This window comes from Bacillus rossius, chromosome 1, assembly GCF_032445375.1.
Source record: "Bacillus rossius redtenbacheri isolate Brsri chromosome 1, Brsri_v3, whole genome shotgun sequence".
Lineage (NCBI taxonomy): Eukaryota > Metazoa > Arthropoda > Insecta > Phasmatodea > Bacillidae > Bacillus > Bacillus rossius.
Genome location: NC_086330.1, coordinates 339,872,411 through 339,944,499, shown reverse-complemented (window position 1 = coordinate 339,944,499; position 72,089 = coordinate 339,872,411). Strand labels below are relative to the sequence as shown.

The following is a 72,089-nucleotide window of genomic DNA, read 5'->3' as shown; positions in this document are numbered from 1 at the left end:
AAACAATCACAGTTGACATGTAGATTTTAAATTAAGTTTTATTAGTGTGTAAATTTTTAAAAGTCAAAGACTTCTTTATGAAACAGGTTAACTTTACAATAGTAAAATATTACACTTGCAACTCGTAGCTTGTAGACTTGTAGATTTATGAAATAGGGTTTTGGTAAGGGGGGGGGGGGGCTCTAAATTCTCTCAGGCGTCTGCAGATGGTGACCCTAGGTGTGGCACATATTAACGGAGAAACGTAAGGCTGGCTTAGACAGTCGTGATGTAAGGCGAAATAAAGTATTCTTCCATTTGATTAGCCTTCAAAGTTTTTGCTTGGATTCTACTTACCTGACTGTGGCGGCGGGCCTTAAGCATTCACTGAGACGGAGCCAGTCGGCTGAAGAGATCCGGACACATCCGAAGTTGGTCGCTTGCTCGTGCAACTTCTTGGTTGGAGCAAACACAACTGTTTTGCGAGAATCGTATTTTTGTTTGTTTGATTTAGAAGTGTTTTAAATGTTACTCACTAAACATAACAGACAATTTTACCTAGAATTGCCTAATCAACCTCCCAAAAACCAAACAAGAACGATTTTTTGCAAGAATTTTATTTATGTAACACACCTAAACTTTTACTTTAACGACATTTGGTGTGTTGTCGTTACATGTGTAAGAAGTGAAAATTCAAAGAAAGAGGTATTATAATGTATCACAATGTGTGTAAGTATGAGAGTGAGCAAGTACGCAAATGCGCAAGAATACAAATATGGCAGTTTTCAAGTATGAAAGTGTGCAGGTATTGCAAAAAAAAAAAAATGCAATTTAGCCCGCCGCTTCTGATTAACTACAATTTTGGTTATCTACACTGTTCGTTACGTACAATTTTCGTCACGCTTGATAACGTCATCAATTCGACTCACCTCATCGGCTTAAAAAAAAAAAAAAACTGATCCGAAGATGCAGGAACCCGGATTGTCTGAGGTGCTTCTCATCAAATCGTTGTCGTCGGGGTGTGCAGCGGCAGACAGAGCTGTAGCACGAAGAGGGATGTCGGGGGAGGAGGGGCAGGGGCGGCTGTAACAACCAAGTGCGCGGAAGAAGGGTGGGTGGGGGAAGGATATTGCCGCGCGGATAGAGCGAGGGGTTGTTTAGCGCGCAGGGAAGAAACAAAGAGGGCGCGGTACGAACCGCTCCGTGTACCGGGACAATTAAGGGTTCATCAGCCGGCTAGTTTATGACCCGTAACATTTTCCGCCCTTGCGCACGGGATGGGGGGAGGGGGGAGTTGGGCGGCTGGGAATTCGAGAACCAACCGCATCGTTCAACGTTGTGTGCCGTCCGAGGGGTTGGGTATAAAATAATACACGTGTTGTACGTATGTCTGACTTTTGGCTCAGTGGAGCCGACCTCCCGTAGTGCCGGCTTTCGGTTCGAGTCCTTAATATGTAATTGTTGAAATATGACGCAACTATATGTCACCGCCATATATAAAATATCGAATTTTTTCAATGAAATTGTGAAACATTTAGACGAATGAAAGCTGGTTGTTTCGTTTGTAATAAAATAATTTACCAAAACAGTAAAACATTAAAAATATTTACTTAAAAAAAAAACGTGTTCCTGAATGGTGTAGCACAGCTGGATTATCGGTCGTGTGAGGAACTTTCCACTTAAGGGCTGTGTTTTTTTCTCTCTCTTCATATCCACACTGGGGAAGGCAATTTGAAAACATCGCAGAAACATTTAGCCTAGTCTAGCCTTACCCCGCTATGGTCAAGGGGCAAATCACTTAAATATATATATATATACATAAACATATGCACGTGATTAGTTGGTTAAATGTACTTTACATATAGAGTGTCCCATAACTCAACGTCAAGCCGATAACAGTTGATAGGCCAATAAATCAAGTTACTGAACCAAGAATTTTTTTTTAAAATAAACTAGTCTCCGAGTTATAGGCCTAGTAATTTTTTAAAGTTTTTAAATCCTCACTCTGCACTAAATTATTAGATACTGTAACTAAAAATTATTTCCACGCAATCATAAAAATCCAATCTATAAAAATCAACGTTTGTTTGATCGTATTATATGCGATCACGCATCGTTTATCCGACTGAGTTAAAACTTTGCACCCTTGGCCTTAGAAACAAAGAGAATGTCACCGTTTAGGTGAGATTTAGATAAAACCGACCCTCAAAGCAGAATGTAATTATTTTTGGTGAAATTTCGTCATTTAATTGGTGACACTTTATTCCTCTGCTTGGCAACGGGCTTCTTCCTTGTTGGTGCCTTCTGCGTATCCATGGCAATTTAATATGACACGTGAGTAGTGTCGGATAATTAACAGTAAGTATTTTTTGACAGTTCCTATTTTCTATGGTCCAAATTCTAATGGTAGCACGCGAGTTGAGAGAGAGAGATAAAGATATATAGATAGAGTGACATATAGTGAGATAGAGAAATAGAGAGATATATAAATACATAGAGATATAGAGGATATATATATATAGAGGACAGATATAGATAATAGATATAGAGGGGAGATGGAGAGAAATAGAAGGGCAGATGGAGAGATATAGAGGATATATATAGGGGGATATGGAGAGATAGAGGATAAAGAGATAGTGCTATTAAGGGTCATATAGATATATAGATATTGTTAGAGATATGGAAAGATATATGCAGGGAGATTTATAGAGATATAGGAAGTGATATAGATAGATATATAGGGAGGAATAGAGAGATATATAGAGATGCTTTGTGTATGTGTACCTACTTAAAACGAATTACAAAAAAAAATCGAATGAGGCATTGCAACGCGTCAGCAATTAGCTATTCAAAATAAAATAAAACATGCTATAGTTAAAAAAAAAAGATTCTGTGCACGACTTATGCTGCAAAATGTTTTAATCGGGTAGCTACGACCATTCGCACTGTAGAAAAATTACTTTGCTAACTTAGCAAGTTATTTGCTTTAATTAGCCATATGTTTAGGGATGCGGCAGCGGCGGAATGTAGTGGTTTATGATAAGGAGAAAACCAACCGGATCACGACAACCAAGGTTTTAAATTTACATCGTATAGCAGGTAGCACATGTTACTGTTTCGTGAAAAAATTGTGATTTGTATTCTTTCGTATGTACAAATAAATTCCTCGATATCATTTTTCTTCGTTATGTATTCAAACTCAGTACAGTAAACTTTTAAATGCATGATCTGTGAAAGTTACACCATCAGTATAAAAATTAAAGTAAAAAAATTCTGAAATGCTTTGTATAAGTTAATTCTCAAACCTAACAGTTGCAACAAAGCAATATTCTAAAGGCTATTAACATTAACGATTGCACTTCTTTTTTTTTTTTTGGCGGATTCATGTGAACGTATTAAAATTTTATTTTGCCAAATTATTACATTGAATATAATTAATTACTAAGTACCTATATTTTTCTCCGAAATATTAAAGTGAATTAACCTGTTTAACTTAAAAGATTGATAAAGGGAATGTCGGAAAAGTGATCTCAATCGTGGGATGAACTGTACTAATATGTTGTGCATTTTTACTCACAACATATCCCGGACTATATCAATTAATGAGTGCAAAATAATTGCAATAAAACATATTTTGTTATTTATGAAATAACAGTTTACTATTTGCTCGACGATAGGGTCCCAGCATATTTCATACTACGCAGAGGATGATGTCAGCAGGAGACTGTTATAATCCAAGCGATTGATTTTTGTCACCGACCGGTTCCTCAGGAGGCTAGCAGAACACGACGAGCACAGAAATAATGACGGCGACGTTAATTAGACTCTGCGTCGACACCGACGGATAAACTTTGATCAAACGTCTTTGCTTTTAAACTAGCGGATTTTTTTTAATGAAGGGGAGGTTTTAAAAGAGATGATTAAGATGTCACCAAGTCCTAAACCACGAAGCAACGTATTTATTGTGTTCAATATGGTTTACGTTACTTTTAAGTATTTACCTCGTTCTTTAAGGAAAAACATCTAAAGGATAAAAGTTTGTTTGTTGTGCTATCAGTAAAACGCAGGTGAGAGCTCTAAGACTTTTGTCGAGTTGATATTTACTTTCTGAAGCATTGTCTAAATGCCAATTCAAGTAAGCCAAATCATTAAGAGAAGAAAATTGTCTGCATTTTCTCGACACTTACAGAATAGTTGTTTATAAAAGATATTTCCTAATGAAACTAGAGCAAAATTGACTTATATATATAAATAATTAATTAATTATTAATATGTTGGTAAATACAACAACATTTTATCTATCTCACGGTATCCAGTATTATTAAAAAATTAATTTAATTATGCTACGTAACATATACTACATTACTGTCACCGTATTCATAACTTCTTTTTACTGTAAACTAATCTTTAAATAAATACCTGCAAATGAATTTTCTCGTAAGTTAAAAGTTTCCTAATTATTATTTACAGAGCGCAAATATGAGTGCTGCGTGCAGCCAACCACGTGGTCAGAAAGTTGTTGCGTTGAAGTCACAAGGCAGGAACGTTGCCGGAACGATCAAGTTCGATAGCAATTGAAGAGCTTTGGCCAAAACCACAGTAGTTCAAAACTGAAATTTTTTAGGAGAAGCAAAAAAAAAAATATGTTGCTCCTTTGATCATTGGTAGGTAGGCCTACTTAAATGATGTGAAAAAAATACTGTAACATAAATTATACTTCCTTAATGCTCTTTGATGTTTTAATCAACAATGATATTAAAATTTAGCTATACAATTAGGCCTTAAATTTTCTTGGCTATGGAGTAAGGTTGTTTTCACCAACAAATTCCTTTGAGTGAACAAAAATGTAAATTTTTTATTTATTTATTATTGATGCAGGAAAGCAGTTTTAAACCAATAAGTAATCAACATAAGTTTCAAAGAAACGGGTTGCCTACAGGTACAGCCAGCATATAAAAAAATAACCAATAATAATGGCAACGGTTATTTTTGTTTAAAATACTGTGGAGTGTGGAAATGTATGAAAAATTGTTTTTGCTGAAGGCACCATATGTCAAAGCCTCGAGCGAACCTACTATGGTTGTTACTTCTTGAACAGCCCGTTCTATACATTCACACCGGGTATCACCACATGATGGAAAAAAAAAACGCGATATTGAATTTTTTGGACTATGTTCGTTTTCGCTAAAAGTTCTTCAATTATTCTCTAAAGCAAATCAAAACGATAGCTCATAGAGTTACGATATGTGAAACATAAAATAAATATGGTGAGTTATAACTTCGGTTCCGTTTATGTTTGTGGTAAATTTAATAAATCTTAAATTTACAATCAGACGTGCAGTCGGATGCACGCTGGCTTATGTATCGAAGGTTTCTGGATTCAAGTCCCGGTTGAGGTACGGAAATTCATTTGTGTCCTCTGAATATTCGTCTGAAAAAATTTGTAGAATTTATTTTTATAAAATTTTTCGAACTAAACAAATCGAGAGCGTTTTCAACTCAAAATGAAAAACGAGGGAAGGAGGCGTTTTTTTTTTCGTTTTGGATTTCAATCTTTCATTGGAAATTAGGGTCTATGGTGACATAACATTAATACACATTAACCAAAGGAAGAACACAATTTTCCCACTTCGGAAGACAATTGGGTTGGGGGGGGGGGGACACACAACCCCCATGCCTGCCCCTGGACACGCTTTTGAAACAAAAGACTATGAGTAAAAAGCCCTATAAGGGAATGGCTAGCTTAATGGCAATTATTTATCAAAATGGCGGTACCATGTTTAAGTATTCGTCTCGCACGAAAAAGGACCCGGACACGATTCCTGGGTCGGCAATCTTTCTTTTTTCCTGTTCCTCGCGTGGTTTTCAGACATAGGTCCGGGAGAATGCAGGGAATGGTTTATTTCACGGGGACATAGACCAATTACTTCCCCAATAAACATTAATCATGCTGATTGTATCCGCACGTGTCCGACGTAAAGCTGAAATTAGAAAGGAAAAAAAAATATATATTTGTACATTAGCCGTAATCTGGCTTCGATATCACCTCGTGAAATAGGAAAATGAGTTTTGTTTTGCATTTAAGTTAAATGTTATTTAAAGCCCTACTTAAAAGAACCAAGGATATTTTATAATAATTTGATTTTTCTCCAAGCTGTTTGGCGAAGTATAGTTACTTAAAACAAGGATGACAACCGACTAGCAATTTATACTTCAAAATAAGTTTTTTTTTTTACACCTTTTGCGTGGCACAGCGGCATGAAGAAGTCGTTGTTGTGATCGACGTGTCAGTCTCGACATAACGTGCACGACATCACCGTCCTCATGTCGAACCAGAAACTCTTGTAATATGTACATAAGTCTGCACGTCGACACACCCGGTGCGGTGGCGAGGCCTGCCGCTGTTCCCAGGCCATCCCTTCCGTGTTGTCTTATTTCCTAATGGAGCGGGTGGCACTACCCCCCCCCCCCTCCCTTTATCACTTTCCGAGAGACCACTCTATCCCGCCCCCTTCGTCATACTTCCGCCGACCAAGTCTCCCGTTTCGTTTCCCTTCCCCCCCCCCCCCCCCACACCCCCCTTCCTTGGCAAGCGAGGCATGGTCGGTGCCTCGATTCTAGTACAGGAACTGAGTCATTGCTTCCCCCCTTCCTTCTTCACTTCCCTAACATGCAGCCGACCCTCCGCTTCTAGAGCAAGACCACCGTTCGTTGTTTTAAAACTATAGAGCGGGTATCCGTCCTGAAGTTGAAGCAAATAGTCCAGAGACAATATGGGAAACTCAGGCCCGTTTACATGGGCCAGGTACGAGACACGCCACTACAGCGATCCTAGCGGCGTGGGCTGAAAAAATAACGCGCCGAAAAATTAAAAAAAAATTGTTGTACGTATGTTTCTGCCCATTTCCACCTCTGTGGGTTTGTCAGCTGGAATTCGGGAAGCCTACACTTCAACTAATATCGTATTAGAAGCCTAAGAGAATGCAAATTGTTGCAGCCGAAATTCCACACACTTCTAATGAATTTGTTTATAACCCATTTACTCATTAAATAAAAATTAAAGTGAAATTAAAACTCAAAAATCTCGCTACTTACTAACAACATTGTTTAGAACACTAGGTACAACTCATGACGCTAGGATCGCTGAGCATCGCTTGTCTCGCGGATTTTCGACGACTTTTATATACTAACCTACTACAATATTTGGTTAAAGTCAACTAGTTAGCTGTGTAAAGGCTAATACGCTATAAGTTTGTTTAATAGCTTGAAATGAACTCGCTAGAAAGAATCGTAAGAATGCCATCATGTAGTGAGTAGTGTTGAACAAACAGGATAGCAACATATCTGCAAGGAATTAGCGTTAAACTTTATTATAATCTAAAATTGTTTTGATCAACAGGTAGGAAAAGGAAGAGAGCCCTTAAGGAGGGGGGGGGCGCTCGTTTTGATTTCGACTTCAAGTATCTACATGCTACAGACTGCAAACACCAACTCCCTCACTTATTACCTCCAAGTTTAAATCGTTATTTTGGACATACACCATTTCTAGTTTGCACTGTATGACTGAATAGCAGATAGAAAACCAATATAACAGTACAGATGAACACAATGGGCTTTTTTATTTGCTGCAACTATTCATCGATGTCAGCCCACTGGTTGGTCTACGTTTTGATTTTGTCCTGACTAATTACTTCCACGGAATTCTCTGTGCTGTCTTTACATTTAACTTCGTCTGATTTTGGCTTGGTTTCTGTGTATGTGTATTCGTTTTTTTTATCGGTCTGTTTTTCGGTTTTTTTTTCCATGACGTACAGTGCAAACTAGCAATGGCGTATGTACGAAATAATGATTTAAATCAACCTTCTCAGCTGCAAGAATCATTCCAAGAACGTACAGGTCAGTGTTGCAAGACCAAGATGCGGGGTCGTCTGTGTTGTGTTGTTCAGGTAACTGGTTTAGTTTCATCATCCAAGACAGTGATGGTCAAAGTCACTCTTTTTAAGGGCCATATTACATATTTGAAACCAATCCGAGGGCCAGACACATACGTATGAATATTATTTAATTTCATACAACAATATTTTAGTGCAGTATTATTGTGCATAATAACCAGTGAATTCATTTTTGCGGAGTGTGATGAAGAAACAAATAAAAAAATTCCCCTTGAAAATAACATTTATCAAAAAAATTAAATCTATAATGAAATATTAAATTGCAAAATTACAGTTTTAAATACTTATTGCTTTATAACAGTGACTGCTAACAGCACCGTAACTGACTTACTAACTGACCGACAAAAGACAGCCAAAATCGGTGGAGCTAAAGATTTGAAATTTGGAGGAATTTTTTTATGAAATTTCATCCCTAACGGGCTGATAAAGTTTGTTTGAAGAAACATTTTTTTCTTTTAAATTTACGTTGATGGAATTCTGTTAAAGTACTTTTCAAAAGAAATAAAATAACACGTGTTTCATTATTTGTGAAAATTATTTTCCTTATAGGGAGGAGGGAAGGGATTCGGGGACATTAAAGATTAAAATTCCCGGTTTTTTGGTCGCAAATCCCATGGCAACGAATGATATATCTTTATCGTCAGGTTGTTCAGGCGGGTCGTGATAAAAAACAATGTTACCAACACTGGTACGAGAGGCAGCAGTGTGCACGGGGTATGCTTGGCTACCTTTAAAGAATCGGACTACTGGTTGCTGCTGCGTGCGGCGAACTCTGAACGTACGCGCGTCGTGGCGTGGCGCTGCGATCGAACGTCCTCTCAGCTCTCAGCCAGTGAAGCGATGCCTAATGCGCGCAAAATACGAATTTGCGAGCTGCTGTTCGCGCTTGTAACTTGCAGGCTTGCGTTTCCGGACATGTTACGTTACGTAACCAAAATAAAAAAAAAGCCTGTTTCTGCATTTAATTTATGCACCGAAATTTCCGAACGTGATATATGGATATAGTAAATGAAGAAACTATTCAGCAGAGATAACCTTTTGTAAAAAGCGATAAGTAAACATTCATAATTCCGCAAATGGAAGTCGTTCGGTAAAGCGAAATAGACTAACACAGAAAATACATGAACTTGTAACAATACATACAAAAACACGAGGAAAACTTTACTGATTACGTGCAGACATTGGAACATTTACAGATCTCCATTTGGTTACATGTCAAGCCAAGCTTTTATGTGACGTAATCTCAATGAAAACAAGAGGAATATTATTTTTTGTAAAGGTCTAATTTTTATCAGTTTTCGGACCTAATAACATAACATTTAAAGAATTAAAAATACTGAAGTTTTTAAGAGTAAAATACAATGCCACAGGCTGATTAACGATATTATTTTAATTACTCTAATATACAACATTTTAAATTTTATTCTGGTGTTGAAACTATAAAACCATTAAGCTTTTTGACGCGTAGTTAAATAAACTAAGGAAAACAAATGCGTTAGTAAGTATCTAGTAGCGTTGACATTCAACTTTTAAAGTTTTGAATTTGGATAGCTAATTTTTTATTCTACTAACAGACAGGTTCTTGAAAAGTAACACACGTGACTTCGACAGCTAGCTAGGTTTGCGAAAGAAGCTTAGCAGAAATATTATATTTTTGTGGTAATCTAAAGAAAATCACTTTTCTCATAAAGAATACAAAATTAGCACTGTTTCAGAAAAAGAAATTAAGTATTAAGTTGAACGTTACACAACAACCTTGTGGTTCACCTCTCTACAGACGGGGCTTGGTTGGATGTGAATGTGTGGGGGGAGGGGGAGGGAGAAGAGTGATTCAGCCCTTGATGGTAATTACCTCACGTGACCTGCCGTTCAATCACATCAAACTAGCGGTGTGGTTAGTGAGTAGGATTTGGTGGTAGAGGCGGGGGAAGGGGAGACTTTTGATCCCAGAGGATCTGCGACGCCCTCGAACTAGTTCCTCCTTCACCCCTCCCTCTCACTTTCCATACGATGTCGCACAGACGGGTAGCTTACACTTTCGAGGTGGAGAGATAACCTGTCCCACCGCTGCGACCCTTTTTGGTAGTGAAACTTCACACTTGAATGATAGAACTAAACAATAAAGTACACAATGGCATAATTACAAAAAAAAAAAAAAAAAAACACGTGAGCCAGACTTTTAACCTATTCACCAGAGAAGTGTACGGTAACCATCATATTAACGTGTTCTCATGTTCCAAATACACTTTAAATACGAAACTCGGACACAAAATTTGAAGTAGTAAATTTAAAATATTGCCGAGCTTGATAAATATATATGCAAATTGTGTTTTCAAATACATAAACACGTAGTTTCTGCAACCACCACTAGGATTCGTTGCCGGAGTAGTTGCACCGACTATTGAATCATTTGATTAGCAGACCAAAATTTTAAACTATAGGAGCCGTTTCATCATTATATTATAATGATGAAACGGCTCCTATTTAAGCGAAAAAAGGTTTAAAAAATCTTACCCCCGGCTTTGTATCTTTTTTTGACAATCTTGTTAAAATTATTTGAAAAGTTAATCATACAAAGTTTCTCTTTGGCTTTGTGAACTTTGGTTCGCGCCATCCGCACAGATGGCAGTCTCGTGGTTATACATTTCCGTTCCATTCACGAAATTATTCCTGCCAGATGCCGTATACCGTGAGCTAAGATGTTACACATAACAAAAACAATATTGAAAATATCTTAACAAATTTTGCACGGTTATAATTGAATATAATTTTTTGAAAGCGACATATTTTCGTCGTGTGGAGTGTCGCCGATAGAGGGGCGGGGCGCTCAAACATCCCCCTTCCCTTTTCCCCCTTTCCTGCATCGAACGCCACACTCCTTAGCGTTGCACTTGTAGTTACGCTCCAATAATTCATCGCTTTGACTTACCGTACAAGGTTGTAAAGAAGATTCGCTTTGAAAATTGTTTACGTTAACTTTACGTCTCGAAGGTGGTTGAATTCGAGGGGGGGGGGGGGCAGAACTACTTATTTTCAAGTGTCCCGAGACGTTGTTTGGTCGCCTGTACTTGGCTGGATTGGAAGTGAGACTTCGTCGATTGCAAGATTTGCTTCGTGTGGACACCCCCCTGCCATATGAGAAGCTTGTGGTAATGTTTTCGTGCGAGTTGTGCAGGAACTGCCTCCGAGTTCGTGCTGGGTTATCGGCTGTCTTGGAAGAGTGACTTGGGGAGGTGTTCCAACTGCAAGCTGGGAAAACTATTGGCTGTCCTGGTCGACTAGCACTGGTTGCTCCCGACATCAACGACTGTCTGTAGCAGCCTTTCTCCAAACAAATTATAAAGGCGAGTTATCAGTTCTGCCATGGACACGTTTAGTCGGGTGCACTTATTGTAGCAGAGTTAAATCTAGTCAGTTTAGGGCTTTTCGGGATTGAACATTATTACGGACTGGAAAAATTCGCGGTTTCAATGACCCCCAGGATGGACTCCAGAATCCACTACATACTCGGAAAAATGCCACTAGTTCATTGGCTACTGACTTGTGAGACCTGTCAACTGGGATGCTTGCCATGCGATACTTTTTTGGTTGAAGTTTTCTCACTGGCTCAGAGCCATTCATATAAAATGTGAGCCAATTACTGAAGAAATGTGAAGGTACATGTGTTGGGATTCTAGCATATCGCGAAATGAATACGCGAATTTTTCCGGTCTCTAAACATTATTGTTTCTTCATTAGAACCAATTTGGGATTTACAGACATCCATTGAAATCGCTGTTTAGAGGCACTTAATATTCTTGTTTATTGATAAAAGAGTGCCTTAGCTTTATATATTTTGCAGTCACTTAATATTATTGTTTATTGGTGGTACAGAGCTATAGTCTTATATTTTATTTGTTCTGCAAATTTAATGTTCGTTTTAACGTAAATTTTATCGCCCAATCTTCGATAAGTTGCGCTTCTTGTACTTTTAACAGCGTTTTTCTTCCGTTTTCTGCGAAGCAGCTGGATATACTTGAGGGGTTTTTATTTAGAGGAATTTTCATGGTCAAATTGCATGAGGTACTTATGCTTTATTTAATATGTTACAGTTGGTACCAGGACAATAAAAAGAGACGTAGTGGTATCAGAGACTCTGATCGTTGCACATTCAATTGCTAATGTGTCACATGTTTTTTGCAATTATTGTAAAATAAATAATGTTCTTTTTTCACTATCCGGCTAGCTCTATTCTGTAGCCCAGTTTCAAGCTTTGCTACATTTCAAGTAATAATTTAGGGTGTGGGTGTGTGGAATCTATGAAGTCAAATTGGAAACGACCCCTTCAAACTGCCCCTTTTGCACAGCAAAACATTATGGAATTAATTGCTGGTTTATTTTTTGTTAACTTGCTTGCTGCACAGTGCTTGCTACATAAGGGTAATTTTTACGATACCTCTTAGTGAGTTTTTTTTTCAAGCTATTAACAAACATTTATAGTTACGCCTTTATGCAGCTAACAAGTTATGTTTTGCTAACAAGTTGATAGCCAGAGTGATATCACCTTTTGTTACATCCACTCATTCCAAAGGTCTGGAGCGACTACGAAAAACTATGGATATGGGAATAACGGTCTGGTGTTCGAACCTAAGTACTGCAGCTAAAGGAATAAACTTGAAGATCTGTTAATACAATAACGGCCTCCGGCAATACCTTGGAGGTTATAATTAGAATCCGTCCTTACGTCGAAAGTAAAAGCTTAAGAACCTTTCGACGGACGGACGGATGTAATTTTTCTGCTTCTGATCGGCTTGAAGTCACGTGATGATGAACAATGGGAAACGTATAGGGAAATAGCCACAGGAATGACAATAAAACAAAAATAAAGTGGAACTAAAATAACTCAACGTGACGGTTGAAGGAACCGATCCATCAAGTTCTCTTTCTGGAGCGAGACCAGTCACCACGCTGCAAGTCACGAATTTTACTGTCAGTATATAAAAATAAAAGGTTTGTTGATTAAAATTGAAACAAATAAAAAGAGCTGTTTATTTATGGAAGAAAATTGAAAAAGAAAAGAATGAAAATACTAAGTGTCGTCGAAAGTTAAGTATAATAGAAACTTCCAGCTCAAGAGAAGAAAACTAATTTTCGAAGTCAATCTAGAATGCCACAGTGCAAAAGTAGTAAGTTTACGCCGGCAGTGGCATAGACGGCGGTGAAAAAAAATGGGGGGCGGGGGGGGGGGGGGGGGGGGGGGGTGAACACAGAAATACCAAAAAAAAAAATGATGATTGTGTCATATGATTTTGTAAATTAATGATTTCATATGAGGCTTATAAGTTATTCGTTGTATTCTACTTTCAGATATCTGGAGCGTGTAGATACCGTCCAATAAAACTGGGGGGCATCAGTAAATTTGGCAGAGCTTTTTATAATATAAAAAAGTCTTTGAACATTATTTCGAAGCAAAGTGAAAAATGCTATTGATTATTATAATATATTTATATTGTTTATAAAGGTTTTTTATATTGTATTATCATGGTCTGGGCTAGCTTCATGGCGTGAAAAGCGACGAGCTATTGTCTGGAAAGCTGCCTACAGCATGACGTCATGTTCAACGTTAATGTTTCATCGGGCACGGAGGTAATGCAGCACTTATGCAGTTGTTGCTCTGTGTGTATTGGCTATAGAGAAAAGGGTTGGGGGGGGGGGAGTAGGGGGTGTTATTTTATCAGATGCACCGGATCTCTCTGCGGTACACGCTATGTGGAAAAAGGGGTTGCGACGAGGAGGTTTGCCTACATAATGGTTAGCCAACCGGGTTGATGGGGGAAGGGGGATTACGGAAAGGGTTTGGCAAATTAGACTAATTACAGCCCCAGCATTGCGTCACATTACCATCTCAACCCTCGCAGCGAAAACATTACGTTTCCCTTCTGTCCCCTCCTCTTCATTACATTCTCCGAGCCCCCTGACCCGTTCTGCATCCTGCAGGCATCGAGACGCGGTTGAACGAGTTGTGCACGAGTTGTGCACGAGTGGCGAGTTCACTTCGGCGGCTGAACTACCGTCGATTTATCCTCGTCGCGAGGGCCATGACATGGGCTCGAGCTCGTTTGCTTGAACGAGGGAACGGAGCCACGGTTATTTAGCGCATTTATTTCACTCCAAACCTAGACTCAGGCATACACATGGGTACCCAACATGCGTATAGTTCCCGGGCTAATCACTCTATAATATAAGGAGCATCACCACCAAGTTTCAAGTCTGTAGGGCATACACTTGGAATACGGGCCCAATTGATTGCACAATCTCGGTGTATCGAGGCAGGTAACCCCTAGGCAAGATGTGACGGACAGATCAGACGACAGCGTGTTACAAATCCAAGGCGACTCCATCTATTGACGAAGTTCTAAAACGAACTGTTATTTCCGCCATAAGTTCTCTAGCAGTCGCGAGCTTCAGTAAGCGGATGGGTTTCGCCAAGAAGAAGGACATGAAGATGCCAGACCTTACTATATGACGGTTTGGTGAACACAGAGAAAACACTTTTATATTATTAAAATTAATTGTTTTGTTTATTGCTTGATGCTTATTTTGAGCCTATTCAAAAATTACTTCATATAGAGTTGCTGTGGAACAAATTACGTAAGATTATTTTATACTTTTTAGTTCATACAAAATAGAAAGCGTGTTTTTAATTTTTCAAAATATAATTTTATTTTAAACTTTTAGATTCATATTGAATTAATTTTTTTTATAAATTTTTTAAATATACCACAAGATCAATTTTTAAAGTCTCGGAAATTTCAGGGGTAATTGACTTTCCCTCGAGGGGGTCCGTTCGTCGGAAGCACGTCAAAATAAATGTACTACAATTTTCCTGGCTTTGAAAACCCCGGGGGCAAATGCCTACCCCTTGAGGAGGGAGGAGGTTCAGGTCCCCGAATGGCTTGAAAACAATACAAATCGAAAAAGAATATATATATTTTTAAATTTTCAAAATTTTGTGGCATTGACCCCTTCCCCCAGAGAGGGGGGGAGGGGGCATTCGACTTCGGAAAAATTTCTAACCACGCCCAGTCCTCATGGATACACAAATGAATGGTTATTACACATAGCCTTAAAGTAATGGTTTTTTGCCCCTCTGACCTCCCTCCCTCTCTCTTCAGCTCATACTTCATGCTCATGAAATTATTGTATTGTTACCGGTGTTCAACAAAAGGATTAGAGCTTCGTTGAGGGTCGGCGCACGATTCTCTTCGATGCTCGCAATAACCCACATAGCACATGTTAGACATAGCGTGTGACACAAACACAAGGGTTAGCAACGGTCAACACAACACAGTCACCGAAAACCTTTTTGTGTAGTCCTGTGAACGAAAGCACATGTTAGACTTGAAGAGTGATCCAGTAAATATTTTTTGAGAAAATTAACATTTTGTTGTAAAGAGCCGGGACCCATTTCCGCTAGATGGAAGGATTTTTTTTTGGGAAAGGGGGGGGGGGGGGGTTAACAACCGACGTTCCACTTCGTAATACTCCTCGAAGTGCACCAAGAAATCAACTTTTAGAGTCCCGAAAATTTCGGGGACAATTAAACGCCCCCCCCCCCCCCCCCCCCGCCCCAACCAGAAGTCCCAATCGAGGCGATCCGATGGTGCCCTTAAACCTTGGGAGGACATAAATTTTCCTTAATTTCGAAAAATCTAGGGAAAATGACCCCCTTCGAGTTAGGAAGGGAAGGGGGTGACATAGAATTCTGGGAAAATTTTACACCATGTCCCGGACTGTTGGATCGAAAACATTCAAAATCGAAAGAGAATCAATTTTTGAAATTTTAGAAATTTTGCTTGTGGACCTCATTTAGGGTGGGGGGGGGGGGGGGGGATAAATCGAGCCCTGGGCCGATTTCCCACCATGCACCGGCCTTGCGGATACATATAAAGTATTGCTATTGCCCATAGCCATGAAATTATTGTATTGTCATCCGGATTACATGTACTTGCAAAGATTCAAATCAATACGACAATTAGAAGTGGGTTTATAAAGACTTTCCAGATTTGATTACATTTTTACAGTGAAGCTAATAAAAGTGTGTTAAAAAGTTGAAAACATTTTACCTTTTATTTTTTTACCTAAAATGAATATTATTCATATACTTATGACGCTAGACATTATTTGTAAGAATTCAGCGTTAAATTTCGTGTCCGAGTTTCTTACTATAAGTTTATTTGCAACATGAGAACACGTGAATTTGCTCGTCATCGAGATTAGATGTTTACAAATCATTGGGGAGTACTGAAAGAATCACTCACATTTAATTTTGGTTTTTTTCTGTAACGCGCCTACAGCAGCAGAAGAGTTTGCTTGTTTGAAGCGTTCCTGTTGTGTTCGAGTTCGGTTTCCGGTCCAGCCTTCATGCATTTCGGTTCAAAATGTTTCCCCAAAATCACTCCAGGCAAATACTAGGATGGCTCCTTTGCGTAAATTCAAGTTCTATAACTCCTCCGGATTCCTTGGATTGTGTAGTTTTGTTTCTTGCAGTCTGTTTGCGTCACTATCGACGATGCATGTAGAGTTATGCTCCACCACTTGAGTGCGTCCATAAAAGAATGACCCAGTTTAAATGGTATATTAAACCAGTTTAATTTAGACTATTTACAAGAAAACATACATCAACAATTAATGATAAACTTAACTAGGTTTTTTTTTACAAACGTTCTATATATGTACCTTTAATTACACGGCACACATCCAGCCTAAAGTCCAAATATTACCACACTTTGGTTAACATCATCGATTTGGTGTCTCAATTCTGGCAAATCATTAGGTAGCGGCGGAACGAAACTAAATTTCATAAAGCCCTAAAGGTAAAAAAAAAATCGCAGGGTGTTATGTTATGTGAACGTGGAGGCCAGCGAAAAAGAGCTCTGTCGTCTCGACCATTACGACCAATACAACGGTCAGGGACCTCGACGTTCAACCACTCTCGTACATAGAGTAGGCCTATACAATGGGGAGAGGCTCCATCCTGTTGCCAATGAAAGTTTTCTGGTTCACCCTCTACAAATTGGGGAAAGAGCCTTTTTTTCGCGCTGCAAGCGAGGAAACAAGAAAGCAGTACTCTCGCACGCGCTTATTTAAAACTGCATGAGTTACTCTTCAATTGTGACCTTGAACCAACGCACTACAACGCTTATAGTTGATACTATTAATTTTTATAACTGGGGCATCCTTTTAAAGCCATTCTGTATTAGGGTTTCTCAGTGCGACGAGTGAATATAGCTGAATCTCCAGTCGAACTGCATTTTCTGCAGGTTAGTTCGTTATCAATGGGTTCTTTATACGAAAACACATACAACAGTTTAACATTACGCTGTTTCTTGTCTCGAAACAACTAGACACCAAAGAGACAAAATTAATTTTATAATTAAATCGTTACACTTATCTCAGTGTAGAAGTAAATGATGACACCATACACGATTTCGAAACAGCATATTTTATTTTAAACATATATGTCATACTGTAGATGTACACAACTAGTGGTCAGCACTTGAAAGGCTACAGTTACAAAGTCAACTTGTGATAATAGTGCTTTACAATAGGTGAGGGGCCTCTGCCTTCATCTAAAGGCTTCTGCTCGCTATCACTCAACAGCATCTATCAGCCAGGCCAATTATACACTAATTACATTTTACACGACTGTAGGTATAAAATAATCAAAAACATTCATTCTCTCATGCGTTAAAAAAGTTAAACTACTATGTTAATAGATTAAAATCATTTATAAGCCAAATAATACTCACCCATTAAAATCTTATGAATTGGTTTCTATAATATTTATAATAAAGAATGCTAAGTACATGTTATAACAAAGTTTATTTAAAAATTTATAAAAAACTTAATAAATTAAATAATAACTTGTTTTCACACGAACCTATTTACACAGGTTACACCACCCTGCACTATATCTCTCACCAGTCTGTCTAAGAATTATAAATAAAACACTTAAGTGCGATAACAGTTAAATTATGTCCACGTGATATGTTTTTTAAACAACTAACATCACAGACCAAAACACACACAGGGACAATTCATTTATTTACATTTACAAGCAGGTGGGATAGGTTGAAACACTTATAACAACCAGAAGTCTTTAAACTTGAAGAAAAGATACACTATATTACCCCCCCGGAAAGGTCATGTCAATATTAAAGTTCAAATCACGAAAATAAAGTTTTTTTTTTTTTTTTATGTTTTGTTTTTGTCTGAGATAGCCAACGCACGTTTCGCTGTCGGAGATATGACTGATGCGGCAATAAGGGATGTGCCAGTGCGCATGTGGTTATTTGGTGATAGTCTTTAAAATGCTCCCCTTTAAACATTCTCGAGATGCTCATGCGGTGATCGGAAATACTCTGCCTGCACCAGGAAATACTTGCGACATGGTATACTTGCCAAGTGCCAGGCAAGGAGATGAAATGAAAATCTCGTATCTGATCCCACCATTATTATCAGTGGAAAAAAGAGCAGGTTCAGAGCCCCTCTTGGATACCTCTCTGTCGCACTCTGATGTCATGAGGGAGGAACGATGGAACGAATCGGCGTGGGAAACAGGGAGCACCCCGGGAAAATATAGCAGCTCACGAAAACTTCCGCCACGTAACCCCACTGGTGGACATTTCGAGCGTGACCAGACAGAGAATCGAACCCCGGTCACCTTGAGTTATAGAGGAGCGATCTGGCTACTCAACCACAGTGAACACGCCGATGATAAAACATAAGCTACCCATATAGTTTTTTTTAACGATATATGTTTAACGGCTTAACCGAAAATCATAGAATTAACGATGTTAAATGTTTGTGATACATAACATCCACGGGTATAAAACTTTCAACTTTTGTCTTTATACAAACGATAAGTTTAGCTGACGATGTCACAAAGCTCCAGCTATACTTGTAAGTTGCTGGCACATCCCTCCCCTCCACATATCCCCTTCCCCTCTCCCTCCAACTAACACCTTCTCTCTCTCTCTCTCTCTCTCTCTCTCTCTCTCTCTCTCTAGCGTTACGTGCTGTGGAATTATTGTTCCGTAATCAAACAAATGTGTTTGCGAGACTTTAATTTTAAAGTGATCAAGTTATATCGAGACTTATACGCGTAGAATATTATTTTTCTTTTATTTTGTGCCGTACGTTTAATATGTTTAATATGATAAAAGAGCGAATGTTTTCACCAATTGTTTTCATCGATTTTTTTTCTTTCATACAGTTGAGGCAGTATTCAATAACTATTTTTCTGTTCGCGGACACTTAATGAGTTTAATTATTAACTCAGTCTCTGTTTATATACTTACAACGAAAGCACGTTTCCACTATATGCAAGAACTGTAAACCACGTATGTATTTTATATGTTCTGAATACTGTAACTTCAGTGATGAAGTTTTACACCAATAAATATATTTATGTTATTGGTTTTAATTATCAGAATTTTTTTATTTTAGTAATGTGATTACTTAGAAACTTTGCATATTTGTTCCTTTTTTCCCTGCAATTTTGGAGCAAAACACGATGAAATTTACACAACGCATATTTAATTCTCGGTTTTTAACAGTGATCAAATACTTATCTTCTGCACCAAACTATGATAAATTATTCTTACGAAAATGTAAGAGGCACGTTAAATTTTATACTACAAATTTACCAACTATTTTTCGATGTCTCATGCTAGTTGTTTGAAATCTACGTGTTTTTTTCTATCATTTACACATTTTTTTTCTTAGATTAAATGTTTGTGCTTAGTTTTATTACCAAGCTTATTTTTTACACCTGTTTTCTCTATATCTGATACTATAGCTTCAATTCATGTATTTAAAAGCTTACATTCATATGTTTACAAAACATTCATATTAAAATTTATAACACTAAAAGTGTAACTACATTAACAAACTAGTTTTATTGCTATATATTATGGAAAACAGTACCACTGGCAAATTCATGCAGTTATTTTAACCGATGAACATTCATACACTTTCAATTAGTTCAAAATTAAAACATTACGCCAAAGTAATTTTAAAAGGAGCAAACACTTGAATGACTTCAAGTTGTTTTATGGTTTATAGTTTTAAAACAGTTATGCTTTTCTGTAGTGATTGATGTTAATTTTAGATATAGCATCAATTTTATTTTGAAATCGTAACCATCCTCATACTTTACTATCATACATTCTTAATACGGATGAGTTACTATTTCAATATCAACAGCTTTATAACAACATTTTTTAGGATTTATTTTAATTATTCCACTCATATCCCGTTGCCTTGATTGAAATAAAAATTTTAACATTTCTTTACAAAAATTCAAAGAAATTTAATTACTTAAGATTTTTATATTATGAAACTATTTCAGGATTGAGGCTGAATAGCACGTACTTATATTACTAACTTGCCATAAACACATACTAACATTGTAGAATATAACACACATGTTTAAGTTCTGATGGGGAAGTGATTGGTTTCTTTAGATGTGAATCCGACAAATTTTAATTAAAACGCGTCTATGATACATTACTGAGCAATTCCTTCTGGTATGTGTTCACTTGATAACACTCCAAAAATGTTAATAAAAACACCAATGAACACCAACGTAAACAGATGAACGGTTATAAAAACGTGACAAAGATATGAAACTTTTTTCTGTTTCGAAATTTTCGTATGCGATAGCTGTTATCCATGCCAACAATACTCACAAAGACGTTACTTTAAGGGGATATTATCCTAAACTATATTGCTTCTATAATTCCGTGTTTTATTTCACGATTTTAATTTATTTCACGATTTTAATTTATTTCACTCTACAACTATCATCTATTGTTTTTAAAGGTTTTTATCAATTAACTAACTGCGTATTTAATGATTTTTAGAATTTTAAAGTAAATTTTTTATTTCAAAACTAGCATGAATTGAGATTAATAAATCAAGTTGTAAACAGTTTTAAATAAACTGATCGTGTATAGCATTTGTCGTAAAACTATTTATCATTTAAAAATCAGCAACAAAATGTTTTTTTTTCTCCAAAAAACCATGACCAACTTAAGTTTTTTAGTTTTTGGGAAAACCACTTTTTAATGATTTATGAATTTACTATATATATAAATATATACATACACTTTAAAATTTTAAAACTTTATAATTTTAATCTAGCCAATTGGTTTAGTGACAGAATACAAATGATGAATTAATTTTTTTTTACTTTCGCACCAAAGATAGATGTTAAAATATACCTATATATAATTATGTACATTAAAAATTAATTTTTTGGTTGAGATAAAAATTCAACTTACTTATCTAGAGTGTTATTTTATATAACAGCCTGTCTTCTAGAAATATTACAAAATTTAAACTTATAACGGTATGGAAATCTAGGCAATATTTCTAGTCATTTACGGCTATGCGTGTGCTTTGGGGAAAATACGGTACTCTTGTCTAATCAGTAATTAAATTTAATGCAGTTTTTTGGACATGCGCCATTGCAGTTTTTCACTGTTTGTCATGGAAAAATTCTGAAATTTTTTTTTTATGAAGATAAAAATTCTCAGAAAACAAGACTGAATCAGCTGATGTCAGACAAATGGAACCAACAACGAAACTAAACAAGTATTATGTACAACACAACGACGACAGCACTAACAAAAAATGTTCAACATGTAACGCAAAGCCAACTAGTACATACTCTATAGAATGTTTCATTTCAAAACATTTTATCTCAAACTCGATTCTATTATTAAATGTTCAATTTTCATTGAGGTGCGAATGTTTCACGCATTCTTGCATGTCTTAGAGTTTATACTTTATTTACCTTGAATCCAATCCTTCCGTAAGAGGTTGCATGACTTTAACGTCTCGCCGATTCTCGTTGATACTTTTCATCTGACAGAAATAATACCCACCGATTCTTCATTACTGACATTTTGAGTATGAGTTTCTGTGCTCAGATTATCAAATTATTTGAGTATTATATTGAAAGCATTGCATTATTGTTCCGCATATGGTTAGTTTTTGTTTTCGTTAATGAAGTTAAATAGTGAGATATATTTGTATATATTATTGTTAATTTACAAAAAAAAAAAAGCTAAAATAATTTGTGTTTAATTAATATTATATAAAGTAGCTAAAAAATATATTTTAAGCTAGCTATATCACCAAAAAATTGATACGGTATTAATTTTAAATGCCAGAGACAAATTCAAAAAAAAATGTGTAGGGCATGTGATGTTTTCCGAGTCGGTTTATGGTTTTGTTTAAGTGAAAATGATATGTTTCCTCGAATTGACATGGTTAATTTCACAATAAAATTTAAGTAAGTACACAATGTAGTCAATTGCTACGCATTTATTACATAATTCTAAGAGACTATATCTATTCGCTCTAATTTATATTTAAAAGTGTTCATACATTATATCTTTATAAATACAGCCAATAAACATATGTATATTATCACATATTTGAACAGTCCTTGTTACGCCTTAAATATGTGTATTGATATGTATATATTCACCTTGGTTGTTTGAGTATTACAAAATTTACAACTAACACAAAATTTTAAAACAAATTTATTTTACAATTTTACGAAGGGAACTACGTAGTAAAATGCATTTTTTTTGCTACATATACAGTAATAATTATATACGTTTCGCTAAAGTTATAACGCCTTAACTTATATTGTTAATGTTAAGTCTAAGCTCATAAGTTAACACATCATAAACCAATTTCATTGGCTCTAAATTCAAATTGTTTACGGCTAAACGACTAAAAACTCAGAACATTAGTAAGAAGTATTCATTAAACACTAATATCTATTTTCTATGTACATAATTACATTTTTAAACACTTTTATTTACACACAACATGAACTCACATTTAAGTAGACACTGAAGGCTTATTTGATGTTTAAAATGACTTAGGAAGATGTAGGTTGATTATTTGCAATTAAAACATGTTTTACAAATTTACAGCAGTAATTATAAACAAAAGTGTTACAAATTTTTTAAAATTGATACATAGTACTTATGTTTTTCAACTCTAACAACTTATATGATACAATATTTTTTATGTACATACGCATTTAAAGGAAACTTTTAGAAACTAAAAGAACAACTATTATTATCGAGGATTGATCATTTTTATAGCCTACCAGACGATATATTGTCTAATCTTTACATTGTGGAAAGGACATGTTCTACAATATCTGAAGAAAAAAAAAAACAACTGCGTTAAGACTACCCGAAGCCTTGTCGGAAAGGATTCTTATCAACTTCACTCTCTCCACCTCCTGTACTGCCCGCTCTGAATGGGTTTGTGTCTGACGAAGACGGAACAGTCCTTCCCAGAGACTGGCTGGGTTGTTGTGGCAGGGCGCGTTGGGTTGTAGTCTGAGGCTGGTAACTTTGGTGCTGGGGTTGGTAGGCCTGATTCTGGGCCTGGTAACCTTGCTGCTGGGAAGGATACGCGTGCTGTTGGGGTTGGTACTCCTGCTGCTGGTAATTTCCCTGAGAGTGCTGTTGCGTAAAGTAGGTCCCTGATCCAGCTGGATGTCCGTTTGCTCCGTCTTGCCTGTCGATGTCTGTTTCTTGCACTTTGGTGGCATGGCCATCCGGATAGTAGGCATCGACAGAATTGTTTTCATCAGGGAAGCGTGCGTATTCTAAGTGGTTCTTGAACTCCCCGACAACAGGTTTCTGATCGTGCATCGTATAGGTCTGGTATTCCTTATCTGGAGGATCAGACATTAGTATGTTCGCTTCGTTTTCTAACGGCTTGAAGTCGTATATGTGCCTCAAATAGACGAGCATCGGAGCGTACAGAAGGTTGGAAAATGCTATACCTATGTTAAGCGCAGTAAAACCTATTGCCTCGACCACACCACCTGCTATGATCGGCCCTACTGCGTAAGCTACTGAATACGATATATCGGCGATAGCATATATACTGCCATACACAGACACGTATCGCACATCAACCAAGTATCCAAGTGTAGGAAGAAGGGCGGTGTCGATAAGGGCGATGCCGAAACATATACCACAGATAGGAATCATTAAAACCTTGTACGAATTAGAAAATGGAATGATGAAGCAGCAAAGTCCTTCCAGTGCGAGACCGCCTGCGGCCATGAGCCACTGATACTGCGGATATCGCCTGGCTATTTTCACCGTCAGGATGACGCCGAAGACGTGAGGGAAGAAAGCCGGAAGCCAGATCATCCCGATCTTCCAGTTATCGGTCGTGAGGTTGTCCTCCATCCAGAGGGAAATGGTGGGTTCCAGGAAAGCGAGGGCCACGTTAGACATCATTAGCGCCCCGGAGCACACGGCGATGTACGGATCGATGAACAACCTCCATATCGGAGTTCCCTTGGGCCGCTCCATCTTGGAGTCTTTGATCTGCTGTTTGATTGGCTTCATCACCAGAAGAAGCATGAAACCGTCAGCCAGGGAGACGAAGGCCAAGATGAGGAACGGCACCTCCTTGCCCGCGAACTGGTACAGCGCCCCGCCGAAGGGCGGCGCCACCAGACACCCGAAGCTGATGAAGGCCAGCGCGATCCCGAGGGCCTTGGAGCGCTCGTTCTCCTCCGTGAAGCGGTCGGCTATCATGGCGAGGCCCGAGGTGTCTGCGAACGCCGAGCCCACCCCTTGGAGGCTGCGCGCGAAGAACAGCACCCCGTAGCTGCGGCCGCAGGCGAACACGGCCGTGGAGAGGAACATGATGGTGAGGCCGACCATCATGGGCATGTCGTAGCCGATGCGGTCTATCAGCGCCCCGGAGAAGGGGTTCACCATCAGCTGGACTATGGCCTTGGACGCGAAGAGGATGCCCGTCGCGGAGTCCTGGCCGTGGTGGTCGCGCACGACGGGCGCCCCTGGCGCGGCGGTCCACGTCTCGTTGTCCCCCGCCGCGACCTCCGCCTCCGGCTGCTTGCCCCAGGCGCCCACGTACCTCAGGTAGTCGGGTATGATGGGCACTATCACCATGTACAGCATGTTGTCCAGCAGCAGGGCTATGGACACGATCACCAGGATCAGCTTCCTCTGGGACCTGGGTTCCTGCAGCTTGGCCCACACGGCGTCTCTCACCTCTCCGAACTCCATGTTTAGTATCGGGATGGTCGTCATGGTGGAAAATCCTATCACTCTTCGCCAACAGGAAGAAAATAAGTTTGACGACGACGTGGTTGACTTTTTCCAGTAATAGTAGGACGATGAAACTATGCAGCTGCTCTGGTTTACAAAAGAAAAACTTAAAAAATATATAATTATCTTACAATTATATGAAAATGATGTGTTTGGTTTGAAGTGTTTTGTAGTTTTATATGTTAGGTTCTACATGAGCACCTCAGTTATTAAAAAAATAAAATTTACTGTAAACAAACATTCAAATTTGAATCCTGCACAACAGAGACGAAACTTGGCTAGACAAACATCCAACACATTTATAATTCTTTCAAGAATTTGAACCAAAAAACAAACATAAACACATTATTAGCAGGTTCAGTTTCGTGGAACGAGTTTCGCTAAGATGCGTAGCGGATTCCAGCGCTCTCTTGTTTGCGATGGTCGGTTGGGAACGAGACGCCGGTGCCATCTGTTATCCGGAACTCAAACTATCCAGCTGCTATGGCGGGCAACATGGACAGGCGGGCGTGTCAGGCAACCTTCAAAATACAAGAAAAAAAGAGAGAATTAGGTTGCTGCAGATTTTAAGATTTTAATTCAAGTCTTTATTTTGGCCTAGTGAACTATGCAACAGGCATCAACATTAACTCGAAAAAAAAAAAAAGTTTTCAAATTAGGTCAGAACTAGCGCGGGAGGAGTCTAAATCTCGTTCCCACTCGACCTTCTGCAAAAATTACTGACACCAAAATAAAGTTAATACAAAACATGTTATGGCAATCGTTGCTGAAAAAGAACTTACGATACACAATCACCACAAAGCACATTTCACATAAAATGTTGTCAATAAAAAATACTAAATAAAACTGCTGCTTATATTAAAATTGTGTAATCAGTAGCCATATAAACAAATACATCGCTTAAATATAAGATAAACTCTTTCTTATGCAGTAATATAGAATCTGTAACTGCCAAGCATGCTTTAAATGAAGACCCAAACAGATTTTCCTAGTAAAATTACAAAAAAAGAAAAAAAATTACATTGCGATGATCTCAACCATTGTTGTTGACCTTAGGTACAATTACAAGAATCCCTACAGAATCACAGGTGCAGCCTTTCATGATATGCATCCCTACTAAATGCATTTTTTTCTTCTCTTTCAGGGACTTGTGGTCCTCTATTTAGTGTAAATGCGACGAAGTCGGCAGTTGAACTGCGAATCACATTTTTTCTGCGTATTTATTATTGTTAATTGATAAACTTTAAGGTGTACATATGAAGGAAAAAAAAAACACTACCAAATAGATTGTGAAGAACCTATGAAAACAAACAAATGAAATTCGAAAAAGTATATATATATATATATATATATATATATATATATATATAGTTAGCGTTGGAAGAATTCAAACATCCTTTCATGACTAGTTTCTCACTGAATGCAGCCTTTATTTTAGAAGATCCTTTAGTTAAGGTGGCATTTAGAAACAGCAAGGGTTTTTACAGAGCATTTCAGCCGACTTTTATAATATTGTTTTCATTCAAAAACAACATTGTGAAATGCGAAGAGAAGAATATTGCTAAATATGTAAAAAAAAAAAAAAAAAACTGAAGAGTGATATAAACGTTGTGTTCCCAAGTGTCTGTCAATCATTTAAGGTTTGTAGAAAAGGAAATCTAAAAAAATGTCGCAATTATAAAATTTTTTAGTATCAAATGCAAGCGTTGTAGTGTGATGGTTCAAGGTCACAATTAGGGAAACTCATACAGTTTTAGATAAGCGCATGCGCGAATACTGCTTTGTTGTTTCCTCGCTTGCAGCGCGAAAGAATGGCTATTTTCCCAATAAGTAGAGGGTGAACCTGTAAACTTAAATTGGCAACAGGATGGAGCCCTTCCCCATTTGAATCTCTTTGTACGACAGTGGTTGAACGTCGAGGTCCCTGACCGTTGGATTGGTCGTAATGGTCGAGACGACAGAGCTCTTTTTTGCTGGCCTCCTTGTTCACCTGCTGACTTAACGCCATGCTACTTATTTCCTTTGGGGCTTTATAAAAGATCGTGTTCGTTCCGCCGGTACCTAATGATTTACCAGAGTTGATACACCGTATTCAGAGATGCTATTTTTTTCATTACTCCTGACCTGTTAACCAAGTGTGGGAAGAATTGGACTTGAGGATGCACGTATATAACATTAGTATAAAAAAAACTTGGTTAGTTTAGCTTCAATTTGATGTTGGATTTTGTTATAAATACTCTAAGTTAAACTGTTATTATATACCATTGAAACTGGGACATTCTTTTATGGACAATCGGTATAGTTTCGGTATGAAAGCGACGTCAGTGAACGTGTCTCCCCCTCTCCCGCCCTCTGTCAAGTACCCACTCACATCCACCCTCCTGCGCCCTGAGTTCATCGACCCTTTAATTATTAAAAGGACCTCGTTCTCTCTGCTTCCAGAGGGCTGCGGCTTCGACCCGCAGTGCAGTCGGTGCGAGGGATTCTGGGTTCGAGTCCCGAGGAACGTGTGGGTGAACATACAGCTTTCTGAGTAAAAAAATAATATAATGTCTATAAATGGTCATACAAGGGGAAGGGGGGAGAGGGGAATACAAGTCACATCATATGTGCGTGATTCCCCGGCGCGGTCATACCGGAACTATTTTGCTTCATACGTCACAAAATCTCTAAGACGTATTATAAAAAGTAACTTTACGAAACTGAATTATTTAGGTATTTTCCGCAACATAACTCTTTTTTTTCCTCTAAAAGGCGGCTATCACACGTTCAGTCTGGCATTAGTTGAGTCCAGTCAATGAACTGTGGTCGGAATGACGTCACACTGAGCGTGTAATGCATTGACTGAAGAAACTGTTGAACCGGACTGGTGGGATTTAAAAAAAAATATTTTGATAGTTTTCGTCAGTACAAGGAAGACTGATACCAGCCTGATCGTGCAACCACATCCCCATCAGTCAAGCTTTGAGTCACAACTCGGACAGCATGGAGGAGGTTACATTAACACAGCTGAAATATCCTTACAGCCATCTCACTACTCACATACTTCAGTTATATCTCCGCAGCCGGCTTTTAAGGACAGTCATCTTCCAGAACAGTATTTTGCAAGCAGTGATATCTGATCAATGAATTTACGTTACTGCTGGTTCAGTATTTTATAATTTTGAACCATGCCTTAGCAGCTACTTTTCAATTATATTTTATTTAATATTTACTACTTAAGTGCTGTAATTGACTTTTTAAATAAGTTATAAAATATATTTACTGTTGGGTACCGTTATGTTAGACTGCAGGGCTCAAAGTAGTCCCTCAAACGTGAACATTATGGCTTGACTTATAGCATCTGGTGACATAACTGAAAATCTCAAGTCTTTAATGTTTCTTCAGATGGCAATATATATCTTAAAAGGTTACAGCCAGTTTTACTTGAGCAGATATCGACCTCCTCATGCAAGTATATTTTTTGTAAGGTATGGTTTAAACATCTTCAACAACACATCCTAATATCTCATAGGGTAATAATTTTTGAAGTCCTCATCTCCGTTTGTTACTCTTATTCCATTCCGAGAGTTAGAATGTGTTTACATTGTGATCTCTCTTCTGTAGCCATGCTTTCGTCCTTTTCCTTTTAATACTTTTGTTTGTAGCTAATGCTAGTTTAATTGCAATACAAGTTTTTTCCTTACAACAATCCATTGCTTCCAAGAAAAAAAAAATACTTGCTGCTTTAAGAGCGTTCTCGAAGAGATTGATTTCAGTTTTTACTGAACTTATAATCTCATCCATCAATCTATCAGTATGCCATCAGTGCATTCACGACCAATGTCTTGGATTGAACTGATGCCAAACTGAACGTGTGACACGCGAATAAATGTTTGCTGTATTAACAGTGTAGTTGAGTTTTTTTTAACGAAACTCATTTACTGCCTGAAAGGCGATAGTCATAAGACCGTAACGTATATTGCAAAGCTCAAGAGTGGGGGGCTCGATGGGCGTGAGGGATAGAGGGGAAGAAGGAAGACTAGCGAATAAAGTGAGACAACTGTAAGACTTTTGTCGCTTTTTCGTAGCCATGTTTGTGGAAATTGTGAACCTCCATTGTGTCTTTCATTGCAGTGTAAAGTTTCACCTCTAACGCGCATGGTGGTAACACACACATTAAAAATATATATTCTCTTTTGTTTGTTACTTAAACGTAGTGGAATGCGTTCTACTAATACGTTAGTGTGGCGCAGACATTTCATACATAACGTTTATTTTATGTAATTTAAAAAAAACTTAGAACTTTGTTTTTTCGATTGACGGAAGATTTTAAGGACACATCGTTGTTCCTTTGTCCATCATTTTCCCTGCGAGGTAAGTGACACGACTTCAGGAAACGCCTCCCTTCGACTTGGTTGCGAAACTGCAAGCTCTGTCATCCTCATGGACAGTCTTCGCCGCAACAAATTCAATTATTTCTTCTCCTGCGTTCCGCCTCTAACTGCTCTCGCCACAGCTGTCGAGACTGGCTCGAGTTTCTCCTTGGCTCGCACTGTACCCTGCTCGTTCGTCGCTCCCTCAGTTTCCATCAGGAACAGTTGGGGGAACGGTGATCAAGTGGTGCCTCCGGCGATGCAGCGATGAATACACCTTTTCTCAGCATCATCAAGAGTAGTTAGTACTTATATGGGTGACCACTGCATGACCTCCGTGGCCTAGTTGCATGGAAAGCAGGTATTAGCTGCAAGGGCTACCGGGTTAGAGTTCGGGAAAAGGCGTGGGTGTGAATTTGTAACACGATTACTCCTAACTGTCAGTTCGGACTTAATCAGTCGGAACTGCCGTGTGTGAACAAGGACGGTGGACTTATCAGTCGGAACCGATTGATTAACGTACTAATGGCTTTTCATGAAATCCCACCATGGGCTCGGGAACCATCAGTCTGAACTGCCGTGTGTGAGAACAGCGTCTTGCCAGTCCAATGCGTCAGTCCAAACAATCAGTCCATCAGCTGAGTGCTGTAGCAAACATTTTTGGTTGATTTGCAATTTTTTTTCCTTTTTATAGCTAAAAGTGCAACTGCAATTGCAACATCCAAAATTTTCTTCCATATTCCACGATGAAACGATACAACCAACAGCAACAGCAACCACAAGACTGATCGTGTGTAGGGGAGACTTCAGTTCAGTCCAAACTGTCAGTTCGGGCTGAGCAGTTGATGAATTGATTGTTTGGACTGACAGTTTGGACTGGCAAGACGCTGATCCCACACATGGCAGTTCGGACTTAGGGTTCTCGAGCCCACAGTCCTATTTGATGGGAATCCATCAGTTCGTCAGTCCATCAGTCCACCGTCCTTTTTCAGAACAGCAGTTCCGACTGTTAAGTTCCAACTGATAAGTCCAAACTGACAGTTTGGACAGTTTGTGTGTGGACGTCTTTACACATTAGACTCGCAGTCGTAGGACCCGAGTTTGAGTCCAAATGCAGGAATTCTGATCCGGTCTTCAAGTTTTACACGAAATCGGCCTAGAAAAATGCCGGGCATGGTTCCATCCAACTGGCCATGACCTCTGTTAGCTCGGGCCAATAACGCCGTTCCTTATTCTGTTGAATTGTTAGTCGTCTCAACTGGTGTGCTTGTGATTTGATACTTCCTTGGTTGAGAGTTTTCTCATTGACCCAGAGTCGTCCAGATGAACAGCCAGCCAATTGCTCAAGAAGCTTGAAGGTATATATATATATATATATATATATATATATATATACATATTTGAATTTTAGCACATCCGGTCTCGAGCCATAACTGATCACATTTATAATGAATTTGCTATCGAAGATATATTAAAGTAAAAAAGAAAAAAGAAAAAGGGTGCATTTAAGAGATTTATTTACGTTTATATTCAGTTGCGAACGGGTAGTTGTAAAAAATTGATACTGTAGAATTAATAACACAGTAAATTAGCTACCAAAAAAGTAAATTTGCTAGAAAATTTGTGTAATTTTGATCCTCTTTCATCTCTATTCCATGCAGCTACATAAACAGTATTTAGAAGCAAAGTGATCAAGTGCTAAAAAAAAAAAAAAAAAAAAAAAAAGGATTGTGGGGAAATTAAAATGAAACTTTTGAGTAACTTAAGTTTCTGGAAGATCTCTAATTGTATATTATATTGAAACGTAGTATCAACATTTGAATGCGTAGCATTTGCAAGGATTGTTTTTAGACCGTATGACATATAAAATATATATTTTTTTTTACACTTAGATCACTTTTACTCGGAATGTTTCATTATGTCGTAAATTTACAAAATTTTCCCCCGTGAAATCACTGAAAAGTAATTTTGTTAAAAAATATTATTTTGTTAAAATTGAGATTACTTTTTTGTAGTGCGTGGGCTCTATACTGCTGAAAAGGCGGACTTGATGGATGCAGCTGACAGCGCTGGAAAAGGATTTTCCCCCCTCGTTCGACCACCGCTCACTGAGCCCGCATCCAGCGCAGTCTGTCGTCGCCTGTGACACATCCGGACGCCGGCGAATTGCAACCCGGACTCCCCGTCGCGGCTCCAATCAGGCCGCGCGATTGGCGCCTCCCAGGGCGCCAACTTTGGAACGAGAAATAGATTGGGGCGCTTGGGTTCGGCACCATTTGTGCTCGAAAGGAATTAATCGCGCGGGCCTCTCGTTAGGAGGGGAAATTGAACAGCATTCGGAAACGGCGCGACACGGAGTTATTTGTCTTCAGAGCTAACAATTTTTCTTTTTCTTTCGACACGAAAACGAGAAACTTATCTCGTGGGTAACATTTTTACCTTTTAGAAGTGAGAATCATTAAAAGCCGTGAAGGTAAGTGTAATGCTCAGAGGGTAACGATTAAGTGCAGATATCAGGTGTGGGGTGCTCGATGGTTGGCGAAACAGTGATTAATATTGATTTAGTCACCCAGTTACGGAATTACGGAGCTTTATTTATTTCCTACGGTAACAGAGAAATTTAATGACAAACCTGTAATGTGTTTATCAGCGCTCCGTACAAAAAAACCGTCTCCTTTAAAAGGAATGAAATTAAAATCCTGAAACATATTTTAGCATTTTAAATACCCTGTGGTTTGAAAACCTATATTTTTGAATTATTTAAACTTAAATATTAAATATGAAAATAATTTTCGTATTTTAAACATTAAATGGTATTCAAAAAACTAATTTAAAAAACAATTATTATAGAGTTAGCTATTTACTGTACCTATAGTAAAGATTGTTATTTTGTAGAGTGTAGTGTTTGGCGAAGACTTCATCCCATTTGTTTTACACGTGTAATGTTGTATGGATGTGATGCCTGATGGGTGTGCTAGACAGCATCTGGAAATTTTATTTATGACGGACCTTGGCTGCCCGCACTCATGAGTATTTTTTTTCAAAACACAGCTGGTTTGTTAAATTCAAGACCAGAGCCAATCACTTTTCTGTGAATTTGTAAAAAGACAGTTGACCAAAATTTCATGTATCTAACACACTATTGGCGTGTTTTAGCGGAACTTCATACATTATACCTTGTAAGATATCTAGGGCGTTAATTTCGGGGAATCACGATTAAATTTCTCTGTTATAAAGCACAATAAACAATCTGAGGTGATCAGTGTCAAAAATATTAAAAGAAACTCTTAGAAAATTTCAAAGAGAGAATAAAGTCAGAATGTACATACATAACCTCATAAATTAAGGAAGAGAATGATCTATCGCTTATGTTTGCCTGTGATTTTTTTTAGTGCCATCGAGTATTTATTTACTTCGTTATTCTTCCATTTTACTAATAGTTATGTAGTTTTCCACTATTTTTCTTAATTACCAATGGAGAGTTTTACGTGTTCATCTTTGACGAAGATAGTTTCAATTTTTTTAACTATCTTCGAACAAACATATTTGTCAGTCCTGGTTCTTGTGTGGCACCCAAACTCCCCGCTTATTCTACTAAGAGTTGACTACCTTTTTTGTGACGGCCACTGAAGGATCGGAAATCGTGCATTGTCTTCTTACCAGGACATTATAGAGATATAATGACTGGGAAAAGCATTTTGCATATGAAAAAAAAATTGTTCTAAAGGAAACAACGTTGTTAGCTGGCGAGACAGATAAGATTGGGTAGATGAGATGATACTGAAGTGCAATAACCACCAATCTTGGTTGCTCGCGGTGTGGGAGTTGGTCAGGAGTGGGCAGCTGAGCGTAGTGGTGACACGCACAGCAACATTCGTGCAGACGGTGCGCAGTGGCCGGCGTTCCGTAACTAAATACAAAAGCATCGGTGTTAGTGCTTCGTCATTATATTTCCGGGCTACCTCGTGCATCGTACGCAAGTGATGTGAAGGCACAAGCGATTCATGCGCTAACTTCACAAGGCGCAAACAATAACGGGAAGGATACAAGTCATGGTGAACTTTAACAAGAGTAAAGTACGTAAATTCGGAAGAGCAAGTGAATTATTTAATGAGTCTCGAGATGACAACATAACATAATATAGTAATTAATAGGAACAAGATAATTCGTAATCCAATTTTGAAGCAAGGAGCAAGGAATTATCAGGAGATGGAGTGCTGTGACGTTTTTGAAGCCATTTTCTACATCGCCATCGTCATACTCGTATTCCAACACAACAACACTTTGCTCAAATAAGGCTTGGCCACGCCTGATGAAAGTTAATAACAGTGAAGTAGAATTCACATCGTTAAACACAGTGGATTCCATAACATATAGTCGGGGACGCACCACAACGCCGAAATACCACAACGCCGAAATACCACAATGCCGAACGTACAATAACGCCGAATACCATAACGCTGAATGCCAAATTGACCACAACGCCGACACGCTAGAAAACTGCTGAGTACCACATACCACAACGCCGAAATACACTAACGCCGAAAAATGTCATTGCAGGACTGCCACAAAGGTTAGGTTAGACTAGGTTAGGTTAGACTAGGTTAGGTTAGACTAGGTTAGGTTAGACTAGGTTAGGTTAGACTAGGTTAGGTTAGACTAGGTTAGGTTAAACTAGCTTAGGTTAGACTAGGCTAGGTTAGGCTACGTGAGGTTAGGCTAGGCTGGGATAGGCTAGGTTAAGTTAGGTTAGGTTATATTACGCTAGCTTAGGTTAGGTTAGGTAAGGTTAGGTTTGATTGCAGTATTTCGGCGTTAAGGTACATTTAAACACACACAAATTCATTCAGTTGTTATTTCGGCTTTGTGGTAATTCGGCGTTGTGGTACACAGCAGTTTTCTAGATGTCGGCGTTGTGGTCAATTTTGACGTTCGGCGTTATGGTATTCGGCGTTATTGTACGTTCGGCATGTGGTATTTCGGCGTTGTGGTAACGACCCCATATAGTCCTTTAAAACTGTTTCTGCAATTTTGGGCGTCTTTTAAACACTGCGACGACCACCAGATGGACAAAGAGAGTGTACATGAAGTACCGCAGCCATGACCACTCCCTCGTGTGAAGAGTGCATCCCTTGTCTTGTAGCAAAACTCCAACGAATTTTGTGCGGTAGCCATCCTGTTACCCATTCAAAAACTCCAGCCACGGGGAGTTGCAGAACGGCGATCGAAGGCGGTGCATTTTCGTGTAAGTAACGGAACGCCACCCCAGTTCACCGTTGAAAACTTCGCCACTTCCCAGTGCACGATCTGGCGTCGTGGATACGCCACTGTATCGTCGCCCCGATGGAACCGGACCAGAATAAGTGCCGCGACACGAATTTGGTGTGCGAAGCGAAGTTGGAAAGACGCGAACGAACCTTTTTTTTTTTTTTTTTTTGATGTGCAACATCTTAGCTCTCGGTATACATCATTTGGCGAGAGTAATTTCTTGAATGCGACGGAAGTCGCATGTAACGGATATGTGTAACCACGATGCTACAATATGTGGCGGATGGTGCGAACCGAAGCTCACAAAGCCAAAGGAAAACTTTGTAGTTTTAACTGTTGAATGCATTTCAACAAGATGGGCGGTGTTTCAATAAAATTTATTGTAAAATTTCAGGTCCTAAGCAGGGGCTTAGATTTTTTTTCCAGTGTGTTTCACTTTTATGGAAGCCATTTCATTATATAGTTTAAAATTTCGGTCTGTTAGACGTAGATGGTCCGGTATCGAATTATAGCGACGGGTGCGGAAATTATATGAGATTCCCGTCAAGAAATTTAGTTTAGACAATTGATGCTTGAACAGCGGCGGATCCAGCGTTTGATGTCAGGGGGGGCGAATGTAGGTTTCATATTTATTTAAAATGGGAGAGTCCGGGGGTCCACCCTACGGAAAAATTATAGATTTTCGCATGCAAAATGGTGTTTTTTTTATAGCAATTTGTGCTTAAAATGTCAAATGCACTTTTGGTATAGTCGGTAAAATTTTTCACAGAAAATTAGTTTTGGTAAATGATAAAGTTATCAGAAAATAATAAATAAAATACAATAATTAAAGAATGGACATAACATTTGTAGTAATAACTAAAATTAAAATGTCTTGTACATATAAAGATTGTGCATAACTAGAAGTTGCAAAACAACAGTTTTTCTCCATCATAGAATGAATTCCATCCTGCGGGTTCTCTTGCTTGCAAAGCGATCAATGACTTTTTATTTATCAATCTCGTAGCCATAATGGATATGCAATAATGCAAGTCCGATTAGTCTGTCTTCCTTTGTGGTAGATCTCAACCACGTCTTAAGTCTTCTCAATGTCGAAAATGTTCTCTCTGCCCAAGCGACACTTACAGGTAAGGTGACTAAGATTTTCAGGAGAATGTAGATGCCTGGATACAGCTCCTCGTCACACGAAGCGAGAACATCGAGAGCTGTGGAGGGTATTGTATTGTTAATTTCTTTCTCACGGGTCCACTTCACCTCCCATGATCGAACCTCGGCATTAAGTTGTCTTTCCACATATTCTAGCCCATTCACTCCAAGGAGAGAGCCATACTTTGTAGAAATTTTTTTGACATTTACTTGACTAGAAGAGGAAGTTGGTAAGAAAGCTGACAGGCTGTGAAGCTGTTGCGTTTCTTCCGAAAACCGATGTTTTAAATCTTCGACAATATGTTCAGAATGGGAATGAATACAGCTCTTCGGAACTATTCAACAGGGTTCGTTGATGGATAATTTTGTCTGTGTGTTTGCATTTTCACAAGTCGAGGTATAGTTAAATCTACACCAAGCTCCTGAGCAAGACCATCAACTTCGTTGAAAAGTTGAGAAAATAGCTCTTCGCACTGTGTACGTTTTGTATTTAGAACAGAAAGAGTATCTGCTAGAATATCTTGGGCAACCTTAAGGTCTATTGAAGTCTTCTGATATAGTCTACTCAAAGGAAGAGTGTCTCCCAGCATATAAGATAATCAGATGACTGTGACAATAAATTCACTCTCCAAAGTGCAGTCAAAAAAGTCTTTGCTTTTGCAGCACTTTCAGCATCTTTCCAAGATGCGACACACTCTAAAGCCTGAGCTACTTTCAGAAAAGATGTTCAGAACTGCAAAACGCCATCGTGTCTGTCGTTCCAACGAGTTTCACACAGTAAGAGAGTTGGTGACATAAAACTTTATTGAGTAAAGCTGTGCATTTTGATGATGCAGTGAAGAACAAGATTATCGTTTTCATTGTTGCAGTAGTATTTCGAACTGTTTGGACGCTGGAAGATTTTTATATGGCCAAATTAAGAGCACGATTGTGACATGGACAGTGAACAGCATTCACAGCTTCTCGCCTGACTTCAGCCACAGCACCACGAATTTCTGACACCATGACACTGCACCCATCTGTGGATATGCTAACACAATGGCTTAGGTCAAGATAGTGATGCTTTAGAGCAGAAAGTACTACTTGCCCAATATCTTTGCCACTTACATTTGGTTCATATACTTCATCTTGGTCCTTGTCCTCACTGTTCACGAAATGTCGAACATTTCAAAATTGTAAAAAATCTTCGTGCACTGAATCTTTGTGTACATACCTCAAAACAAGTGTTAACTGGGACTATTTCGGTTTCGTGTAAGACATTGCGCGGGTCTTTATGTATTTGGCTACATCATCGATTTTGCTTCCCTGGGTGAAGTGGGCCCGGGGGGGGGGGGCGATCGCCCCTATCGCCCCCCCTTGGATCCGCGCCTGTGCTTGAATAGACACGTAAAAATTTTATTGCACTTTAAATGATATGAAGTGCAATTATGATTGATGAATGAACAGTTCACTAAATATTTATTGCACTGCAAATGATGTGAACTATTGTGTGAGTTTTCTCAACGTCAGCTGATCGCTACACTCCGTACTATTACCTATCGATTGCATACGCCCCCCGTTTTTAAGTTTTAAATATATTACACATTTATTCATAGGTGTTAAAATTCAACATTCACACATTTTTAGGACAATCTGTATGGGGTTATAAATCTTTGCGGGGCTAGAATAATTTATTTTATACAGCTAGTCCGCTATTTGAATTTTTATTTATTTTTAATTTTTATAATGTTTCTGTAAGTACTGGGCAAAGACCCAGAGTTATAAGAGATATTTGGTTCCAGATCTTACAAGGAATAAACCCCGTAAGGGACGGTAACCTCTCGTGAGTCATCCTGTATATTCACTCTGCGGTCGGCCGCGTTATTAACATCATTAAGCGAGAGGAAGGGCTGTGGAGAAAGGGGAAGAGGAAGGAAAATGTTCCCCACCCTTCTTCATTAAGGTTCAGCATCGTTTGCATCGTTGGGTATTACATTTACAAATAATAATAAAATTTAATACACGTTATAGGTTTCTTTTATATTTAAATGCTACGCGAATATTAGCAATTAAAATGTTCAGTTTGTCCTTGTACCGTCGTTGTCGTTTAATATAAGTTATTGTTATTATTGTTATTGGTTTTTAAAGACATTAAATGCCTAAGTATCAACGCATGCAATTTTATTAATAATTTTCTTCATATATATATGGATTAAGAATAAAAAAATCATTTCGCAGTGTAAAGCCTTTGAGAACGTCTTCATATTGAAGTGTCGACTACCAGTGTCTTGTGAGGACTAATGGAACTGATGTTGCAGTGCCACTGAAAGGTTTGATTCAACACGTTTCAACTTGGAGAGTGAAGCCTTTGAGAACGTCTTCATATTGAAGTGTCAACTACCAGTGTCGTGTGAGGACTAATTACACTTATTTCGCAGTGCCACTGAAAGGTTTGATTCAATACGTTTCAACTTGGAGAGTGAAGCCTTTGAGAACGTCTTCATATTGAAGTGTCAACTACCAGTGTCGTGTAAGGACTAATGGAACTGATGTCGCAGTGCCACTGAAAGGTTTGTTTCAACACGTATCAGCTAGGCCTGTTGGGTGAAACACCATACACAGAGAAGATTGCAGAGAAGTCGATGGCCAATATAACCTTCAAGCGGCCCAGTTATGACTACCAGGTGGCCATAATTTAAATAAAAAATTATAATAAAGACGACGCCGGTACACACATCTGTTGCCCAATCGCACTTAAGCTCTGACACAGCGAGTGCACCCGAAGTCTTTTCGTCTTAAAGCGTGTATCTATATCGTTAAAAATGTTCGCCTTAAATTTACGAAGAAGATTGGTTACACATTATTCAGCCAGCACTGTTATCAAATTGTTGTACATCTACAAGTATTGTAAAATTACAAATGGTACAAAGCTCTGCTTTGCAATTGTACAAGTGATATCGTTGGCAACTGAGTTTCCAGTAAGGAATTTCCTTGTAAAAGTACAAATCGTTTTCACAGTGAGGGGATCTTCGTAAATTTATGGTTACCTTTCTGAATTTATATGTATTGAGTTTTCTCTAATTGAACGTAAACTTGCAAGAAATAATATGACATTCTTAACAAAACGCTTCAGAAATCGTGTTAAGTACACGGGAAAAAAAAATCTTGTCTTTCTTCTACATACATACGTGCATAGTTTTACTCTGTTTACTACAGAAGAAAGGACTCCGAAGTGGGATTCTCGTTAAGTTTCTACAAGTATATAATTAGCTGGTACCAGGTACGAAGGGATTGTATTTATTTCAGTCGCGTTCTTCGTTTGAAAAGTACGTACATTTAAAATAAACAGTCATGAGACTAAAAGCGGTGTCCCTATGCCTGGCGTGTGTGGGTGTCAAAAGTTCAAAGAACACGCCAACTGGTCTTTTTTTTTGTTCACCCAGCTCGGAATTCCGCGCGTAACACGTTGAGGAATAATGAAGGAAATTTCGTAACAATCTGTACGAGCCGCGAACAACGGGGCGGGCTGATTGGCTGTAGAATAAACTAACCTCCCCCCCCCCCCCAAGAGAACCGGGGTGGCGGTGGGGAGTCGGGTGGGAAAATGGGGAGTTGAGAATACAACCTGAAATATTTAGCGAGCGTGTGAAAATTTCATGAGGCAGGCCAGCTGGCGCTCGCGTCGCGTGCTGGGGAAAGGATAGTCGAAGGGAGGGATGAGGAAGGGAAGAAGGGAGGAAGAGAGGGGTGCATGACGTAACTGGCGGAGAGAGGGCGCACTGCCTGACGCTCGGAGGGCAGGGTGTCCACAGTTAATACTTTCGTACTAGATCTAGTACTTTTATAATTTTTTAGTGGTCAAGTACAGATCTAGTACTTTTTTCTTTAATATAATATTATTACAGTAACTCCGATATGTTTTATTATTAAGCGTAATTATTTTTAAAAACTATGGAATGTATGCGTGTGTTTGGTGTGATGTATTTAAGTTAGAGCATTGCAATGTCATAATAACTTCCTAAATTGTTAAAACCATAACAAATTATAATTTAGTACTTTTTTTTTTCAAATCTAGTACTTTTTTCTCGCCTAAGTTGGTGCGAAATATTTTTTCCTTGTGGGCACCCTGTCGGAGGGTGGCTGGAGGGTCACTGTCGGTCGCGTGCGACTGGTTATCGCTTGCGTCGCTCCAGGCCGGCGGCCACACGACACACTCCACCCAGTCTCGCGATAAACCCGACCGCACGCACATTTAACCCTCACTCCACACATAAAAAAAGGAAGAAAAAAAACAACACAATTTCATGATTACCATCACGGTTCATAAGCATAGATATGAACCGAGATAAATTATTTACTCATTTAAATTCGCTCTAATCCGGGTGATTGACTTGAGTAGGTTACGAGTTCCTGGGCGGAATTTTTTTTTTCTGTCCTAAAGCATAATGCAAAACATTTCATATCGCTGCATTGCTTTGATAAATGAATCACAATTCTTGAAACCCGCCTCTCTACGACCAACTACTAGAAATAAAAAAAATGACGGATTTGTTTCGCGATAGGCTAACATCCAGATACTCATAACTTTTTGCAGCTTCTGTAAAGTCATTAATGAGCAGTTATATGGTGCCTAAATCAACTTTTTGGTGTGGAACAACTAAGCTCTCGGTATACAGCATTTTGTAGGAGTAGTTTCGTGAGTGGAACGGAAGTCGCTTTGCACGGAAATGTGTAACCACGGTGCTGCCAACTGTAGCGGACGGTGCGAACCAAAGTTCACAAAGCCAAAGGGAAATTTTATAGTATTAACTTTGAAATTAATTTTAACAGGATAGGCAGTATTTTAATAAAACTCCTTGTTGAAAATAAGGTTCAAAGCCATGGTTTAGTATTTTCTGAAGTCTTTTTCGCTCTTATCGGAGCCGTTTCTTTGTATAGTTTAAAATTTCGCTCTGCAAATCAAATTATTCGATAATCGACGTAGCTGCTCCCGCAGCCAATTCTGGAAGCGGGTGCGTAAACAACGTGTGATTCGCGTCCAGATATGTAGTTAAAAACACAATTTGCGTATAAATGTATCAAGATAGGCATTGTTTTAAAGAATTCCACGTTAAATTTTGTGTCCGAGAATCATATTATAACTATATCTGCGACATGAAAACAAATGAATTTGCTTCGTAAAGAGGTTAGATGTTACAGATCACTGGCGAGTACTAAAAGACTCGCTCACATGTTTTATATTTTGTTATAACGATGTTTAAGGCTAATTACTTGTTGATCATTTATTGATGGCATATTCACGATTTTTCCCGGTGAGAACATTTCGCGATATTAAACAAACTTATGGCATAAGCTACGGTTTGTTTTAATAACCAATAGCTAGGCACTGGAAAAATTCGCGGGGTTAATGACCTCCAGGATAGACTTGGGAATGGATCACCTGTTCATTGGCTACTGATTTGTGAGGCGTCTCAAACTGGCCAACGTTTGATTTGACACTTCCTTGGTTGAAGGTCTCCAATATGCCCAGAGTCGTCTACATTAACAGTGAACCAATAACATAAGCAGCTCAAAGGCATAGTTATTTGAATTTCAACATATCACGAAACGAATCCACGAATTTTTCGGGTGTCTATAAATAGCTCACTGGAGTGACTTTAACTCTTTAAACAGACACCTACTCCATATACTAATATATCTTCATGAAAACACCAGTATGTCGTCAAGATCATGCACCATATAAAATGCTCTCTTATTTCCCCGCCTGAGGCTGGTATAAACACGCATAAAGGCTCTGTCACACTTTTAAATATTTGTCTCCAATATATTTGACAATAAAGTTATAGGAGAAGTATTGGACGGAAAATGGCTTCCATCATATATATGTGAACAGATAACGTCAAATATGTTTCACATCATGTCACCCTATCAAAGTTTATTTTTGGTCTGTGCTACCTCAAACTTTTCAGAATTTTCTTAATTTTGAAATTAAATAATGCATCATAGTGCTGGACGAAATTTTTCCAACATGAATAAATTTAAATCACAATAATATTCGTTACATAATGAAATATATTTTCAGAGATTTTTTAAAGTTAAAGAATCATAATTTTATTATTTAGCGTAAAATTGTTTTTTTGCACACAACATTGACATTGACATTATTTTAGTTATTTAACTATTTAACCTCTTTAATCGGCCATGTGACTTCACCATTAAAAAAAAAATCGTTAAGGTGGAAACGGATGACATTTCTGTTTTCATTAGGCACGATTTTGAATGGCCGATCGCATCCGACATCCAGCTTGTTTTAGAACCCGTCCTATATGCAGAATATTTGATGGAATCTCAAGTCATCCAACTTGTCAAACATCCGCTAGTGATGTTTTCGGTGACCTCATAAACATCCAACTTTATTTGACACAACATACTGGAAGGTGTTGGAAGCGAAAATTCGACAGTGTGACAGGGCCTTTAGACACTTGCGAAGGGAGCGCAGTGGTAAATAAATCCTCTCAACTCGTCTTGGGATTTTTCTTGTACCGACAGACGCGTTCACACTCTGGTCGCGTAACCGCGACAATCACGCATTAGATTCATACGAGTCGCTCAGCTATACAATCCCGACACGCAGCACGTATTTTCCCTAACCGAGGGCAAGCACGTTCGAGTTTCACGAGTAGTTTGTGAAAGCCCATCTCGGCATTGAACTTCATGCCCTTTCAACTACGAGGACTGCCAAGCTCGGAAGCAATCATCACACGTGCAATGGACCAATTCTACTAACGAGCACTTGGGTCTTGGCTCAATAAAGACTTGCTCTTAGAATCATGTAAAGTACCGTGCCTTAGGTTCCCGCTTTACCCCCCCCCCCCCCTCCCCCACACGAAATAATCACAGTGAATGGAAAGTTTACCATCGATTCATTAATCGTTGCCTTAGTTTACTAAGCCACCGCCGTGAAAGATTGACAGATTTTCCGGAATTATTATATTGGCCTTTATTTCCACCTGCTGTTTCCGTGTAGTCTACGTCATGTAACTTTATTCAAAATTTGAAATTTCTCAAACGTAATACCAATCATACACATTTACAAATTGTCGCTTATACAAAGCATCATATAAGTTTGTTTGCGAACAGTAACAACCACATGAAGTTGTTCGCAAACCGCAGGAAAATAACTACACTAGTTTTCACACGGTGAAAGAACTAATCTCGTCCCACCTTTTTTTTTCCCTTCAAACTAACCAAACCAAAACCTTTCCTGACAACACCTCATATCGCCTTCACATAGTAATTCCAGTATTCCAAATAATATTGATCTAACTTAAAATGGTAAATAAATACTATTATTTTTAATACTTCGTAAGTTACAGTACGAAAAATAAACCGGTTTTTAAAGAGTTGAAGATATACATGTATGTATCTTTCAATACAAATAATCCAGTTCATTTGCCCTCCAAGATTTTTATTGTGTTCTAACACTAAGATACTCAATTAATTAATTGTGGTAAAAACTACTCTGTCAGTTGAGCCCCCCCCCCCCACCCATATGGCGCCCGGGAACAAGCCCCGTCTTCCCCCTTCCTGTTACGTCTCCGTGCAAACGCTGTTGACAGAACAACAGTGGTAGAAGTGTACTTAAAAGGTTTATCATTGATGCATACATTCATAGCTCGTTTTCTCGCACCCGTAACTAAATATATTCGTTATGTTGGCAAAACAATCAGCGAATACCAAAGGGGTTACATTACAAACACATTGTAATTGCTTCTTACAACATCCAGCCTTGTTCTCTAGCCTTCTGGGATCAGGACATGTCCCTGAAAATGAATGTTTGATCAACGTTTCAGCATTTCATGTTGCAGGTAGAGGCCGGAAAAATTCGCGTATTCATTTTGGGATATTCTAGAATCCCAACACATGTAACTTCACATTTCTTCAGTAATTGGCTCACATTTTATATGAATGGCTCTGAGCCAGTGAGAAACCTTCAACCAAAAAAGTATCGCAAAGCAAGCATCCCAGTTGACAGGTCTCACAAGTCAGTAGCCAATGAACTAGTGAAATTTTCTCGAGTATGTAGCGGATTGTGGAGTCCATCCTGGGGGTCATTGAAACCGCGAATTTTTCCAGTCCCTAGTTGCAGGCAACTTCAAGCTGTTAAAAGTCCTTGAGTATAGCTGCTCCATGACGTGCCAGAACGTCATGCATTTCCATGGACATGACCTCAAACCAGAAGCCAAAAAGTAGTAAGTTTATTATTCTGTTTAATATTTATTCTTAATAGAACTATTACTCATATACGCGCCAAGAAGGTTTTCAAGGCGTATCTGTATCTATTTCCCTCTTTATTTTAAGTACGTATAGGAATATCTATACTATAGCCATACTTATGGCGTTCGCAGTTATACTGGGTTCGGACATTTAAGCTTAATGGTGTCCCAATACCTCCAATAGTTAAAGATATTAGTAAACCGTTCCCTGAATAGCTTTCCAGTATTAACTAAGCACACTAGGGGAAGGCGGGGCAAGATGGGGATATGGGGTAAGACGGGGTAGTGGCACTTCCAAACCTGCCAGCTGTTGCAATCTAGCGGTGACAGTTGGAACTAAATCAAAGTAATCGTAGAGAGCAATACCAGCGTTGGAGCCATTTTCTCTTCAGTTGTTCATGACACACATACAAGTTTGCATTATTCGCCGAAGTTGATGTAATTTTCAGCATTTTACTATCATCCAACGGTAAGTTGCTTTAATATATCTAAATAAAATTTATCATACCATCAATAGTGCTCCTTTTATGGATTTAAATGCAGTATTTACTATAATTTTATCGTTCGTTGGTACTAATCTAAGTCGGTATAACCTATAAGGCGTGGTTTGGGGCAAGACGGGGACGAATGCCCGGGGTAAGATGACCTACATAAATAAAAAATTAATCCTGAAGATAAATTTTGTTTGTGAACATTGCGCGTGACACTAAATGGATCACTCTTGTAAATGAAACTTTATTAATATGAAAATGAGGGTTTTTATTACAAACTGTTGTTCTTTTATAATGTTTAGGTATATTTGAAATTTTAATTGTTCATTGGTTTCTAAATTTATAATTTTAAAATCCATGCAAGCATTTTTTTTATGTTTTTAGTCTTCCGACAATTTATGTAATTACATATCGTAACTGATTATTGTGTTTTAAATTTAATTATTACATGTAAATCATCCAAAATTCAAAAGTAGATTAATAAGAAATGTATCTCTTTAAATGTTCATAGTTCTGTTTATAAACTCGGAATTTTCCAGTGAATTGAATGTATTTATTTTTATTTTCCAGAAATGGTTCGCTGTTATAAACGGACCAGTAACAGAGGAGCTTGGTCAGATGATTCTATGATGAAAGCAGTGAATGAAGTTCTGAGCGGAAGAATGGGTTACTACAAGGCTGCTTCAATATTCGATGTTCCACAAACCACACTGGAACGTAAGGTACGAAAACATCGAACAGAAAATGAGCAGAATGAGATGACAGATGTGGAAAGCGTGAGAGAAAAGTTAGGTCCCATGACCACCGTATTTACCATGGACGAAGAAAAGGAGCTGGCAGCTTATGTAAAGCACATGGAAAGTCGGCTATTTGGTCTCAGAACAAATGATTTGAAAAAATTGGCTTTTCAGCTAGCTGGAAAAAATAATAAGAAACATAATTTTAATAAAGAAAAGCAGGAAGCAGGTGCAGATTGGCTGGCCGGTTTTTTGAGAAGGAATCCTGATCTGTCGATTCGGAAGCCCGAGCCTACATCGATAGCTCGTGCTACAGCATTCAACAAAGAAAATATTTCGCAGTTTTATAAGTTGCTGGGAGAACTTTATGACAGCTACAGCTTTACACCAGACCGAATTTACAATTGTGACGAGACTGGAATTTCAGCTGTTCCCAAATCGACATCTAAAATTATTGCTACTAGAGGAAAAAAGCAGGTTGGAGCATTGACTTCAGCTGACAGAGGGAAAACAGTTTCTGTTGAATTATGCATGAATGCTGCCGGCACATTTATGCCACCCATGCTGGTGTACCCAAGGCAAAGGATGAAGTCCGAACTGCTAAACGGTTGCTCTCCTGGAATGGGGCGCAGTGCCACATTTCTGGCTGGATGCAGAAAGATATTTTTGAAAGTTGGTTTGAGAGTTTTGTGCAGTTTTCAGGTGCATCAAAGGAACGTCCAGTTCTCCTCCTGCTGGATGGGCATTCAACTCATGTTCAAAACTTAAACATTCTCGATAAAGCCAGAGAATGTGGGGTGGTTATAATGTGTTTTCCACCTCACTGCACCCACAGACTACAACCCCTTGATGTTGGAGTTATGAAACCTCTTAGCACATATTATGACCAAGAGACAACAAACTGGTTAAGATCGCACCCAGGAAAGGCGGTCACTATGTTTCAGATTGCTGAGATTCTAGGAAAAGCCTTCATTAGAGCTGCAACAATGAGCAATGCCATAAACAGCTTCAAGGCGACAGGAATTTATCCTTTTGATTCAGATATTTTTCCTGACTCAGCTTTTCATGCATCAAACACTACTGACCACACCTATCCTACTGTCAGTAATGAATGTGCACTCAGCGAGGCAACAACAGCTGACCCTGGTACGTCTCAAGTCAACAACGAACCTGGATGTTCACATCATCTTGTGCCTTCGAGCCACCAAGACGACTCCATCCTCAGTGACTCAGGGAAGATGAGTGTTTTCACCACTTCTCCAGATCGAATATTGCCCATTCCTCATGTAGGAAAAAGAAACGTTAGGAAGGTAGCATGTCGAAAAGGCAAAACAGCGATAATTACAAGTTCTCCTTATAAAAGAGAACTCGAAGACAAACTTTCAGGGAAGGACAAACTGCAAAATGAGACAGTACAGAAGAAAACACTATCTGACAAAAAACTGAAGAAAAATTTGCCAAAAAAGTGTAAGGGGATTAAGGCCAAGAGAAGAGCAGGAAAAATAAAATCTAAAAATGTTTCATCGGAAAAGGATGTGGATAGCTCAGACAGTGAAGGAAATTGTGATACAGAATGTTTGTACTGCGGCTACTTTTATACTCAGTCTAATGAAGGATGGGTGTCATGTAGACACTGCTACAGATGGGCACACTGCTCATGTGCCGGAGAGGAAGATGAAGATGATGAAGTCAGTTTTGTCTGTGAACATTGTAAGCAAAACTAAATGGTTCACTTTAGTAAAATCTAAACTTTATTAGCAAGAAAATGAAAATCTTTCTTATAAGCGTGTGTTTAATGGCAATGGTTTGTTTCAAAACTTTATTGCTTTAAGGTTTCAAACTTAATAGGTACTTTTAAAGTTCTTGTGAGCGATAATACCTAATGTTTTTATGTAATTATGTATAATAACTCATTATTATGTTGAAACTTTAATTATTACATGTAAACCTTTCACATTTAAAACTTTTTACTCATACCCCATCTTACCCCAACAACCACCCCATCTTACCCCGGGGGTCGGGGTAAGATGGGGCATTTGCCACTCTCTGAGAAAACGAAATTTTTTCGTTAATGTAAAAAGTTATAAGCATTTTGACCAATGTGTTTGAAAGAAAACAAGACAATGTTAACATGTATACATAATAAAACATATTCTGCTAAATAATTTATTAAATATATTACGAAATCCCTTAACCACCCCATCTTGCCCCGCCTTCCCCTAATACATATAATATAATAAAATACAATAATTGGATATTCGATCATTCCATGGTTGAAAAAAAAATTATGATTGAATGAAACAGCAATAAAAATATAAAATTATGCGCCAATTTCTGTAAGAAATACTCAGTATTATCTCGAAAACATATATTTCATACAAGCAAAAATAACCATAATCATGGGTTGTTCATAGTTACAATATATTTCTTGTAGGATTACAAAGAATTTCTTGGCAATTGGTTTCCACAGAAAACGTTTATAAAAAAAAAATTATTATTTTTTCTGTGTTCTTTGAATGATTATTCCTGCATGGATAGATTCCTGAAAAATTTGCAGGAAGAGTACACATTCATTACAGAGTTGCTCATTCATTGGATGTTACTGCGTTTCACTTCTATACTGGTTTCCCAGAAGTTGATTAAGTTAACAGGAGCCCAATTATTTCGTTGATTTATTTCTTTCCAGGCTAAACTCAACTTTCCTCACTTCCCTTAAGTATAAATAAGCCCTTTTAGAGTGCTTATTGGTCGTTAGCATGGTCAAGCGAGATTTTGTAACCTCTTCTTCTCCTTGTTTGCAACTGGCTCAAGGTCGTCAACAGCAGATGTATACGGGCTTCAAGTATAGTTTGATACACAATAAATAGGGGCACGCATTTTTCGCGAAAAGATCTGAATGCATGCTAGACTGCAACAAGGTATACCCGCACCTGTGGTTTCTTCCTTGTAATTGGCAGCTGTCTGCGAGAGCAGTCGTTGCCTTGTTTGACCGAGCCACTTAGGACGCGTTTGCTTCCGCACTGAATCACTGTGATTGGTGTTGTTACACTCGATGTGTACCTGGGAGAAACTCACCAATCACGAAACACAGACGATGCTACAGTTTTTTTAACTTTCATGTAGTCTCGAAATCTTCTCGCGAAATTTGCATGCCCCTAACAATAAATTTACGAAAGTATCGTGACTACAGTTATGCTTTTTAACGTAATTGTTTGTGATTGGGTTATTGTGATTCGGGGTGTATCATGACCCAATGGAAATGTTAGTCAAGTAAACGAGTCCTTGCAATCTAGTCCCTCGAACAAGGCGCTTTGGGGCTCCGTCCTAACTCCTGACACGCATTAATTTCCAATCCTGAACGGACCTTAAATATAGGATACGCAAGGAGAATAATAATTATCTTGGTAATACATGTTCGGAAAAAATATAATATGTCATACAGTTTCTACAGTACCCACTTTGTCCTTCGCAAACACATTGGCAGAGATTCAGCTGATACTATTTTTGTTTTCTCGAGAAACATTCCTAATTTCCCACCTGCCACCAGATAATCACTTTACTCTTCTATGATACATTTTTCCAAGCAAAAACAAAATATGTGCTTTGATTAAAGCAAAATGTTCCATATCACTTTTATTATAATGCTTTAGTATTAAAATGTTTATTTTTTTATTTTTTTAGTATTTTAAAATTTGATAGTTTTATTCGAATATTTCCTGAAGCATATTTTATTCTTAAATAATCTTTTTATGTTGACTTTTGTCATTCAATTAAAATATACGTTTGTTGAAATGTTTGCTAGTGAAAGCTCACCGTCACTGCTGGTGATTGTAATTCACAAAATATTATTTTAGTCTGGCTGGCCTCTTAAAACGTGAACTTTATCATGCTATACGATAAATATGTTTCTGTGTAATTTTTTTTAAGTTCATTTTCCTATAGGAAAAAGAAAACATTAGTTTTGATTGAAATTTCAGACGCGTATTCTTACCTCAAAGATCGATTTGTACGAAAGCTCGTAAAAGAAAATATGTTAAAACACGAGTTTCGCTTTACGTTCGGCGAATTTTTCGAAAGCACATCCTTTTTTTTTTTTTTTTAAGTTATCTATTTATTTTATCTTTTACTGCCTGGGTTTCTCCTCAGATGTTCTCCGTCTCGAATCCTCCCCTCTTTTTTTCCTTTTCCATCCCTTGTCCCCCCCCCCCTCGGGGAATGTCGGGACCTCTCGACTGTTGTCTTTGTGTTACCGGAACATCCCCAGGACTGCCGAAGGCACACAGAGGACTGTCTGTTAGCGACGGATGTGCGAGGCAGGGCGTGGCGTGTGTCGAAGGAGGGAAAGAGGGGGGAGGGTCACACTGCACGAGGGAAGGGGGAGAAGGCTGCGTATCTGTTATTTTTACATCTCATCGAGGGGTTGGAGTCGGGCTTGGGGTGGCGTACGAGGACTTGCAGCGGCGGAGAGCTCATTACTAATTCATACCTGCCCGAGGCTACACGCGGTGTAGCGGACAGACTCGGCAAAAAGTGCAGGGACATTTTACTGCTCCGTTTCTTTCTGTGCTAGTAAGAGTTCTCATTTCGTGACTGAAAACTAATTCAATGATTTTTTTTAATTTCATTTTTTTTGACGTGGCAGCGTCTAATAAATCGATGAACGCAGGCTGCACGCACGAAAAAATGTCCCGTTACACTGTGTCCCGTTACGCTTTGTCCCGTTACGCTCATTGTACGCTTGCGCTGCATCTACCTCTCTTTCACTCTATTGGAACAACCATTGATTTGACTTTTTCGAGGCACATTAAACTTGAAACACACCCATTCGTTTCCTACTTTTCCTATCATCGTCCTATCATTAACAGAATAACACAGATTGGAAGAAGTAAATAGCAAACATGTATAAAAGTTATAGTTAAAATAATCTGTTCGTTAAAGTAATAAACATATTTGAATTAATGAGTGCAAATAAAAGTAAATTTATCAATTAAATTGTAGATTTCATTTCACTCCTTCTTTGTATCCGTACAAAATAGTGATAATTCATTAAAAATTATTAAATTTAATTCATAAATTATGCAATAATTTCATCAATGTTTTGTTATGACGTTGTCACGTTAAACTATCGCCCGTAAACCGACATTACAAATAACCAATTTTTTATCTTTGCAGAAGTTTATAAATCCCTCTGAAAAATAACGTTTCTAGATTTATTCTATCTACATACTCTTGATATTTAAATAATATTGGTTGCGTTTAAAAATCTCTTATTTAACAAAAAAACTTTACAAGTCGATAAGAACATGTGATTTAAATAAATAACTCCCATAATGTAAATTTGATTTGAATGTTTCTCAGATTTTTGACAGTCTATACGTTTTCATTGGCGTTTTTGATAGTACGTATTGGCATAATAAGCATACTTTGACTTCTTATGAGTTGGTTGTAGTACCATAAGGTATAATTTTGGCAAATGTGGGCTATGATGTTGTTTTGACATGAAGACAGGCAAGAATTTTATTTTAGGTTTTATTATTTTCCAGGCTATTTTGAGTCCTCGGGAAGATAAGGAAGCATCATATTTTTGTTTAGTACCTTAACGTGGTGCAGATAGCATACATAAACTCTACTTTCTGAAAAAAGATCGTCTTTACTTGCTGTTAAAATTATGGAAGTATTGTTGACTTAGTTAAAAAGAAATAAATCACAGGGTAAAAAATTTAAAATAGTAGCCTATTTTAATTTGATCAAACAATCAATTTTGCGAAGAGTTTAAGGTAAGACTGATCATTACAGTTTTTCTCATATATATATATATATATATATATATATATATATATATATATATATATATATATCATAACTATTATAATGTTGTACTGGTAAATTTTGAGTTAGCAATGTAAAACTTTACATTTATAGCTTGTGGGATTCTATTACAACTTTCTTTATAAGCATTTGATTTTTAAGGACACTTTTTACAGAATTAAAGCCAGAATCCTTGACTCATGAAATAGTTTGACACTTATTAAATGTCTTAGTAGTACTAAAAATCATAATTATTTTTTTGCAATTTCAATAAGTGAGGGGGGCTGTCATAGGAAATGCATGTTTGTAGTAAATGTTTTCTTTATGGCTCGGTCTCCTACTTCACGTTGATTATTTTATTTTAATTTAATTACTGTTATTTACGGGCAATACTTCTAAATTCATAACCATATTTTTGTTACATGTTATTTTGGCCATGAATTTTGACAAAAAAATCTGAAAGCCTATTCGACTGCAATATGGTTCACCTGCGTGAGATGTTGCTTCTTTGTAATTGGCGGTCGTCTGCAAGGGAAGCCAATGCCTTATTTGACGGAACCACTCAGGACGCTTTTGCTTTCGCACTGAATTACTATGATTGGTGTTCTAACAGTAGACATGTACCTGAAAGGATCTCACCCAATCACAAAACACAGACGATGGTACAGACGCTCAGCTAGTCTCTAAATATTTCCGCAAAACAAATATAGGCCCCTTTATATTCTGTTTCGTCTCAAATTAATTTTACTAAACGTTATTTGCGATAAAAAAAAATTCCCCGCAATTGAACATGGTTAAAAACAAGTATTCGACATTTAGACATATTTGGTTAATATCTGAGGGTATAATATTGAACAAAACATATCAATTATCTTTGAAAGATTTGTGCAATGGGAGTGCATGACTTGATGTAAGCTTTTGGACATACGCCATTGCTAAGCTCTGCATATTAAACATATCAAGCGAGTGATGTTGTAGTGACGAATTTTCAGGACGAGCACACAATTAATACTGACGACAAGAAAACGGAATATCCAAGACGGCGACCCAGACAGGGCTACGTGGCCATATCTACCGGCAGTTCCTGATCCCGTGCAATGGAGGTGCAATGGACGTTTAGGTTGTTCCGCAAGTTTACACTCGCTGCTTGCATCGAAATCACTTCCCTTCCTCCTCACGCACACGGCTGCGTAGTTTCTTTGCCCTTCGCCTCCTCCCCCCCCCCCTTCCAGGATGTAGGGGCGTGCAAGGCTTCGGGGGATTACCTTCGATTTCCGTTTTACTTGCGCCTCGCCTTCTCTCTCAACTCAATTACCCCGCGGGACGCGGCAGTCGTACGGCGGTGGCTGACTCTCTCTCCCTCTGCCTCTCTCTCCCTTTCCTCCCGGTGTTTAACTTTCCTGTTAGCGTTCCCCTCGTCCTGCACCAATACCAATCCTGTCCTTCAACCCAGACACCCCCCGCTCTGCCATGTTCACAAATGTTGGGGTTTGCGAGGGAATGTCGTGCCGTTTAAACCCGTCTCCTCCCTTCCTGAACCGACAGCGTCACAACCACGCTGTAAATTCATTTTTCTTTTTTTTCCCCCCCTTCAAATGAAACAGCAGTGTTCAAATGAAGTTAGACATACTTTTTTAATTTGTACATTTACACGAAAACAACTGTATCAGCACAAAATAGCGTTCGGATTCTTACCCGGGCATTCTGTATGCTTTGAGTTGTCCCAGTAACTCTAGTTAAAGTTACTTGCAAACCGATCCCTGAATAGCTATCCAGTTATTAGCACGTAATAAGAATTATTCAACGAACTAAAGTCAAATTTTTGTATATCGCATTATCTTTTCCATGCCTAAAACAATTATTTTTGAAACATTAATTAAAATATAAAATCTTGCGCCAGTTTTCGTAAGAAATACTCAGTATCATCTTGAAAAAGTATTTCACATATGCAAAAAAATAGCAATAGCCATTTGTTGTGAAAATTTACAATATCTTTCTTTGCAAATGGTTTCCAAAGAAACGAGGAGAGAGAGATAGGAACTGGAAAACGCCATCTTGCACCGAGAGGAATGTTCGTTTTCTTGAGTAAAATATTTGTTTGTATATACGAAACAAGTGTGTGTGTATATGTGTATATATGTATATATACACACACACATGAATTGAACACATATTTGACTGCAGGAAAGATTTTGTTGACCCAGTAAAATGGTTACGTTAACTTAACCGTACATTTTTATAGATAAATAAAATTAATTTTGTTAATATTTGGCTAGGCCAACAAAATATTTCGTAACAGAACAAAACAACATGTATTTCTCGACATGTAAACGATTATTTGTTTGTATGGAACAACTACCTTTTTGTCTGAGTGACTCCAAAAATGTTTAGTCCACAAATATTTAATATTGATGGATCTTACAGATTTTGAATTGTGCCAAGATTTTTTGAAGCAAAATATCTTTAATTCGGCACCAATGTAGCCCTTGTGTTCAGATATATATTTTTTCGGGTTGATACCTGTTTTTTAACTTGTCCGCCAAGTCCCATTACTGCGCTCATTAGTGTTTCCTGTTTTATAGCGGGTTACATTTCAAGTTTAATGGCTAAATGTCTTTATAATTTTTCTAAGAAGACCAACCTTCATCTTTAGTTTTTTTTTCTTTTTACTCAGCAGCTTAGTAAAACTCGTTTTAAATACCATTGTTCCGTGTATTATATTTGATGTGTAACATCTTAATTTAACGGCATTTGGCTGAAGTTATTTGTTGAATGGAACGGAAGACAAAAGATAGGAAATGTGTTACCACGAAACCTGCATCTGTATATGTCTCAGAAATCTCTTAAATATGGTGGATCCGCGTGATTCATCCGTGTATGTTGCTTTCGTGAATATTGCAGAATTTGCACCGCGCATAAGGTATTAAAAATATAACTTTATAATAGTCCAACTATCCTTTAATTGTTAAGGTTATAATTTATAACAATAAAAATAAATTGAAAACTTAAAAAAATACGCATTACCATTTTGACAACCCTTAGTTAACATTGAAATGTAGAAATACCTCAGTGTTCATCATACTGTAGGGACACAAGGTATGGTTAGCCTACATATGCTCGACTCCATGAAAAATAAAATCTTTTATGATGAAATTTTTACTGTTAAATCTGAAATGTTGATTCTGCTCAATAAGGTTAAGATTTTTTTGGAGCAAGTATTCACAGACTGATTTAAGTCGTTTGAACAAAAACAAATTTACAAACATATCTTTATTGTTATAATATGTTTTAAAATGTTTCAGGGTAATATTTTATTTTTAAGGATTCTACATTAGATTTCGTGTCAAATTTCCGTATATAAGTGTAATTGCAACATGAGAACACATATATTTGCTCGTTACCGAGGTTAGATCTTCACACATCTTTGGCGAGTACTGAAGGAATCGCTCACGATTTTTTATTTATTTGTCATTCACGTTAAAACTCTATTGTTAGATAATAAGGATAATCGTTTATCCGGCCTGAGACGTGTGGTCCTAAACGTATTTAATCTTTTACTTTATTATAGCTGAATGGAGTGCCTCAAGTTGATACTCAACTGGCTATTACAGGTAGTTTTCCATGTGAAGTCATAGGCGTTAAGTATTGAACACATTTTTTTTTGCAATGACCACGACTTTTACTAAATTATAGCATTTGAAAATCCTTTACTTTATGATACCTGACTTAACGAAGACAAAATTACAATGCTGAACGATACAAAAAAAATGTTATGGTATAAACATCGTTTAAATTAATGTGTATTCTTAAGCTGAAGTCACAATGCCACGACGAACACAAGCCAGGCTCGACACGCTCAGTAGCCAATGAAATACAAGGTTCCCAAGTCTTACTCACGACAAAATACTAGGATTGTTTTTGTTCAACCTCCGATGGGCAGTAAAAAAGGACACATTTAAATAACATAATAATTTCATCACTAAAAGTACAGCAGAGTCTTACTCATTTTTCTTCACAATCGCCAAAACGATCGAGGCATTTGTCATATCGTAACACAAGCTTCTCGATGCCTTCTTCAAAGAAGTTAGCTACCAGTAAATAGAGGTACAGGGCCAACGCCTGGATCTCCCTCTCCCGCACGACGCCACTGTGAGGCGGATGGACTACTCGCGCCTTGCACTGACTTCCTTGTCAAGAATTGACGCAAGATTTGCGAAGGGGACGCACCACAACGCCGAAATACCACAACCCACCTTGGATCCTAGATCTATGCACTTTTCGTTTCGCCCGCCATCTTAAAAATCTGTATTTTTATGCTAGAAAATTGTGAAGATTTAAAATTTTTAACCATTAATTACAATTTAAATAAAAACGTCCGCCTTCTTGGATTATGTTGTCACAACCTCTATATTAAAAATCAGTAACTTTTATGCTGGAAAATCGGGGAAAAAATTTAAATTCTTAAAAAATTAATTAAACCAATTTTAGTAAAATATTATTTAAAAAAACATACTTTCTTAGGTTAGACTAGGTTAGGTTAGACTAGGTTAGGTTAGGCTAGGTTAGGTTAGGCTAAGCTAGGATAAGCTAGGTTAAGTTAGGTTAGGTTATATTACGCTAGGTTAGGTTAGGTGAGATTAGGTTTAATTGTGGTATTTCGGCGTTAAGGTACATTTAAATAACACTCACAAATTCATTTAGTTTTTATTTCGTCGTTGTGGTACACAGCAGTTTTCTAGCTGTCGGCGTTGTGGTCAATTTTGAAATTAGGCGTTATGGTATTTCGGCGTTGTGGTAACGACCCATTTGCGAATAGTGGGGCAGAATGCGCCGCGCTAATAGTCCATCCGCCTCACAGCGGCGTCGTGCGGGAGAGGGAGATCCAGGCGCTGGCCCTGTTATCTCTATTCACTGGCAGCTAACTTCTTCGGAGAAGGCATCGATAAGCTTGTATTACGATATGACAATGCCTCGACCATTGTGGCGGTTGTGAAGAAAAATGAGTAAGACTTTGCTGTAATTATAGTGATAAAATTATTTTGTTATGTAAATTGGTCTTTTTCTTATAGCCCATCGGAGGTTGAAAAAAAAAAAAAACTGCCCTCGTACGCGCCCCGACGGTTCGCAAGAAGTAGATTCTATTTCTAACTTCCCTCGTGTCGTGCCGTATGACGGAATCCAAAAAGTAAACCATAGAGAACTATAATTAAAAAAAAACATTTACCTACTTGGTAAACCTTTATGCTGATAAACGAATTTTTTTTTTACGTTTGGGCACACTTTCGCATTATTAGTGTGACTTCAACAGTTTATCACGTTTATTTTTAGCTTTTAGCACAGCTATCAGCGGAATTATTTTGTGTCCTTTATCTACATATCTGTAGCTTGCTGCCTTGTATCAAAAATGAACTTTATCTCACTCTGTGCAGAATCCGACTGAATGTTATATTGTTATGGCACTTCAGATATCAACAGGAAATAGGAGATTTCTATAGGTCTGACACTGTTTTTGGCGAATTACATACTGTAATTTAAGGACGCATTTGGCATGGAATTATGTGCTGACAGCCATATTAGAGTCCGTAGTGTCAATGTTGTCGTGGTATTGTGACCCTACCCTATTTACTCTGTCTGTGCTGGAACAATATACGACACCTAATCGAATTTGTCGTGTCGTGTTGGTCGTGGTATCGTGACCCCAGCTTTACTGTTCCTAACCCTTAACATTTAACTCATTTGGATTTTGTTGGTTTGACAGTGTTTTACGTTGCACGGTTATGCATGATTGTTTGTGACGGACCAGCACAGCTATAGTGGTAACCGAACCATTCGGCTACCCAACTCGGTGAACACGAAACTGTGTTTGTGTATTCGGCCCCCAGAACTTAGGCCTGACTAGTTAACGCAATATAATTTTGGTTTTGATGAAAAGTAAAGACATTTTAGAATATAATCAAATGTAAATTTTTCAGTATATTTATTATGTCCTTAAATTATGGCCCGAATTTTTTTTGGTAATGTCACTTTCATTTTAGATGCACGTTTTTAAAAAAAAGCCTTAAAATAACGAAAACCACTTAAATAAATTACTAAACACTATTCATAATGCTCATTTGTTAACATAAGTAAAACATTAATTATAATTAAAATAATGTTACATAAAACACACATTTCTCAATGACTTTAAACATTTTCATTTAATAATGTAATCATATTTATTTAATTATAATTCGTAAAATAGTCATGCTTAAGTGCTGGTGTTGACACTTCTGGAAACATCCTTAAAAAGAAAACACTGTCACTTTTACCTTGCCTAGTGTACACGCAGTTAAAAATGGCACGGAACTAAGACATTTTCACTGTGTAAATATTTTTGGTAATGCTTGTTGACATTTAACGGGAGCTTTTACCTTATAAATTGCATGGTAGATTCACCAAAACAAGTTTGGGAAATTTACTATGAATTTATCTTTTTTACCTCTACAAATAAGTTACGCAAGTACTGCCACGCATTTATAAAGAAAATTATTTTCTATTCGTAATTTCTCATAACGATTATACATTTGTTTGGTATTTTCTGAACAATTCTTTACATTTTAGATTCATTCATATAGACATATATTTATAAAATTTAAATGTTTTAAATGACAATCCCTGTAAAATAGTTTCCTTTGTTAAATGAAAATAATAAAAACCTTGCTATAAAAATATAATTATTGTGTTTTTAATCATTTTAACAGTTTTAAATGATCGACGCATGAACGTAATTTACTATACTTAAATTTAAATGACAATGATTAATTATTACAACTTTATGTATTTTAATTCAGGTCTTTATAACTAAAATAGTAGAAAAACACTGCACTGAGTCCAAGAAGTGGAAGTAGATCCAAGAATTCGGAAACATTTAATATAAAAGTGAACAAACTGTGGGTGACTGAAATAAACTGAAATAGCAAAATAATTCAAACTCGTAAAATAATTACATAATTACCTTAGCTTCCTCATACTCTTTAACTTACACATTTATACAAAAGAAAAGGCGAAAACTAAGTCACCGTAGTCAGTGTCGAACCAAGACTGCTTGACTAAGAGTAGTTAATGGTGTAAATTCCTGGATAAGTTTTGAAGCAATTATTTTTACTAAATATGCTGGGAACTCCAAAAATAAATAGTTCGTACAAAAATTACATGTTTCGTTCCTATACCGAGTTATACCACTATCTCATTTACAAACCATCTTGCATATTTTCACTGACTAGTGCATTGAGTTATTTTTGTATACAGTGCCATACACGGCCATACACCGAGGCTAGAAATGAAGGGACCTCAGATTATAATTGGTTCTGAACCCTTGGCTAACGATTCAGTGCTGGTTAATTTAATCCATGCTGGGATGTTGGGATCGAACCCAAGCCCTTTGCCGCATGAGCGTGACGCATCAGCGAAAACTTTCGCTTACTATATAAGTGTTAATTAACAGGATTATTTCCATTTATAACTTTACCTCTATGAGTTGAATGTGGTGCTTTTTTTTTTTTTTGGAAAAAGTAAGGAATACTAGTTAATATAAATCTAGTAATGTTTAAATATCTAAGGTAAAAATAATCGTTTCCGTGCCTGGAATAATTCACAATACCTTAGACTTATAGATGTTTTAGACATTACCCAATATTACCATTAGAGTTTTGTCACATTTATGCTAGAAATACACTTGTAACATTAACATTTTTAAATTATATAATAAAGTAACCCTACGAATTAGAGACTTTCAGTCTAAAAAGGTAGTTGAGCGAGAAGGCTGACCTGTGTCGGGTGCGACGGCGCCGAACTTGCTGGCGAAGAAGCCGCGGATGCTGGAGGCGACCCTCTGCGGCGACGCCGGCGCCGACACGGCCGTCAAGGTGTCGAGCAGGGGCGCCGGCAGACGGCCCAGCAGGGGCAGCGGGCCGCTGTCCTCGGCGGGCGTCGAGCCCTCCGCCTCGGCCACGGTTCCTCGCTCCCTCCCGACAACCTGTCGCAACCCCCTGCCTGCCGCCTCTTCCTCGAGCCCTCCCGGGGCCTGCCCCTGTGCGTGCTGCAACACGCGCGACGCCCCGGTCGAGAAGCTGCCTACCTCGCCAGGGGTGAGCGACGCTTCGCCCGCTCTCTTCGCCGCGCGGAGGGAGGGGAAGGCGCGGGCGTCTCCCGCGCCCTTCGGGCCGAGGAGGGGAGGGAGAGACGCTCTGCCTCCCCTGGCAGCGCGCAGGAGCGGGTCCCAGGCCTGCGCTCTGGCCGCGGCTCTCCGCTATTGGCGGGTCTCTCGTGCCGCGTCACAGGCGCGCGGGCCTATCGGAGCCGTCCCTGACGCCTCCGCCACCTACCCTTTACCCCCCACCCACCTCGTCGCGCGACCGGGCAAATATGTATGACTTACCTGTCGCGATTTTCTTTTTCGGCGGTTTAATCATTTTCGTACTCGCGTGCGTGCACGCCACGTAGAAATACCCTGGTTTTGTGGAATACAGCATTTATAATCCCAAAACAGGCCATTGTTTTATGTGAGGTAATATGAGCGTGAGAACAATTTGAAAATGCTAGAAACACACTTATTTCAGAGCGGATTTATTTCGTGAAGTAACGATGCGTTGTTCCTCCGGTATATGTAAAGCGAAATGTTTAAATAATTTTTTTTAAAACCCCAGTTTATATACAATTCTTCTAATTAACGCACAAAAGATCTCAGCGTTTGGCGTGAACATCTGCAGCTTAATAGACCTAATGAAGGCTGCAGCTGCATTAACAACTGATATCAAATATTATAGCAGAGGGGAAAATATCAACGGATTTTATAATAATAAAGATTTTTCGTTTTAATATAACTGTTTTTTCTGGCTTGCATATTTATGGTTAACTTTGTAAGTGGAACAACTGATTTCCCAAACAGCTTATGTGTGTGTATGTGCTGATATAAATAGGGATATAAGAAGCTTATGAATGCAATGTGTAAATGCTCCAACTCTATAATAAATTCACATTAAAAATACATTGTCTAACTATTATTCAATGACTCTGAGTTATTTTAAAAGAAAACAATTTACATATAAATATATACGTATATACATGACGCGAATATAAAGCAAGTAAATATTCTTGAGAACCAAGATGTTTTTTTTGTTCATCTGTACAAAGATATTTAAAAGAAAATCCAAACCTTTTTAAAATAGAGGACGAAAATCAATGTATATACAGAAAGGAAACAGTCAGCGATATTTTGACTACGTTTAGTTCTGGACTTATACAAATGTATTTACATTCAGTAGATATTTAGTTAGGTTGTATTTATTGCAAGTATTGTTAACGACAGTAACAGTGAGATGATAACAGACAAAAATTAAATAAATCATTAACGTTCAGAATACAAATAAAAATTTCAAATATCTCACTGAATGAAACTTTACTGTACAGTAACTTGTAAAAACTGTATATGATTTCAGTACAGAAATAAAAAAAGCTATTCTACATTTAATAAATTTTGGTCTACTTAAAATCCATTCATTTATTTACAAATATAAGTAAATCTGTTAAAATCTTTACATAGTGTGATCTTAATTGCCTTTAGAATATCGCTTACAGTTTACAGTAACATTTATTCTACCAGAAAACAGATTAAGCATATTTAAGAGTAATTATTCTTGATATTTTTAGTAAATCTCTGTCAATTCCATAAAATTAACTCCCATCAATGTAATTTGAATTGATTTGTAGAGTAAGCATTTTTTTCCTTAGCCTTTTACTCTAGGAGTGAGTGAACAATTACATTTTGGCATGTACATATTTTAACTTTAACCACACTGGACATAACTAATGGTCTATACCATAGATAATATGTGAATGAAAAAATTTATTCCAGCCATTCAGATAATACAAGCGAAAAATGTTTAAATATATTTTTGAAAAAGGTGTTGGGATCCTTATAATAACGGTTAGAAAGGGTTCATATTTGTTTTCAAATGGTCGGTAAATTTTGTAAGAACAAAAAACTATTATTTGCTTTATATGTATACACTTGGAAGTAAATTTTAAAAACCCTGCAAAAATATTTGACAGAAAACTCGGTTTACTCTTAGATCTGGAGTTCTTGCACAACAAATTGTTTTTTCCACATATATAATAATACGCCTATTCATAGCAAATCTTAATCGCACAGTGTAATGAATTAATATCTTCAAAGATAACGGTTGTGTGTTATTTTCTCTAAATTAAACCCAAAAATAATTTAACCAGTGATTATAACGGCTTCAAACCACAATGGACACCAGAATCGTTTTAGTTGTAAACTCTTAGCCCAGTTAAATAAATATTTTTAAATGCACGTCTTTAAAGAGAAATTGAAATATTTGTGGCTGCATAAAACCCACTTTTTGCAGAAGCATTACTGTACTCAATTTGCACAGGAATTCGTTCCAATTGGCGGCCAACAACTTCGAAGTTTAAACACACGCGCGTTCTGATGCTGTGTAAAACTCCCTGGAATACACCCATGAAGTCAATAGTCCTAGTAATTATTATTTTTTAGAATCAACGTCTTGTTAGCGGCTAACTCATTAGAGACGTCAACACGATAGCTGTAGACTAAGCATCAGTCATTGATTACAGAGGAGAAACACCCCAGAATTTGGCACGGTTTGATTTCACGAGATCACGAAACGCTAAATACGGGACGACCGGGCCGGGTTTTTAAAACGGGCGTCCTGGAATTCGATTCCAGTATCTCACCGCAGCACAGCGTCGCTACATAATCAGACCGTGCACATCACTGAACCCCGCAGTGACATATCTCATATGGAAATTATAGCTTGGAACGTTGCGTTCTCAGTACCTGGGCCAGGAGTTCACTTGAAATATTCCACCAAACACTATTTCCAGCTCTGATTTGTGAAACTACGTAAATCAAGAGATCTGCCATACAACGGACATTTAACAAGTAGCACCCGAAGAGCTAAACAAATGACGCCTTAAAATCATTTCTTTAAATGATAGAAATTTTTTTCCTTCGACCAAAAGAAAATACAATTATTATGCTTATAAGAAAGAAAATGTATTTTTCGCGAAAAAATATTAACGTTCATTAGACTGCAATAAGTCATTTCCGGGTCAAAGGTTTCTTCCTTGTAATTGATAGCCGTCTGCAAGAGAAGCCATTGCCTTGTTTGGAAAAGCCAATCAGGTCACGTTTGCTACCGCACAAAATTCGCTGTGCCGACTGGAATAAACTCAACCAATCACGAAACACAGACGATGCTACAATGTTTTAGTAACAGCTAGTCTCAAAAATACATTTCCTAATTATAAACCTATAATTAACATACTCATTAGTCGAAAACGAGTCTAAACTATATTTAAAAATTTACTTAATAACCGTGGTAAAACATGTTAAATGATGTTTCACTTGCTTATTAAGCCTAAATTCTGTGAGTATATCCGTGTAATGCTAAGAAATGTCCGTCGTAACTTCTCTCTGGCTCCAGTGTTTATGCCACGTCTATATCAATGACCATTGATCGTACAGGCGTGCCCTCAGTCCAGAAGCCAAGAATAAGTTAGATCTTTGGTCACGAAATATTGTGATCTAGATTAAAGGGCGGTATTCCGAGACGTCCGGCAAGGTAGCGGCGAATAATCACTGCCTTGTTGGGATACAACTGTTGAAATAACTTGCGTAATCCAGAAAGTGTCGATAAAGAATCCTAGTAAGGAAACAGATCAGCAACATTTAAAAAAACGGTACCCTGCGCGAGACTAGAAACTGGTTTCAAAACATTCTAGTGGACGTTTCGCAACCATCAATACAATTGTTACGCAAAAATCCTAGAGATAGCAGCACCATTGGACGTGGAACCACCTTTATAATTTTCTCAAGGACTTTTTAAGTTGAGATTATTTTTTAACACCGTTAAAGTTTACAAAATATATTCCTGAGTAGTTTTGCGATTATAAAATTTTACTTGGAACACCAATACGTTTGGTATGACCTCTGATGTTCACAAAATTGAATATAAACGAGTTAATGCCGCCAGATGTGGGTCCGATAATCAACACCTAAACCCTTATATACTGGCCTAAGTGTCCGTATCAACACGGCCATCCTGACCACCATAACCCACTGTATTAGGATTTTTTTTTGACGTAGTCATATAAAATAAGGCCAAGAACAAATTTGGAGCTATGAATGCTTTCAAAAGAAGTTGGGCATGTGCTCTTCTTACGGAGAAAAACAGGAGGAGTAACCGTCACATACATATATTTAATTACATTATTTAGAGCAAAATATGTATTTCAAATGTAGGTTCCCATGGCCAATATTTGAAAAGTAAGTCGAAACATTGGGAAAACCAATAGAACAAAATCCAGTTTACAAGTAACTACTGTGGTGTATCATCAGACTGCATTGTTTACATTTGAGCATGTTATATGTAAAAAAAAATGTTTCCTTCTACTTCCACTAATATACGGCGCGTGTTTCTCTACGTATAGCTCTGCACACGGCTGTCTCTGATCGCTGTAGCGGCATGCAAAACACGATTTTGTGCAGTCCTTGGGCAAACAATGTGCCTCGTACATCTCCGTACACGATAAGCTGTTCATTGCAAGGCACTTCCAATTTGTCTAATTACTCCGTCAACGTTTGGAAAGGGAGACTCGTTTATGTGACTGGTTTTTTTACCAAATGACCCTGTGGGGGGTGGTAGAAACTCGCGATTCTTCTTGTAGAGTTTGAAAGAGAGAAAGAGAGAAACCCCGAGCATTCGCAGCCTTAAGATGCTCTCCTAGGCAGGGGTGTACCTGTGTTAGTGAGGCGGGATGATGCTTCTAGCGAAAGGCTCTGAACTGGCACGCAGTATTCCCGTAGTGCACGGGACAACTATGAAATTCGTTAAATGGCGGAGAAATGAAGATAAAGGTGTAATGCAAAGCCCCCCCCCCCTTTTTTTTTGCTTTCAAGAACCTTTACAGAAATGTTCACGTCTAAAAATTATCTTGACGACACGTTTCAGCACTTTTCACTGTCATAAAAATACAGTTCAAAAACGAATTACAAAAACAGAACTACCGTCTGCGCATTCCTAAATGATTTTCGCGAACAGACACCAGTCTGATAAAACTTGGCTTCTGGGTTGTAGCCGTGTCCTTGGCTAATAATTTAACCTTGTCGTATAATTCACCGTCGTTCGGTCGACATTGCAGTCGCCATCATCAGGAAGCAGTTACATACAGTAGGTAACTGATCCCTGATGATGGCGACTGCAATGTCTGTCGACTGAAACGACGGTGAATTATTCGCCAAGGACACGGCTACAACCCAGAAGTCAATCTACTTCAGACAATGGCCGTGAAAGCCTGCGAAAATTACCAGTCTGATATGTTGAGCAGTTTTTCAAATCGCGTGGTTTCTTCAGAAGCTCTGCATACCGTGCGTGTGCCTGCCCAGGTATGCTGGGTTGGGGGGGGGGGGGGGGCAGAGGGGGCTTAAAGGTGCGACGGAGCGCCACACCAATCGGAAAACTCGCAGAATCGCACGTGCACGCTAGCGCCCCCGAGTTCAACCAGTGTAATTACAGCGCTATTGATCATTCCTCCCGGCTGCGTGCTCGTGACTGCGTGCGGGAAGGGTCAAGGAGGGGGGAAGGGGTCGGAGGGCTGGCCGCTAGCTACCTTCGCGCGATTACATCGCCACGCCCTAGCCGCCTCCCGTCCATTCAGCTGTACGTGAAGGGCCTCCGTCGCAGACGACCTAGCATGCAAAGTGTTTCATCCGATTTCACGCGGCTAAAACTTCTGCATAGATGCAGACACACTGTGAATTTTTTTTTTTTTTAAATGGCACAGAAATAATCATGTAAAATTACAAATATTTTGTGATTTTGTAAATTTTCAAGAAAACAACTGTATCACTACAAAGTAGTGTTCGCAGCAGGACTGGGCTCGGCATTTATGCTCAGTGTTGTTGTCCCAGTACCTCTAGTAGTTAAAGTTATTTGTAAACCGTCCCCTTGATAGCGTTCCAATTTTAACTGCGCACATTAATGCGCACGATTAAATAAATTTAAAGTAAAATAGTTGAATATTCGGTTAACTTTTCAATGGTTTGATAAATATATTATTTAATTAAAATTTAATTAAAATATAGAATTATGCACATATTTTCTTAACAAATACTTAGTTTATTAAAAAAAATGTATTTCACATACAAAAAACCATACCCATTTATTGTACAAAGTTACAATATCTTTCTGGTAGCATTACAAACTGTTTCATGAACATTATTTTTGTAAAAGTACAGTAATTATTTTTGTGTACATAAAGAGCCTCCGTGACAGACGATATTGTATACAAAGTGTTTTATAATGTTTAATCCGATTTCGTATGGCTAGAACTTTTACATAGATGTAGATAGAATATAGCGGCAAAGGTAAACTACACACAGAATATTCAGGTTTTCCGTGGCAAATGCTGCTCTGTGCCAGTTCACTTGTTTGCCGATAGGTGTCACCCTGTCACACTAGCTGTAGGCGATGTGATAGCGACAACAAAGCAAAAACTAAAAGAGCCTTGCGTTCTACGTTTTAATAAGAGACATTATATTTTTAAAATATAATTTGAATGAATGTTTTGTAACGAACTTGTAAGTAAGTTAACAAACAACACTTAAAAATAAGTTTTCAGCACACGTTAATGTATATTGCGACAGCGATCTGCATAGAACAATTAAAATATCGTGGAACTTTTCATCAGAACACAAACATTAACTTGAATACAGAAGTATAGTTGTACACGTCGCATATGCCTTTTTTATAAACCAAAATTTAGCAATATGTTCATTACTTACCTATTTATGGGTAGTATTGTAAATGAAATTTGACACTGTATTACAAATATTAAACAAATAAATAATAATGTTCTTTGGCTGTGTTCACCATAGCAAAAAATTTAATGAGACGAAAATTTGAGCAACTATGATTTAGCCACGGAGATAACTTGAATTTCCGCAGTTTTATTATCTATCTGTTACGTCATACGCGTTTAACCAATTACAGCTCGACAGGAAAAGTTTAAAAAATGTGCCCAGCGGGCGTCAACACATACCTGTAGACTTACTTCGATATTTGACCCCACCCTTATAAAAATCTCGTTTGCAGTTGGTACGACTGTGTGGGAATGAATCAACATCGCTCTACTGAAGATTATATCAAATAGGGCCACGTGAGTGACGACAAACGCTTTCACGTGTGCCTCTAAGTATAAATGAATAATATTTTGATCCCCCATTTCCAACGTGTGTACTATATCTATATCCGCATAATATATAGGCCCCCTTTTTTGGGCAGGCAATTACGGAAAAGGAAGCCGAGTCGGCCATTCATTTTTTAAAAATATTTTAATAGTCGTTCTACAAAAGACGTCCCTAAGGGACCCGTTTAGTCAGGGGTGTACGTGCGTTGGTGCGGCAGTCAAGTGCGGCGGCGCTTTTAGCGCGGTATCGCCTCTAGGAGCTAGGCTGTGGACTGGCGCGCAGTCTTCTTGTCGTGCACAGGACAACTAGGATATTTAAGCGGTAACCATAACATTATATAGCGAAGAAATGAAGATAAATTCAAGTCTCTTTAAGTATTTTCAAAAATATGTACATGTTGTTTCTTGCCTAAAAATTACTTTGATAACACGCGTTTTAGCCATTTTAATTAGTTTAAAAACTCTTTCCCGAAGCAAAACTACATATCCTCTTTCAGTGCTTTCTTAAATTAATTTTGAAAACAGGCTCGGATATCTTGAGAAGATTTTCAAAACGCGTGGATTTTTCTGAATCTCCACTCACAGTGTGTGTGCTCGGGTAGGCGGGGCCCTTAACGGACATGATCGTTTATTTTTGAAAACAACTGGTATATTTAAGTCCTATACCTCCGAGACGTTACTGCCGACACTGGTTGACGTCAGACAGCTGAGTGTGGCTTGTTTTAAGAATAATGTCATGAGCGTGTAAGGCATACCTCTTTGAAACTTGTTCAGTATCGTGTTGCGTGTGGCTGTGAAGGCATCCAATTTAAAGAAATATATTCATTACGTCACAGGTAGTATGTTTATGTATGGCAGGCATGAAACATGCTTTGAAAATAATTTAAACAATGCCGGGAAATTTAAATCTAAAATCGCGGTCGGAAGTTTTTATACAATGTTCCAGTAATGTGTTGTGAAGTGCCATAAAATAAACTGAAGTGAAAAATGATTATTTTTATTTAATGAGGCAGGTGTTGTACGTATACCTTGGTATAGCTAAGTAATTTAACGCGTTAAAGTGTTTAAAACAAGTGGAATAGTTTGGTTCATTTTCTTTGTCATTACTACTTTTAACGGGATTTTAATTAAATTTTCCTGTAAATTTATTTACAGAGTTTTATTTAATTTGTATGTTATTTCACAAATTTTTTCATCAGATATTTAATTAACGCTATTTTATAGCTGTGAAAGGTGACGCAGTGATAGTTACTATGCACACTTGCGTAATGTTTAATATTATTAAATAATAGGCAGTATTAATTGTTAAAAAGATTTGTGATGATCATAAAATTCAAGAGATCTATCGCTGTAAGTTAACAGAAAAAGCACTCCAATCAATGTAATTACAAGATAATGCCAACGTGTCTGCGACCTAGATTTAGTCTATTGTTACGGATTGGCAAAACAGCATAATTAAATATAGTTTTATATATTAACCAACAATTACACTATTTATTAAACGGAAACGTTCTAAATGTCTGGCCACAAATTAATTACACTTTCGTAAGCCCCCTTTTTACTCTCCCCACTGTAGTTCGGCTTGACAGTGGCTCTCTCTAACTGCTCGTCTCTTACCGCTCACATATGTCCCAACACCTACTCACTCGTCCGCTGCACACACAACACCGTCATCACTGTTGCTTCGGTCTCCACATACGAAACCCGTGGGTGGTCGCACAAAAGGATTACTCACCTTGTCCCCTTCACTGTCCTCGCAGTTCATCGTCCTCGTTTATGTACCTCTCATGTAGGTCTCGTAGTCCTTCGAAGTGTCTCGACTCAACAATCCCCGTCGAAGCAGCGAGAACAATGGCCTCTTAGTTTCGCCACCTCACCCGGACGGGGCTCTGGGAACGTGCCGAACCCTCGAGAGGGGTAGAGAGGCGCAGATGCTAATCGGATTACCGTGTAGTGGTAATAGAGGGACGGGCGCCCCTCCCACTGGCCAAACTCGTCGCGCTAGCGTTCTCATAACAATATAACATATCTTGCAAAAAAATGTTTTACAAACAGCACGATTTAAAAACTACAAGATTATTGGACAGTTTGAATCATAATTTTGTATCTATACACCGTGAAAAAAACAAGAAGCTCCTGGAGTGCAAAACATTCAACTTAGTTATGGCATCCTTTTACATATAGCGTGAAAATGAAGGGAGAAGTGGAAATACGAAACATTGTCTGGAACAGAATACGAACTCCGTCACAACCAGTGCCGAGACCTGCGGTAAGCAGATCAGGCTTTCGGAAGAAGTTTTCCAAACATCGATCTCTCACGTACTTTTATTTTTACTTGTAGGGTGTTTTAGACCGAGTACAACCCCTGCCTATCCCCTCCCCCTTTTTCTCTCTTTTATCTTTCTCTCTCTGCCTCTGGCGAGTTGAATGCACGGCTCGTTATTTCGGTGACTCTCATGCATAAGCAAAACCGTTCCGGGGCAGTTCTCGTGAACCGTCTCAAAGCCGTTTGGAAACCTCGCCGCGGTGGTTCGGCGTCTCCCACGCGTGTTCTCTGGCTCGCGGTGCCCGGCCGTGCGTGCAAGGGAACGAACGATTCAAATTCTCCATTGTCTCACGCGCCCGGGGGAGTATGTAATACCATGACAGTTAGGTATAAACTTTACTTGCTCTGGAAGTATAAACTGCCGACTCCCACACTACCCTTGAGGGCGCATGTTTGGGAGGAGTGGTGGAGGTTCCGGCCTTGAGTCGGAAAACAGTGTCTCACGCGCTATCTCATGTTCCGAAATACTCACAGATTGAAATAATTTAAATTAAAAATTTGAATGTAAATTTACATAGTTACTAGCATTTTAATGTTATTAACTATGTTTCATTACATATTTTAAGTTGTTTTTTTTTAATATTTAAGCTTTGGACATTATGTTTGGTTTGTTGGTTTCTGCTGTTTGTAAAAACTTAATGCCAACTTTCATAGTTAATCGCTCGCTAAAAGAATATTTTTCCACAGCTGGGATTATACACAACAATACATATAATATATGTCCGATTATCAAATTTTTCATAAGAATCTATAAAAAAAATATTTTTATTTAAATGTAATAACCCAACAGGGTAGGGAATCTTATCCTTAATCATTTTACTTATATCATGTAGTCGTTATGCTCATGTATCATAATTTTGAATTTATTCATAATATACTACCGTTTACTTTTTATAAACGGTTTGTTCAGTCAAATAAGCTAATACGTGATGGTTTCAATCCTGGCGCGAAATGAGGCCACGATATCGCTTGGCATAACAGTTTTTGAATTCTTCTTTTCATTTGTAATTTTTGCAGTAGAACGCTTAAATATTTCGTGTGGCAGCCACGTGCATTAGAAATGAAACTCCACAGATAGAGGGATAGGCAATTTGTAAAGTACACAAATATCTACAGCCCGTGTCCAAGAGTGCAAGTAAACAACCGCTTACACAGCTTACACTGCCAGCTGTAAAAAAAGTTTCATTTCAAACGTTGGTATTTTTCCGACACCTGAGTTTTTCAGGCTTTCCAGGAAAACAAACAAAATTTTTAACTGTAGAGCCAATGTTCTTTGAACGATTCTTAAAATTGGGAAGATTTAATTAAATCATTATTTAGAAAATAAGACATTGCTATTTATGCTTTGTATGTAATAGAGAATCCCAAAGAACAAAATAAAGAAAGATGAACACATAAACAGAAAACAACAAAAATCAGCTGATGTTACAGGTTAATTAATTTCACGACACCACAAATAATTTAGTGGAAGGGACTGAAAAAATTCGCGGCTTCAATGACCTCCAGAATAGAGTAGAGTTGGACTAACGTCATATGATAATTGGCCACTGGCTTAGGAAACGACTCAACTGGGCAACTTGTGATTCGTCACCTTTTATCTCTTCGACAGAGGGTCTCTAACTGAAACAGAGACCTCCAGATTAATGATTAAATAGCATAAGCATCACAAATGTAAACTTATTTGAATTTTAGTATATCACCAAATGCATCCACGAATTTTTCTGGTCTCTACCTACAGAATAATATCACGCCAACAAATGAACACAGTGTGGTGATAACGAAAATATGACTGTCATTAATTAATCTTAATTAAACAGTCCATTGTATCTGATGAACAGAACTGATCTCAGTTCCCAAACTTCGCAACTTTTAGTCTTACGAAGGCTATTGTGCTCTTTTATGCTGTCATCGTTTTTTGTTTTCAGAATACCTTCCCAATTTCATCGCTGGAACCACCTGTTCGTTGCTGTATTGTCATTGAGTTGTCCAAGGTTGTTGTTTGTAGATACCGTTCTTGTTGCAACTTTCTCATGATTCTCAGCCCACTGTGTTTCGTCTGAGTTGTGGTATTCTTATGAATAATTCCTTCCAAGGAATACCCCGTGCTGTGTTTGTATGTATATATAATTTGACATTAATTAATTAATTAGTTTTTTTCTTCTGTATTTATCATCTTTCTTTGTCCGTTCTTCGGGTTTTCTCGTTGACATACAGTGAAAACTAGGAATGGCTCACATATATGTCCAAAATAATGATTTCAATACACAGACAATTGTGAACTTTTTAACTTTTTTTTTGGTAAATAGAATATAAACATTCCTGTAAAATTACAGATATTTGTTAATTTTTATAAAAAAACACCTGTATCGCTACAAAATAGTGTTCGCAGTAATACTGAGAACGTAATCTTACTCGGGCGTTTATGCTCAGTGTTGTTTCAGTGCTTCCAATAGTTCAAGTTATTTGGAAACCGTTCCCTGAATATATTTCTAATATTAATTGCTCACATAATAAATATGATTAAACAAAATAAATATGATTTTTTGAATATCCTATTATCCTTTCCACGGTTTAAAAAAAAAGTTATGCCTGAATGAGACATCAAAGAAAATATAGGATTATGCCCAAATTTTCGTAAGAAATATTGTGTTATCTCGAAAATAGTATTTCATGTGTCCAAAAAATACCGATGGATATGTGTTATACAAAGTTGAAATATCTTTCATGTAGTATTTACAAACTATTTCTTGGCGACTGTATTCCAAAGGAATCTTCTTGTAAAAGCACAGGCAAATTTATTTATTTGCGGGGAGTCTCGTGTTCCGTGACTCCTCGCTGTCCCGATCCTGGATTACAGGCGATTAACAGTGTTTGCGATGTGTCAGGGCGCCTGTCACGTGGTTGCACCAGCACCCCCCTCCCTCCCCTCCACCAACAGTACAGCCCCACATGTTTGCGCCCTTAGGACGAGGGGGTGGCCTCATCCCTTCCCACCCTCCGTGTTTGCTCTCTCGTCGTTCGCCGGCGCAGGCCACGAAGACCCTACTTGCGAGAGAACACACAGGGCACTTGCGTCTTTTTTTTTATTTCCTCCTGCACGCAAAACCTTTTAACTTCGTGGCAACAGGTAAAATACCTGATTCACAAGTGACAAGTCACGCGAAGTGAAACATTTTAAATGCATTTTAATAGCATACGGATGAAGGGGCTTAAGTTAAAGACATGCCTATGTCTTTAAAGTCTAAATGTATTAATTTTTTTATTTTGAAATGGACATATTTGCATAATTTATATCTGGTACCTATGTCTTAAGAATATGAATATA

General features: G+C 38.0%; 2 protein-coding genes across 2 annotated transcripts; both read right to left on the bottom strand.

Annotated features, from left to right (window-relative positions):
- Positions 1-23,041: 23,041 nt before the first annotated feature.
- LOC134530373 (vesicular acetylcholine transporter) lies at positions 23,042-25,465 on the bottom strand. The gene has a single exon (XM_063365143.1). It carries the CDS (start codon positions 25,085-25,087, stop codon positions 23,195-23,197), a length of 1,893 nt encoding a protein of 630 aa, XP_063221213.1. The 5' UTR covers positions 25,088-25,465; the 3' UTR covers positions 23,042-23,194.
- Positions 25,466-25,563: 98 nt separating this feature from the next.
- Positions 25,564-68,203, bottom strand: LOC134528231 (uncharacterized). Its single transcript, XM_063361654.1, has 3 exons — positions 68,174-68,203; positions 58,972-59,452; positions 25,564-25,626 (listed from the first exon to the last, which is right to left on the bottom strand). Exons 1-3 carry the CDS (start codon positions 68,201-68,203, stop codon positions 25,571-25,573), a joined length of 567 nt encoding a protein of 188 aa, XP_063217724.1. The 3' UTR covers positions 25,564-25,570.
- Between the last annotated feature and the right edge of the window lie 3,886 nt (positions 68,204-72,089).

Coding starts and splice junctions, on each gene's coding strand:
- LOC134528231 (XM_063361654.1), bottom strand. CDS start 68,203: ATGAACTGCGAGGACAGTGAAGGGGACAAG. Junction 59,453..68,173: donor AGGACAGTGAAGGGGACAAG/GTGAGTAATCCT, acceptor ACCCGCCAATAG/CGGAGAGCCGCGGCCAGAGC. Junction 25,627..58,971: donor CGCCGTCGCACCCGACACAG/GTCAGCCTTCTC, acceptor TGTATTTTGAAG/GTTGCCTGACACGCCCGCCT.
- LOC134530373 (XM_063365143.1), bottom strand. CDS start 25,087: ATGACGACCATCCCGATACTAAACATGGAGTTCGGAGAGGTGAGAGAC.